Here is a 71,564-nt window from a genome sequence, read left to right as displayed (position 1 = left end):
TGTGCTCCCGCAGGTTTTCCTTGCCAGACAGAGCGGAAAAGCTTTCTGCTAGGATGTAGACCACAAAAGACACTAAAGACAAACGGACGATGCTCTCCGGAGCTAAGCGCCGCTCCCGGGCTTCTTTCGGCAGAAGCCGCACTAAGAGAGCACTGTGAGCGGTACAATCGTCTTTGCGCGAAGAAGCCGCTTCTTGGGCTCCGGGAGCCGGAGAGAGCGGCAGCATGGAAAGGTGAAGAAGGAAGATGTACAACACTGGGATTGTGTGCTCAAATTGCCAACTGATAGAAAACAGTACCTTACCATTCTCCTGACTTTTCCAATCACATGAATATTCGATAAGAATCTGTTTTGGACAGCTTTTCTTTTCTTTATGCCAAACACTTGACAGACCTCCGTGCAACGTCCAGAACACGATGGGAGATGTTTTATGTGCTCCCGCAGGTTTTCCTTGCCAGACAGAGTGGAAAAGCTTTCTGCCAGGATGTAGACCACAAAAGACGCTAAAGACGAAGGGACGATGCTCTCCGGAGCTAAGCGCCGCTCCCGGGCTTCTTTCGGCAGAAGCCGCGCTAAGAGAGCACTGTGAGCATGTACAATCGTCTTTGCGCGAAGAAGCCGCTTCTTGGCTCCGGGAGCCGGAGAGAGCGGCAGCATGGGAAAGGTGAAGAAGGAAGCTGTACAACACTGGGATTGTGGTGCGCAGCTTGCCAACTGATAGAAAACTTTACCTTACCATTCTCCTGACTTTTCCAATCACATGAATATTCGATAAGAAGCTGTTTTGGACAGCTTTTCTTTTCTTTATGCAAACACTTGGCAGACCTCCGTGCAACGTCCAGAACACGATGGGAGATGTTTCCTGTGCTCCCGCAGGTTTTCCTTCTCAGACAGAGTGGAAAAGCTTTCTGCCAGGATGTAGACCACAAAAGACGCTAAAGACGAAGGGACGATGCTCTCCGGAGCTAAGCGCCGCTCCCGGGCTTCTTTCGGCAGAAGCCGCGCTAAGAGAGCACTGTGAGCGGTACAATCGTCTTTGCGCGAAGAAGCCGCTTATTGGGCTCAGGGAGCCGGAGAGAGCGGCAGCATCGGAAAGGTGAAGAAGGAAGCTGTACAACACTGGGATTGTGTGCGCAGCTTGCCAACTGATAGAAAACATTACCTTAGAACTTTCCTGACTCTTCCAATCACAAGAATATTCGATAGGAAGCTGTTTTGGACAGCTTTTCTTTTCTTTATGCCAAACACTTGGCAGACCTCCGTGCAACGTCCAGAACACGATGGGAGATGTTTCCTGTGCTCCCGCAGGTTTTCCTTGCCAGACAGAGTGGAAAAGCTTTCTGCTAGGATGTAGACCACAAAAGACGCTAAAGACGAAGGGACGATGCTCTCCAGAGCTAAGCGCCGCTCCTGGGCTTCTTTCGGCAGAAGCCGCGCTAATAGAGCACTGTGAGCGGTACAATCGTCTTTGCGCGAAGAAGCCGCTTATTGGGCTCCGGGAGCCGGAGAGAGCGGCAGCATTGGAAAGGTGAAGAAGGAAGGTGTACAACACTGGGATTGTGTGCTCAACTTGCCAACTGATAGAAAACAGTACCTTACTATTCTCCTGACTTTTCCAATCATATGAATATTCGATACGAAGCTATTTCGGACAGCTTTTCTTTTCTTCATGCAAACACTTGGCAGACCTCCGTGCAATGTCCAGAACACGATGGGAGATGTTTTCTGTGCTCCCACAGGTTTTCCTTGCCAGACAGAGTGGAGAAGCTATCTGCTAAATTGTAGACAACAAAAGACGCTAAAGACGAAGGGACGATGCTCTCCAGAGCTAATCGCCGCTCCCGGGCTTCTTTCGGCAGAAGCCGTGCTAAGAGAGCACTGTGAGCGGTACAATCGTCTTTGCGCGAAGAAGCCGCTTCTTGGGCTCAGGGAGCCTGAGAGAGCGGCAACATCGGAAAGGTGAAGAAGGAAGCTGTACAACACAGGGATTTTATGCTCAACTTGCCAACTGATAGAAAACAGTACCGTACCATTCTCCTGACTTTTCTAATCACATGAATATTTGATAAGAAGCGGTTTTGGACAGCTTTTCTTTTCTTTTTGCCAAACACATGGCAGACGTCCGTGCAACGTCCAGAACATGATGGGAGATGGTTTCTGTGCTCCCGCAGGTTTTCCTTGCCAGACAGAGTGGAAAAGCTTTCTGCTAGGATGTAGACCACAGAAGACTCTAAAGACTAAGATACGATGCTCTCCGGAGCTAAGCGCCGCTCCCGGGCGTCTTTCGGCAGAAGCCGCGCTAAGAGAGCACTGTGAGCGGTACAATCGTCTTTGCGCGAAGAAGCCGCTTCTTGGGCTCAGGGAGCCGGAGAGCGCGGCAGCATGGGAAAGGTGAAGAAGGAAGCTGTACAACACTGGGATTGTGTGCGCAGCTTGCCAACTGATAGAAAACTTTACCTTACCACTTTCCTGACTTTTCCAGTCACAAGAATATTCGATAGGAATTTATTTTGGACAACTATTAATGTCTTCATGCAAACACTTGGCAGACCTCCGTGCAATGTCTAGAACACGATGGGAGATGTTTTCTGTGCTCCCGCAGGTTTTCCTTGCCAGACAGAGTGGAAAAGCTTTCTGCTAGGATGTAGACCACAGAAGACGCTAAAGACGAAGGTACGATGCTCTCCGGAGCTAAGCGCCGCTCCCGGGCGTCTTTCGGCAGAAGCCGCGCTAAGAGAGCACTGTGAGCTGTACAAACGTCTTTGCGCGAAGAAGCCGCTTCTTGGGCCCAGGGAGCCGGAGAGAGCGGCAGCATCGGAAAGGTGAAGAAAGAAGCTGTACAACACTGGGATTGTGTGCTCAACTTGCCAACTGATAGAAAACAGTACCTTTCCATTCTCCTGACTTTTCCAATCACATGAATATTCGATAAGAAGCTATTTTGGACAGCTTTTCTACCTTTATGCCAAACACTTGACAGACCTCCGTGCAACGTCCAGAACACGATGGGAGATGTTTCCTGTGCTCCCGCAGGTTTTCCTTGCCAGACAGAGCGGAAAAGCTTTCTGCTAGGATGTAGACCACAAAAGACACTAAAGACAAACGGACGATGCTCTCCGGAGCTAAGCGCCGCTCCCGGGCTTCTTTCGGCAGAAGCCGCACTAAGAGAGCACTGTGAGCGGTACAATCGTCTTTGCGCGAAGAAGCCGCTTCTTGGGCTCCGGGAGCCGGAGAGTGCGGCAGCATGGGAAAGGTGAAGAAGGAAGATGTACAACACTGGGATTGTGTGCTCAACTTGCCAACTGATAGAAAACAGTACCTTACCATTCTCCTGACTTTTCCAATCACATGAATATTCGATAAGAATCTGTTTTGGACAGCTTTTCTTTTCTTTATGCCAAACACTTGACAGACCTCCGTGCAACGTCCAGAACTCGATGAGAGATGTTTTATGTGCTCCCGCAGGTTTTCCTTGCCAGACAGAGTGGAAAAGCTTTCTGCCAGGATGTAGACCACAAAAGACGCTAAAGACGAAGGGACGATGCTCTCCGGAGCTAAGCGCCGCTCCCGGGCTTCTTTCGGCAGAAGGCGCGCTAAGAGAGCACTGTGAGCATGTACAATCGTCTTTGCGCGAAGAAGCCGCTTCTTGGGCTCCGGGAGCCGGAGAGAGCGGCAGCATGGGAAAGGTGAAGAAGGAAGCTGTACAACACTGGGATTGTGTGCGCAGCTTGCCAACTGATAGAAAACTTTACCTTACCATTCTCCTGACTTTTCCAATCACATGAATATTCGATAAGAAGCTGTTTTGGACAGCTTTTCTTTTCTTTATGCCAAACACTTGGCAGACCTCCGTGCAACGTCCAGAACACGATGGGAGATGTTTCCTGTGCTCCCGCAGGTTTTCCTTGCCAGACAGAGTGGAAAAGCTTTCTGCCAGGATGTAGACCACAAAAGACGCTAAAGACGAAGGGACGATGCTCTCCGGAGCTAAGCGCCGCTCCCGGGCTTCTTTCGGCAGAAGCCGCGCTAAGAGAGCACTGTGAGCGGTACAATCGTCTTTGCGCGAAGAAGCCGCTTCTTGGGCTCAGGGAGCCGGAGAGGGCGGCAGCATCAGAAAGGTGAAGAAGGAAGCTGTACAACACTGGGATTGTGTGCGCAGCTTGCCAACTGATAGAAAACATTACCTTAGAACTTTCCTGACTCTTCCAATCACAAGAATATTCGATAGGAAGCTGTTTTGGACAGCTTTTCTTTTCTTTATGCCAAACACTTGGCAGACCTCCGTGCAATGTCCAGAACACGATGGGAGATGTTTCCTGTGCTCCCGCAGGTTTTCCTTGCCAGACAGAGTGGAAAAGCTATCTGCTAAAATGTAGACTACAAAAGACGCTAAAGACGAAGGTACGATGCTCTCCGGAGCTAAGCGCCGCTCACGGGCTTCTTTCGGCAGAAGCCGCGCTAAGAGAGCACTGTGACCGGTACAATCGTCTTTGCACGAAGAAGCCGTTTCTTGGGCTCCGGGAGCCGGAGAGAGCGGCAGCATCGGAAAGGTGAGGAAAGAAGCTGTACAACACTGGGATTGTGTGCTCAACTTGCCAACTGATAGTAAACAGTACTTTACCATTCTCCTGTTTTTTCCAAACACATGAATATTCGATAAGAAGCTCTTTTGGACAGCTTTTCCTTTCTTTATGCCAAACACTTGGCAGACATCCGTGCAACGTCCAGAACACGATGGGAGATGTTTTCTGTGCTCCCGCAGGTTTTCCTTGCCAGATAGAGTGGAAAAGCTTTCTGCTAGGATATAGACCACAAAAGACGCTAAAGACGAACGGACGATGCTCTCCGGAGCTAAGCGCCGCTCCCGGGCTTCTTTCGGCAGAAGCCGCGCTAAGAGAGCACTGTGAGCTGTACAATCGTCTTTGCGCGAAGAAGCCGCTTCTTCGGCTCCGGGAGCCGGAGAGAGCGGCAGCATCGGAAAGGTGAAGAAGGAAGCTGTACAACACTGGGATTGTGTGCTCAACTTGCCAACTGATAGAAAACAGTACCTTACCATTCTCCTGACTTTTCTAATCACATGAATATTCGATAAGAAGCTGTTTTGGACAGCTTTTCTTTTCTTTAGGCCAAACACTTGGCAGACCTCCGTGCAACGTCCAGAACACGATGGGAGATGTTTCCTGTGCTCACACAGGTTTTCCTTGCCAGACAGAGTGGAAAAGCTATCTGCTAAAATGTAGACCACAAAAGACGCTAAAGACGAAGGGACGATGCTCTCCGGAGCTAAGCGCCGCTCCCGGGCTTCTTTCGGCAGAAGCCGCGCTAAGAGAGCACTGTGAGCGGTACAATCGTCTTTGCGCGAAGAAGCCGCTTCTTGGGCCCAGGGAGCCGGAGAGAGCGGCAGCATCGGAAAGGTGAAGAAGGAAGTTGTACAACACTGGGATTGTGTGCTCAAATTGCCAACTGATAGAAAACAGTACCTTACCATTCTCCTGACTTTTCCAATCATATGAACATTCGATAGGAAGTTATTTTGGACAACTTTTCTTCATGCAAACAATTGGCATACCTCCGTGCAACGTCCAGAACACGATGGGAGATGTTTTCTGTGCTCCCGCAGGTTTTCCTTGCCTGACAGAGTGGAAAAGCAATCTGCTAAAATGTAGACTACAAAAGACGCTAAAGACGAAGGGACGATGCTCTCCGGAGCTAAGCGCCGCTCCCGGGCTTCTTTCGGCAGAAGCCGCGCTAAGAGAGCACTGTGAGCGGTACAATCGTCTTTGCACGAAGAAGCCGCTTCTTGGGCTCCAAGAGCCGGAGAGAGCGGCAGCATCGGAAAGGTGAAGAAAGAAGCTGTACAACACTGGGATTGTGTGCTCAACTTGCCAACTGATAGTAAACAGTACTTTACCATTCTCCTGATTTTTCCAAACACATGAATATTCGATAGAAGCTGTTTTGGACAGCTCTTTTCTTTATGCCAAACACTTGGCAGACCTCCGTGCAACGTCCAGAACACGATGGGAGATGTTTTCTCTGCTCCCGCAGGTTTTCCTTGCCAGACAGAGTGGAAAAGCTTTCTGCTAGGATGTAGACCACAAAAGACGCTAAAGACGAAGGGACGATGCTCTCCGGAGCTAAGCGCCGCTCCCGGGCTTCTTTCGGCAGAAGCCGCGCTAAGAGAGCACTGTGAGCGGTACAATCGTCTTTGCGCGAAGAAGCCGCTTCTTCGGCTCCGGGAGACGGAGAGAGCGGCAGCATCGGAAAGGTGAAGAAGGAAGCTGTACAAAACTGGGATTGTGTGCGCAGCTTGCCAACTGATAGAAAACATTATCTTAGCACTTTCCTGACTTTTCCAATCACAAGAATATTCGATAGGAAGTTATTTTGGACAACTTTTAATATCTTCATGCAAACACTTGGCAGACCTCAGTGCAATGTCCAGAACACGATGGGAGATGTTTCCTGTGCTCCCGCAGGTTTTCCTTGCCAGACAGAGTGGAAAAGCTATCTGCTAGGATGTAGACCACAAAAGACGCTAAAGACGAAGGGACGATGCTCTCCGGAGCTAAGCGCCGCTCCCGGGCTTCTTTCGGCAGAAGCCGCGCTAAGAGAGCACTGTGAGCGGTACAATCGTCTTTGCACGAAGAAGCCGCTTCTTGGGCTCAGGGAGCCGGAGAGAGCGGCAGCATCGGAAAGGTGAAGAAAGAAGCTGTACAACACTGGGATTGTGTGCTCAACTTGCCAACTGATAGTAAACAGTACTTTACCATTCTCCTGATTTTTCCAAACACATGAATATTTGATAGAAGCTGTTTTGGACAGCTTTTCTTTTCTTTAGGCCAAACACTTGGCAGACCTCCGTGCAACGTCCAGAACACGATGGGAGATGTTTCCTGTGCTCCCGCAGGTTTTCCTTGCCAGACAGAGTGGAAAAGCTTTCTGCTAGGATGTAGACCACAAAAGACGCTAAAGACGAAGGGACGATGCTCTCCGGAGCTAAGCGCCGCTCCCGGGCGTCTTTCGGCAGAAGCTGCGCTAAGAGAGCACTGTGAGCGGTACAATAGTCTTTGCGCGAAGAAGCCGCTTCTTGGGCCCAGGGAGCCGGAGACAGCGGCAGCATGGGAAAGGTGAAGAAGGAAGCTGTACAACACTGGGATTGTGTGCTCAAATTGCCAACTGATAGAAAACAGTACCTTACCATTCTCCTGACTTTTCCAATCACATGAACATTCGAGAGGAAGTTATTTTGGACAACTTTTCTTCATGGAAACACTTGGCAGACCTCCGTGCAATGTCCAGAACACGATGGGAGATGTTTTCTGTGCACCCGCAGGTTTTCCTTGCCAGACAGAGTGGAAAAGCTATCTGCTAAAATGTAGACCACAAAAGACGCTAAAGACGAAGGGACGATGCTCTCCGGAGCTAAGCGCCGCTCCCGGGCTTCTTTCGGCAGAAGCCGCGCTAAGAGAGCACTGTGAGCGGTACAATCGTCTTTGCGCGAAGAAGCCGCTTGTTGGGCCCAGGGAGCCGGAGAGAGCGGCAGCATGGGAAAGGTGAAGAAGGAAGCTGTACAACACTGGGATTGTGTGCTCAACTTGACAACTGATAGAAAACAGTACCTTACCATTCTCCTGAATTTTCCAAACACATGAATATTCGATAGAATCTGTTTTGGACAGCTTTACTTTTCTTTATGCCAAACACTTGGCAGACATCCGTGCAACGTCCAGAACACGATGGGAGATGTTTTCTGTGCTCCCGCAGGTTTTCCTTGCCAGACAGAGTGGAAAAGCTATCTGCTAAAATGTAGACCACAAAAGACGCTAAAGACGAAGGGACGATGCTCTCCGGAGCTAAGCGCCGCTCCCGGGCTTCTTTCGGCAGAAGCCGCACTAAGAGAGCACTGTGAGCGGTACAATCGTCTTTGCGCGAAGAAGCCGTTTCTTGGGCTCAGGGAGCCGGAGAGAGCGGCAGCATCGGAAAGGGGAAGAAGGAAGCTGTACAACACTGGGATTGTGTGCGCAGCTTGCCAACTGATAGAAAACAGTACCTTACCATTCTCCTGATTTTTCCAAACACATGAATATTCGATAGAATCTGTTTTGGACAGCTTTACTTTTCTTTATGCCAAACACTTGGCAGACATCCGTGCAACGTCCAGAACACGATGGGAGATGTTTTCTGTGCTCCCGCAGGTTTTCCTTGCCAGACAGAGTGGAAAAGCTATCTGCTAAAATGTAGACCACAAAAGACGCTAAAGACGAAGGGACGATGCTCTCCGGAGCTAAGCGCCGCTCCCGGGCTTCTTTCGGCAGAAGCCGCACTAAGAGAGCACTGTGAGCGGTACAATCGTCTTTGCGCGAAGAAGCCGTTTCTTGGGCTCAGGGAGCCGGAGAGAGCGGCAGCATCGGAAAGGGGAAGAAGGAAGCTGTACAACACTGGGATTGTGTGCGCAGCTTGCCAACTGATAGAAAACATTACCTTAGCACTTTCCTGACTTTTCCAATCACAAGAATATTCGATAGGAAGTTATTTTGGACAACTTTTAATATCTTCATGCAAACACTTGGCAGACCTCCGTGCAATGTCCAGAACACGATGGGAGATATTTACTGTGCTCCCGCAGGTTTTCCTTGCCTGACAGAGTGGTAAAGCTATCTGCTAAAATGTAGACTACAAAAGACGCTAAAGACGAAGGGACGATGCTCTCCGGAGCTAAGCGCCGCTCCCGGGCTTCTTTCGGCAGAAGCCGCGCTAAGAGAGCACTGTGAGCGGTACAATCGTCTTTGCGCGAAGAAGCCGTTTCTTGGGCTCCGGGAGCCGGAGAGAGCGGCAGCATCGGAAAGGAGAAGAAAGAAGCTGTACAACACTGGGATTGTGTGCTCAACTTGCCAACTGATAGTAAACAGTACTTTACCATTCTCCTGATTTTTCCAAACACATGAATATTCGATAAGAAGCTGTATTGGACAGCTTTTACTTTCTTTATGCCAAACACTTGGCAGACATCCGTGCAACGTCCAGAACACGATGGGAGATGTTTCCTGTGCTCCCGCAGGTTTTCCTTGCCAGACAGAGTGGAAAAGCTTTCTGCTAGGATGTAGACCACAAAAGACGCTAAAGACGAAGGGACGATGCTCTCCGGAGCTAAGCGCCGCTCCCGGGCTTCTTTCGGCAGAAGCCGCTCTAAGAGAGAACTGTGAGCGGTACAATCGTCTTTGCGCGAAGAAGCCGTTTCTTGGGCTCCGGGAGCCGGAGATAGCGGCAGCATCGGAAAGGTGAAGAAAGAAGCTGTACAACACTGGGATTGTGTGCTCAATTTGCCAACTGATAGTAAAGAGTACTTTACCATTCTCCTGATTTTTCCAAACACATGAATATTCGATAAGAAGCTCTTTTGGACAGCTTTTCCTTTCTTCATGCAAACACATGGCAGACCTGCGTGCAATGTCCAGAACACGATGGGAGATGTTTCCTGTGCTCCCGCAGGTTTTCCTTGCCAGACAGAGTGGAAAAGCTTTCTGCTAAAATGTAGACTACAAAAGACGCTAAAGACGAAGGTACGATGCTCTCCGGAGCTAAGCGCCGCTCCCGGGCTTCTTTCGGCAGAAGGCGCGCTAAGAGAGCACTGTGAGCGGTACAATCGTCTTTGCGCGAAGAAGCCGATTCTTCGCCTCCGGGAGCCGGAGAGAGCGGCAGCATCGGAAAGGTGAAGAAAGAAGCTGTACAACACTGGGATTGTGTGCTCAACTCGCCAACTGATAGTAAACAGTACTTTACCGTTCTCCTGACTTTTCCAATCCCATAAATATTCGATAAGAAGCTGTTTTGGACAGCTTTTCTTTTCTTTATGCCAAACACTTGGCAGACCTCCGTGCAACGTCCAGAACACGATGGGAGATGTTTCCTGTGCTCCCGCAGGTTTTCCTTGCCAGACAGAGTGGAAAAGCTATCTGCTAGGATGTAGACCACAAAAGACGCTAAAGACGAAGGAACAATGCTCTCCGGAGCTAAGCGCCGCTCCCGGGCGTCTTTCGGCAGAAGCCACGCTAAGAGAGCACTGTGAGCGGTACAATCGTCTTTGTGCGAAGAAGCCGCATCTTCGGCTCCGGGAGCCGGAGAGAGCGGCAGCATCGGAAAGGTGAAGAAGGAAGCTGTACTACACTGGGATTGTGTGCTCAACTTGCCAACTGATAGAAAACAGTACCTTACCATTCTCCTGACTTTTCTAATCACATGAATATTCGATAAGAAGCTGTTTTGGACAGCTTTTCTTTTCTTAATGCCAAACACTTGGCAGACCTCCGTGCAACGTCCAGAACACGATGGGAGATGTTTTCTGTGCTCCCGCAGGTTTTCCTTGCCAGACAGACTGGAAACGCTATTTGCTAAGATGTATACTACAAAAGACGCTAAAGACGAAGGGACGATGCTCTCCGGAGCTAAGCGTCGCTCCCGCGCTTCTTTCGGCAGAAGCCGCGCTAAGAGAGCACTGTGAGCGGTACAATCGTCTTTGCGCGAAGAAGCCGCTTCTTCAGCTCAGGGAGACGGAGAGAGCGGCAGCATGGGAAAGGTGAAGAAGGAAGCTGTACAACACTGGGATTGTGTGCGTAGCTTTCCAGCTGACAGAAAAAAGTACCTTACCACATTCCTGACTTTTCAAATCACATGAATATTCGATAGGAAGTTATTTTTGACAACTTTTAATTTCTTCATGGAAACACTTGGCAGACCTCCGTGCAATGTCTAGAAAATGATGGGAGATGTTTCCTGTGCTCCCGCAGGTTTTCCTTTCCAGAGAGAGTGGAAAAGCTCTCTGCTAAAATGTAGACCACAAAAGACGCTAAAGACGAAGGTACGATGCTCTCCGGAGTAAAGCGCCGCTCCCGGGCTTCTTTCGGCAGAAGCCGCGCTACGAGAGCACTGTGAGCGGTACAATCGTCTTTGCGCGAAGAAGCCGCATCTTCGGCTCCGGGAGCCGGAGAGAGCGGCAGCATCGGAAAGGTGAAGAAGGACGCTGTACAACACTGGGATTGTGTGCTCAACTTGCCAACTGATAGAAAACAGTACCTTACCATTCTCCTGACTTTTCTAATCACATGAATATTCGATAAGAAGCTGTTTTGGACAGCTTTTCTTTTCTTTATGCCAAACACTTGGCAGACCTCCGTGCAACGTCCAGAACACGATGGGAGATGTTTCCTGTGCTCCCGCAGGTTTTCCTTGCCAGACAGAGTGGAAAAGCTTTCTGCTAGGATGTAGACCACAAAAGACGCTAAAGACGAAGGGACGATGCTCTCCGGAGCTAAGCGCCGCTCCTGGGCTTCTTTCGGCAGAAGCCGCGCTAATAGAGCACTGTGAGCGGTACAATCGTCTTTGCGCGAAGAAGCCGCTTATTGGGCTCCGGGAGCCGGAGAGAGCGGCAGCATTGGAAAGGTGAAGAAGGAAGGTGTACAACACTGGGATTGTGTGCTCAACTTGCCAACTGATAGAAAACAGTACCTTACTATTCTCCTGACTTTTCCAATCATATGAATATTCGATACGAAGCTATTTTGGACAGCTTTTCTTTTCTTCATGCAAACACTTGGCAGACCTCCGTGCAATGTCCAGAACACGATGGGAGATGTTTTCTGTGCTCCCGCAGGTTTTCCTTGCCAGACAGAGTGGAGAAGCTATCTGCTAAATTGTAGACAACAAAAGACGCTAAAGACGAAGGGACGATGCTCTCCAGAGCTAATCGCCGCTCCCGGGCTTCTTTCGGCAGAAGCCGTGCTAAGAGAGCACTGTGAGCGGTACAATCGTCTTTGCGCGAAGAAGCCGCTTCTTGGGCTCAGGGAGCCTGAGAGAGCGGCAACATCGGAAAGGTGAAGAAGGAAGCTGTACAACACAGGGATTTTATGCTCAACTTGCCAACTGATAGAAAACAGTACCGTACCATTCTCCTGACTTTTCTAATCACATGAATATTTGATAAGAAGCTGTTTTGGACAGCTTTTCTTTTCTTTTTGCCAAACACATGGCAGACGTCCGTGCAACGTCCAGAACATGATGGGAGATGGTTTCTGTGCTCCCGCAGGTTTTCCTTGCCAGACAGAATGGAAAAGCTTTCTGCTAGGATGTAGACCACAGAAGACTCTAAAGACTAAGATACGATGCTCTCCGGAGCTAAGCGCCGCTCCCGGGCGTCTTTCGGCAGAAGCCGCGCTAAGAGAGCACTGTGAGCGGTACAATCGTCTTTGCGCGAAGAAGCCGCTTCTTGGGCTCAGGGAGCCGGAGAGCGCGGCAGCATGGGAAAGGTGAAGAAGGAAGCTGTACAACACTGGGATTGTGTGCGCAGCTTGCCAACTGATAGAAAACTTTACCTTACCACTTTCCTGACTTTTCCAGTCACAAGAATATTCGATAGGAATTTATTTTGGACAACTATTAATGTCTTCATGCAAACACTTGGCAGACCTCCGTGCAATGTCTAGAACACGATGGGAGATGTTTTCTGTGCTCCCGCAGGTTTTCCTTGCCAGACAGAGTGGAAAAGCTTTCTGCTAGGATGTAGACCACAGAAGACGCTAAAGACGAAGGTACGATGCTCTCCGGAGCTAAGCGCCGCTCCCGGGCGTCTTTCGGCAGAAGCCGCGCTAAGAGAGCACTGTGAGCTGTACAAACGTCTTTGCGCGAAGAAGCCGCTTCTTGGGCCCAGGGAGCCGGAGAGAGCGGCAGCATCGGAAAGGTGAAGAAAGAAGCTGTACAACACTGGGATTGTGTGCTCAACTTGCCAACTGATAGAAAACAGTACCTTTCCATTCTCCTGACTTTTCCAATCACATGAATATTCGATAAGAAGCTATTTTGGACAGCTTTTCTACCTTTATGCCAAACACTTGACAGACCTCCGTGCAACGTCCAGAACACGATGGGAGATGTTTCCTGTGCTCCCGCAGGTTTTCCTTGCCAGACAGAGCGGAAAAGCTTTCTGCTAGGATGTAGACCACAAAAGACACTAAAGACAAACGGACGATGCTCTCCGGAGCTAAGCGCCGCTCCCGGGCTTCTTTCGGCAGAAGCCGCACTAAGAGAGCACTGTGAGCGGTACAATCGTCTTTGCGCGAAGAAGCCGCTTCTTGGGCTCCGGGAGCCGGAGAGTGCGGCAGCATGGGAAAGGTGAAGAAGGAAGATGTACAACACTGGGATTGTGTGCTCAACTTGCCAACTGATAGAAAACAGTACCTTACCATTCTCCTGACTTTTCCAATCACATGAATATTCGATAAGAATCTGTTTTGGACAGCTTTTCTTTTCTTTATGCCAAACACTTGACAGACCTCCGTGCAACGTCCAGAACTCGATGGGAGATGTTTTATGTGCTCCCGCAGGTTTTCCTTGCCAGACAGAGTGGAAAAGCTTTCTGCCAGGATGTAGACCACAAAAGACGCTAAAGACGAAGGGACGATGCTCTCCGGAGCTAGGCGCCGCTCCCGGGCTTCTTTCGGCAGAAGGCGCGCTAAGAGAGCACTGTGAGCATGTACAATCGTCTTTGCGCGAAGAAGCCGCTTCTTGGGCTCCGGGAGCCGGAGAGAGCGGCAGCATGGGAAAGGTGAAGAAGGAAGCTGTACAACACTGGGATTGTGTGCGCAGCTTGCCAACTGATAGAAAACTTTACCTTACCATTCTCCTGACTTTTCCAATCACATGAATATTCGATAAGAAGCTGTTTTGGACAGCTTTTCTTTTCTTTATGCCAAACACTTGGCAGACCTCCGTGCAACGTCCAGAACACGATGGGAGATGTTTCCTGTGCTCCCGCAGGTTTTCCTTGCCAGACAGAGTGGAAAAGCTTTCTGCCAGGATGTAGACCACAAAAGACGCTAAAGACGAAGGGACGATGCTCTCCGGAGCTAAGCGCCGCTCCCGGGCTTCTTTCGGCAGAAGCCGCGCTAAGAGAGCACTGTGAGCGGTACAATCGTCTTTGCGCGAAGAAGCCGCTTATTGGGCTCAGGGAGCCGGAGAGGGCGGCAGCATCAGAAAGGTGAAGAAGGAAGCTGTACAACACTGGGATTGTGTGCGCAGCTTGCCAACTGATAGAAAACAGTACCTTAGAACTTTCCTGACTCTTCCAATCACAAGAATATTCGATAGGAAGCTGTTTTGGACAGCTTTTCTTTTCTTTATGCCAAACACTTGGCAGACCTCCGTGCAATGTCCAGAACACGATGGGAGATGTTTCCTGTGCTCCCTCAGGTTTTCCTTGCCTGACAGAGTGGAAAAGCTATCTGCTAAAATGTAGACTACAAAAGACGCTAAAGACGAAGGTACGATGCTCTCCGGAGCTAAGCGCCGCTCACTGGCTTCTTTCGGCAGAAGCCGCGCTAAGAGAGCACTGTGACCGGTACAATCGTCTTTGCACGAAGAAGCCGTTTCTTGGGCTCCGGGAGCCGGAGAGAGCGGCAGCATCGGAAAGGTGAGGAAAGAAGCTGTACAACACTGGGATTGTGTGCTCAACTTGCCAACTGATAGTAAACAGTACTTTACCATTCTCCTGTTTTTTCCAAACACATGAATATTCGATAAGAAGCTCTTTTGGACAGCTTTTCCTTTCTTTATGCCAAACACTTGGCAGACATCCGTGCAACGTCCAGAACACGATGGGAGATGTTTTCTGTGCTCCCGCAGGTTTTCCTTGCCAGATAGAGTGGAAAAGCTTTCTGCTAGGATATAGACCACAAAAGACGCTAAAGACGAACGGACGATGCTCTCCGGAGCTAAGCGCCGCTCCCGGGCTTCTTTCGGCAGAAGCCGCGCTAAGAGAGCACTGTGAGCTGTACAATCGTCTTTGCGCGAAGAAGCCGCTTCTTCGGCTCCGGGAGCCGGAGAGAGCGGCAGCATCGGAAAGGTGAAGAAGGAAGCTGTACAACACTGGGATTGTGTGCTCAACTTGCCAACTGATAGAAAACAGTACCTTACCATTCTCCTGACTTTTCTAATCACATGAATATTCGATAAGAAGCTGTTTTGGACAGCTTTTCTTTTCTTTAGGCCAAACACTTGGCAGACCTCCGTGCAACGTCCAGAACACGATGGGAGATGTTTCCTGTGCTCACACAGGTTTTCCTTGCCAGACAGAGTGGAAAAGCTATCTGCTAAAATGTAGACCACAAAAGACGCTAAAGACGAAGGGACGATGCTCTCCGGAGCTAAGCGCCGCTCCCGGGCTTCTTTCGGCAGAAGCCGCGCTAAGAGAGCACTGTGAGCGGTACAATCGTCTTTGCGCGAAGAAGCCGCTTCTTGGGCCCAGGGAGCCGGAGAGAGCGGCAGCATCGGAAAGGTGAAGAAGGAAGTTGTACAACACTGGGATTGTGTGCTCAAATTGCCAACTGATAGAAAACAGTACCTTACCATTCTCCTGACTTTTCCAATCATATGAACATTCGATAGGAAGTTATTTTGGACAACTTTTCTTCATGCAAACAATTGGCATACCTCCGTGCAACGTCCTGAACACGATGGGAGATGTTTTCTGTGCTCCCGCAGGTTTTCCTTGCCTGACAGAGTGGAAAAGCTATCTGCTAAAATGTAGACTACAAAAGACGCTAAAGACGAAGGGACGATGCTCTCCGGAGCTAAGCGCCGCTCCCGGGCTTCTTTCGGCAGAAGCCGCGCTAAGAGAGCACTGTGAGCGGTACAATCGTCTTTGCACGAAGAAGCCGCTTCTTGGGCTCCAAGAGCCGGAGAGAGCGGCAGCATCGGAAAGGTGAAGAAAGAAGCTGTACAACACTGGGATTGTGTGCTCAACTTGCCAACTGATAGCAAACAGTACTTTACCATTCTCCTGATTTTTCCAAACACATGAATATTCGATAGAAGCTGTTTTGGACAGCTCTTTTCTTTATGCCAAACACTTGGCAGACCTCCGTGCAACGTCCAGAACACGATGGGAGATGTTTTCTCTGCTCCCGCAGGTTTTCCTTGCCAGACAGAGTGGAAAAGCTTTCTGCTAGGATGTAGACCACAAAAGACGCTAAAGACGAAGGGACGATGCTCTCCGGAGCTAAGCGCCGCTCCCGGGCTTCTTTCGGCAGAAGCCGCGCTAAGAGAGCACTGTGAGCGGTACAATCGTCTTTGCGCGAAGAAGCCGCTTCTTCGGCTCCGGGAGACGGAGAGAGCGGCAGCATCGGAAAGGTGAAGAAGGAAGCTGTACAAAACTGGGATTGTGTGCGCAGCTTGCCAACTGATAGAAAACATTATCTTAGCACTTTCCTGACTTTTCCAATCACAAGAATATTCGATAGGAAGTTATTTTGGACAACTTTTAATATCTTCATGCAAACACTTGGCAGACCTCAGTGCAATGTCCAGAACACGATGGGAGATGTTTCCTGTGCTCCCGCAGGTTTTCCTTGCCAGACAGAGTGGAAAAGCTATCTGCTAGGATGTAGACCACAAAAGACGCTAAAGACGAAGGGACGATGCTCTCCGGAGCTAAGCGCCGCTCCCGGGCTTCTTTCGGCAGAAGCCGCGCTAAGAGAGCACTGTGAGCGGTACAATCGTCTTTGCACGAAGAAGCCGCTTCTTGGGCTCAGGGAGCCGGAGAGAGCGGCAGCATCGGAAAGGTGAAGAAAGAAGCTGTACAACACTGGGATCGTGTGCTCGACTTGCCAACTGATAGAAAACAGTACCTTACCATTCTCCTGACTTTTCTAATCACATGAATGTTCGATAGGAAGTTATTTTGGACAACTTTTCTTTTCTTCATTGAAACACTTGGCAGACCTCCGTGCAACGTCCAGAACACGATGGGAGATGTTTCCTGTGCTCCCGCAGGTTTTCCTTGCCAGACAGAGTGGAAAAGCTTTCTGCTAGGATGTAGACCACAAAAGACGCTAAAGACGAAGGGACGATGCTCTCCGGAGCTAAGCGCCGCTCCCGGGCGTCTTTCGGCAGAAGCTGCGCTAAGAGAGCACTGTGAGCGGTACAATAGTCTTTGCGCGAAGAAGCCGCTTCTTGGGCCCAGGGAGCCGGAGACAGCGGCAGCATGGGAAAGGTGAAGAAGGAAGCTGTACAACACTGGGATTGTGTGCTCAAATTGCCAACTGATAGAAAACAGTACCTTACCATTCTCCTGACTTTTCCAATCACATGAACATTCGAGAGGAAGTTATTTTGGACAACTTTTCTTCATGGAAACACTTGGCAGACCTCCGTGCAATGTCCAGAACACGATGGGAGATGTTTTCTGTGCACCCGCAGGTTTTCCTTGCCAGACAGAGTGGAAAAGCTATCTGCTAAAATGTAGACCACAAAAGACGCTAAAGACGAAGGGACGATGCTCTCCGGAGCTAAGCGCCGCTCCCGGGCTTCTTTCGGCAGAAGCCGCGCTAAGAGAGCACTGTGAGCGGTACAATCGTCTTTGCGCGAAGAAGCCGCTTGTTGGGCCCAGGGAGCCGGAGAGAGCGGCAGCATGGGAAAGGTGAAGAAGGAAGCTGTACAACACTGGGATTGTGTGCTCAACTTGCCAACTGATAGAAAACAGTACCTTACCATTCTCCTGATTTTTCCAAACACATGAATATTCGATAGAATCTGTTTTGGACAGCTTTACTTTTCTTTATGCCAAACACTTGGCAGACATCCGTGCAACGTCCAGAACACGATGGGAGATGTTTTCTGTGCTCCCGCAGGTTTTCCTTGCCAGACAGAGTGGAAAAGCTATCTGCTAAAATGTAGACCACAAAAGACGCTAAAGACGAAGGGACGATGCTCTCCGGAGCTAAGCGCCGCTCCCGGGCGTCTTTCGGCAGAAGCCACGCTAAGAGAGCACTGTGAGCGGTACAATCGTCTTTGTGCGAAGAAGCCGCATCTTCGGCTCCGGGAGCCGGAGAGAGCGGCAGCATCGGAAAGGTGAAGAAGGAAGCTGTACTACACTGGGATTGTGTGCTCAACTTGCCAACTGATAGAAAACAGTACCTTACCATTCTCCTGACTTTTCTAATCACATGAATATTCGATAAGAAGCTGTTTTGGACAGCTTTTCTTTTCTTAATGCCAAACACTTGGCAGACCTCCGTGCAACGTCCAGAACACGATGGGAGATGTTTTCTGTGCTCCCGCAGGTTTTCCTTGCCAGACAGACTGGAAACGCTATTTGCTAAGATGTATACTACAAAAGACGCTAAAGACGAAGGGACGATGCTCTCCGGAGCTAAGCGTCGCTCCCGCACTTCTTTCGGCAGAAGCCGCGCTAAGAGAGCACTGTGAGCGGTACAATCGTCTTTGCGCGAAGAAGCCGCTTCTTCAGCTCAGGGAGACGGAGAGAGCGGCAGCATGGGAAAGGTGAAGAAGGAAGCTGTACAACACTGGGATTGTGTGCGTAGCTTTCCAGCTGACAGAAAAAAGTACCTTACCACATTCCTGACTTTTCAAATCACATGAATATTCGATAGGAAGTTATTTTTGACAACTTTTAATTTCTTCATGGAAACACTTGGCAGACCTCCGTGCAATGTCTAGAAAATGATGGGAGATGTTTCCTGTGCTCCCGCAGGTTTTCCTTTCCAGAGAGAGTGGAAAAGCTCTCTGCTAAAATGTAGACCACAAAAGACGCTAAAGACGAAGGTACGATGCTCTCCGGAGTAAAGCGCCGCTCCCGGGCTTCTTTCGGCAGAAGCCGCGCTACGAGAGCACTGTGAGCGGTACAATCGTCTTTGCGCGAAGAAGCCGCATCTTCGGCTCCGGGAGCCAGAGAGAGCGGCAGCATCGGAAAGGTGAAGAAGGAAGCTGTACAACACTGGGATTGTATGCTCAACTTGCCAACTGATAGAAAACAGTACCTTACCATTCTCCTGACTTTTCCAATCACATGAATATTCGATTAGATGGTGTTCTGGACAACTTTCCTCTTCTTCTTTTCAAACACTTGGCAGATTTCCGTGCAACGTCCAGAACATAATGGGAGATGTTTTCTGTGCTCCCGCAGGTTTTCCTTGCCAGACAGAGTGGAAACGCTATCTGCTAAAATGTAGAATACAAAAGACGCTAAAGACGAAGGTACGATGCTCTCCGGACCTAAGCGCTGCTCCCGGGCTTCTTTCGGCAGAAGCCGCGCTAAGAGAGCACTGTGAGCGGTACAATCGTCTTTGCGCGAAGAAGCCGATTCTTCGGCTCCGGGAGGCAGAGAGAGCGGCAGCATCGGAAAGGTGAAGAAGGAAGCTGTACAACACTGGGATTGTATGCTCAACTTGCCAACTGATAGAAAACAGTACCTTACCATTCTCCTGACTTTCCAATCACATGAATATTCGATTAGAAGGTGTTCTGGACAACTTTCCTTTTCTTCTTTTCAAACACTTGGCAGACTTCCGTGCAACGTCCAGAACAGGATGGGAGATGTTTTCTGTGCTCCCGCAGGTTTTCCTTGCCAGACAGACTGAAAAAGCTTTCTGCCAGGATGTAGACCACAAAAGACGCTAAAGACGAAGGGACGATACTCTCCAAAGCTAAGCGCCGCTCCCGGGCGTCTTTCGGCAGAAGCCGCGCTAAGAGAGCACTGTGAGCAGTACAATCGTCTTTGCGCGAAGAAGCCGCTTCTTCGGCTCCGGGAGCCGGAGAGAGCGGCAGCATCGGAAAGGTGAAGAAGGACGCTGTACAACACTGGGATTGTGTGCTCAACTTGCCAACTGATAGAAAACAGTACCTTACCATTCTCCTGACTTTTCTAATCCCATGAATATTCGATAAGAAGCGGTTTTGGACAGCTTTACTTTTCTTTATGCCAAACATTTGGCAGACCTCCGTGCAACGTCCAGAACACGATGGGAGATGTTTCCTGTGCTCCCGCAGGTTTTCCTTGCCAGACAGAGTGGAAAAGCTTTCTGCCAGGATGTAGACCACAAAAGACGCTAAAGACGAAGGGACGATGCTCTCCGGAGCTATGCGCCGCTCCCGGGCGTCTTTCGTACAGAAGCCGCGCTAAGAGAGCACTGTGACCGGTACAATCGTCTTTGCGCGAAGAAGCCGCATCTTCGGCTCAGGGAGCCGGAGAGAGCGGCAGCATGGGAAAGGTGAAGAAGGAAGCTGTACAACACTGGGATTGTGTGCTCAACTTGCCAACTGATAGAAAACAGTACCTTACATTCTCCTGACTTTTCCAATCACATCAACATTCGAAAGGAAGTTATTTTGGACAACTTTTGTTTTCTTCATGGAAACACTTGGCAGACCTCCGTGCAACGTCCAGAACACGATGGGAGATGTTTCCTGTGCTCCCGCAGGTTTTCCTTGCCAGACAGAGTGGAAAAGCTTTCTGCTAGGATGTAGACCACAAAAGATGCTAAAGACGAAGGTACGATGCTCTCCGGAGCTAAGCGCCGCTCCCGGGCGTCTTTCGGCAGAAGCCGCGCTAAGAGAGCAGTGTGACCGGTACAATCGTCTTTGCGCGAAGAAAACGCTTCTTCGGCTCCGGGAGCCGGAGAGAGCGGCAGCATCGGAAAGGTGAAGAAGGAAGCTGTACAACACTGGGATTGTGTGCGCAGCTTGCCAACTGACAGAAAACAATACCTTAAATTCTCCTGACTTTTCCAATCACATGAACATTCGATAGGAAGTTATTTTGGACAACTTTTATTTTCTTCATGCAAACATTTGGCAGGCCTCCGTGCAACGTCCAGAACACGATGGGAGATGTTTTCTGTGCTCCCGCAGGTTTTCCTTGCCCGACAGATTGGAAAAGCTTTCTGCTAGGATGTAGACCACAAAAGACGCTAAAGACGAAGGTACGATGCTCTTTGGAGCTATGCGCCGCTCCCGGGCGTCTCTCGGCAGAAGCCGCACTGAGAGAGCACTGTGAGCGGTACAATCGTCTTTGCGCGAAGAAGCCGCTTCTTCGGCTCCGGGAGCCGGAGAGAGCGGCAGCATGGGAAAGGTGAAGAAGGAAGACGTACAACACTGGGATTGTGTGCTCAACTTGCCAACTGATAGAAAACAGTACCTTACCATTCTCCTGACTTTTCTAATCCCATGAATATTCGATAAGAAGCTGTTTTGGACAGCTTTTCTTTCCTTTATGCCAAACACTTGGCAGGCCTCCGTGCAACGTCCAGAACACGATGGGAGATGTTTCCTGTGATCCCGCAGGTTTTCCTTGCCAGACAGAGTGGAAAAGCTTTCTGCTAGGATGTAGACCATAAAAGATGCTAAAGACGAAGGTACGATGCTCTCCGGAGCTAAGCGTCGCTCCCGCACTTCTTTCGGCAGAAGCCGCGCTAAGAGAGCACTGTGAGCGGTACAATCGTCTTTGCGCGAAGAAGCCGCTTCTTCGGCTCAGGGAGACGGAGAGAGCGGCAGCATCGGAAAGGTGAAGAAGGAAGCTGTACAACACTGGGATTGTGTGCGTAGCTTTCCAGCTGACAGAAAAAAGTACCTTACCACATTCCTGACTTTTCAAATCACATGAATATTCGATAGGAAGTTATTTTTGACAACTTTTAATTTCTTCATGGAAACACTTGGCAGACCTCCGTGCAATGTCTAGAAAACGATGGGAGATGTTTTCTGTGCTCCCGCAGGTTTTCCTTTCCAGAGAGAGTGGAAAAGCTCTCTGCTAAAATGTAGACCACAAAAGACGCTAAAGACGAAGGCACGATGCTCTCCGGAGCTAAGCGCCGCTCCCGGGCTTCTTTCGGCAGAAGCCGCGCTACGAGAGCACTGTGAGCGGTACAATCGTCTTTGCGCGAAGAAGCCGCATCTTCGGCTCCGGGAGCCAGAGAGAGCGGCAGCATCGGAAAGGTGAAGAAGGAAGCTGTACAACACTGGGATTGTATGCTCAACTTGCCAACTGATAGAAAACAGTACCTTACCATTCTCCTGACTTTTCCAATCACATGAATATTCGATTAGATGGTGTTGTGGACAACTTTCCTCTTCTTCTTTTCAAACACTTGGCAGACCTCCGTGCAACGTCCAGAACACGAAGGGACATGTTTCCTGTCATCCCACAGGTTTTCCTTGCCAGACAGACTGGAAACGCTATCTGCTGAAATGTAGACTACAAAAGACGCTAAAAACCAAGGTACGATGTTCTCCGGAGCTAAGCGTCGCTCCCGGGCGTCTTTCGGCAGAAGCCGCGCGAAGAGAGCACTGTGACCGGTACAATCGTCTTTGCGCGAAGAAAACGCTTCTTCGGCTTTGGGAGCCAGAGAGAGCGGCAGCATCGGAAAGGTGAAGAAGGAAGCTGTACAACACTGGGATTGTGTGCGCAGCTTGCCAACTGACAGAAAACAGTACCTTACCATTCTCTTGACTTTTCCAATCACATGAATATTCGATTGGAAGGTGTTCTGGACAACTTTCCTTTTCTTCTTTTCAAACACTTGGCAGACCTCCGTGCAACGTCCAGAACACGATGGGAGATGTTTTCTGTGCTCCCGCAGGTTTTCCTTGCCAGACAGAGTGGAAAAGCTTTCTGCTAGGATGTAGACCACAAAAGACGCTAAAGACGAAGGGACGATGCTCTCCGCAGCTATGCGCCGCTCCCGGGCGTCTTTCGTACAGAAGCCGCGCTAAGAGAGCACTGTGACCGGTACAATCGTCTTTGCGCGAAGAAGCCGCATCTTCGGCTCAGGGAGCCGGAGAGAGCGGCAGCATGGGAAAGGTGAAGAAGGAAGCTGTACAACACTGGGATTGTGTGCTCAACTTGCCAACTGATAGAAAACAGTACCTTACATTCTCCTGACTTTTCCAATCACATCAACATTCGATAGGAAGTTATTTTGGACAACTTTTCTTTTCTTCATTGAAACACTTGGAAGACCTCCGTGCAACGTCCAGAACACGATGGGAGATGTTTTCTGTGCTCCCGCAGGTTTTCCTTGCCAGACAGAGTGGAAAAGCTTTCTGCCAGGATGTAGACCACAAAAGACGCTAAAGACGAAGGGACGATGCTCTCCGGAGCTATGCGCCGCTCCCGGGCGTCTTTCGGCAGAAGCCGCGCTAAGAGAGCACTGTGAGCGGTACAATCGTCTTTGCGCGAAGAAGCCGTTTTTTCGGCTCCGGGAGCCGGAGAGAGCGGCAGCATCGGAAAGGTGAAGAAAGCAGCTGTACAACCCTGGGATTGTGTGCTCAACTTGCCAACTAATAGAAAACAGTACCTTACCATTCTCCTGACTTTTCTATTCACATGAATATGCGATAAGAAGCTGTTTTGGACAGCTTTTCTTTTCTTTATGCTTAACACTTGGCAGACCTCCGTGCAACGTCCAGAACACGATGGGAGATGTTTTCTGTGCTCCCGCAGGTTTTCCTTGCCAGACAGAGTGGAAAAGCTTTCTGCTAGGATGTAGACCACAAAAGACGCTAAAGACGAAGGTACGATGCTCTCCGGAGTTAAGCGCCGCTTCCGGGCTTCTTTCGGCAGAAGCCGCGCTAAGAGAGCACTCTGAGCGGTACAATCGTCTTTGCGCGAAGAAGCCGTTTCTTCGGCTCCGGGAGCAGGAGAGAGCGGCAGCATCGGAAAGGTGAAGAAAGAAGCTGTACAACACTGGGATCGTGTGCTCAACTTGCCAACTGATAGAAAACAGTACCTTACCATTCTCCTGTCTTTTCTAATCACATGAATGTTCGATAGGAAGTTATTTTGGACAACTTTTCTTTTCTTCATTGAAACACTTGGCAGACCTCCGTGCAACGTCCAGAACACGATGGGAGATGTTTTCTGTGCTCCCGCAGGTTTTTCTTGCCAGACAGAGTGGAAAAGCTTTCTGCTAGGATGTAGACCACAAAAGCCGCTAAAGACGAAGGTACGATGCTCTCCGGAGCTAAGCGCCGCTCCCGGGCGTCTTTCGGCAGAAGCCGCGCTAAGAGAGCACTGTGAGCGGTACAATCGTCTTTGCGCGAAGAAGCCGCTTCTTCGGCTCCGGGAGCCGGAGAGAGCGGCAGCATCGGAAAGGTGAAGAAGGAAGCTGTACAACACTGGGATTGTGTGCTCAACTTGCCAACTGATAGAAAACAGTACCTTACCATTCTCCTGACATTTCTATTCACATGAATATTCGATAAGAAGCTGCTTTGGACAGCTTTTCTTTTCTTTATGCTTAACACTTGGCAGACCTCCGTGCAACGTCCAGAACACGATGGGAGATGTTTTCTGTGCTCCCGCAGGTTTTCCTTACCAGACAGAGTGGAAAAGCTTTCTGCTAGGATGTAGACCACAAAAGACGCTAAAGACGAAGGTACGATGCTCTCCGGAGTTAAGCGCCGCTCCCGGGCTTCTTTCGGCAGAAGCGGCGCTAAGAGAGCACTGTGAGCGGTACAATCGTCTTTGCGCGAAGAAGCCGCATCTTCGGCTCCGGGAGCCGGAGAGAGCGGCAGCATGGGAAAGGTGAAGAAAGAAGCTGTACAACACTGGGATTGTGTGCTCAACTTGCCAACTGATAGAAAACAGTACCTTACCATTCTCCTGAATTTTCCAGTCACATGAATATTCGATAAGAAGCTGCTTTGGACAGCTTTTCCTTTCTTTATGCCAAACACATGGCAGACGTCCGTGCAACGTCCAGAACACGATGGGAGATGTTTTCTGTGCTCCCGCAGGTTTTCCTTGCCAGACAGAGTGGAAAAGCTTTCTGCCAGGATGTAGACCACAAAAGACGCTAAAGACGAAGGGACGATGCTCTCCGGAACTAAGCGCCGCTCCCGGGCTTCTTTCGGCAGAAGCCGCAGTAAGAGAGCACTGTGAGCGGTACAATCGTCTTTGCGCGAAGAAGCCGTTTCTTCGGCTCCGGAAGCCGGAGAGAGCGGCAGCATCGGAAAGGTGAAGAAGGAAGCTGTCCAACACTGGGATTGTGTGCTCAACTTGCCAACTGATAGAAAACAGTACCTTACCATTCCCCTGACTTTTCTATTCACATGAATATTCGATAAGAAGCTGCTTTGGACAGCTTTTCTTTTCTTTATGCTTAACACTTGGCAGACCTCCGTGCAACGTCCAGAACACGATGGGAGATGTTTTCTGTGCTCCCGCAGGTTTTCCTTACCAGACAGAGTGGAAATGTTTTCTGCTATGATGTAGACCACAAAAGCCGCTAAAGACGAAGGTACGATGCTCTCCGGAGCTAAGCGCCGCTCCCGGGCTTCTTTCGGCAGAAGCGGCGCTAAGAGAGCACTGTGAGCGGTACAATCGTCTTTGCGCGAAGAAGCCGCATCTTCGGCTCCGGGAGCCGGAGAGAGCGGCAGCATCGGAAAGGTGAAGAAAGAAGCTGTACAACACTGGGATCGTGTGCTCGACTTGCCAACTGATAGAAAACAGTACCTTACCATTCTCCTGACTTTTCTAATCACATGAATGTTCGATAGGAAGTTATTTTGGACAACTTTTCTTTTCTTCATTGAAACACTTGGCAGACCTCCGTGCAACGTCCAGAACACGATGGGAGATGTTTTCTGTGCTCCCGCAGGTTTTCCTTGCCAGACAGAGTGGAAAAGCTTTCTGCTAGGATGTAGACCACAAAAGACGCTAAAGACGAAGGTACGATGCTCTCCGGAGCTAAGCGCCGCTCCCGGGCGTCTTTCGGCAGAAGCCGCGCTAAGAGAGCACTGTGACCGGTACAATCGTCTTTGCGCGAAGAAGCCGCTTCTTGGGCTCCGGGAGCCGGAGAGAGCGGCAGCATCGGAAAGGTGAAGAAGGAAGCTGTACAACACTGGGATTGTGTGCTCAACTTGCCAACTGATAGAAAACAGTACCTTACCATTCTCCTGACATTTCCAATCACATGAATATTCGATAAGAAGCTGTTTTGGACAGCTTTTCCTTTCTTTATGCCAAACACAGGGCAGACCTCCGTGCAACGTCCAGAACACGATGGGAGATGTTTTCTGTGCTCCCGCAGGTTTTCCTTGCCAGACAGAGTGGAAAAGCTTTCTGCCAGGATGTAGACCACAAAAGACGCTAAAGACGAAGGGACGATGCTCTCCGGAGCTATGCGCCGCTCCCGGGCGTCTTTCGGCAGAAGCCGCGCTAAGAGAGCACTGTGAGCGGTACAATCGTCTTTGCGCGAAGAAGCCGCTTCTTGGGCTCCGGGAGCCGGAGAGAGCGGCAGCATGGGAAAGGTGAAGAAGGAAGCTGTACAACACTGGGATTGTGTGCTCAACTTGCCAACTGATAGAAAACAGTACCTTACCATTCTCCTGACATTTCCAATCACATGAATATTCGATAAGAAGCTGTTTTGGACAGCTTTTCCTTTCTTTATGCCAAACACATGGCAGACCTCCGTGCAACGTCCAGAACACGATGGGAGATGTTTTCTGTGCTCCCGCAGGTTTTCCTTGCCAGACAGAGTGGAAAAGCTTTCTGCCAGGATGTAGACCACAAAAGACGCTAAAGACGAAGGGACGATGCTCTCCGGAGCTATGCGCCGCTCCCGGGCGTCTTTCGGCAGAAGCCGCGCTAAGAGAGCACTGTGAGCGGTACAATCGTCTTTGCGCGAAGAAGCCGTTTCTTCGGCTCCGGGAGCCGGAGAGAGCGGCAGCATCGGAAAGGTGAAGAAAGCAGCTGTACAACCCTGGGATTGTGTGCTCAACTTGCCAACTGATAGAAAACAGTACCTTACCATTCTCCTGACTTTTCTATTCACATGAATATTCGATAAGAAGCTGCTTTGGACAGCTTTTCTTTTCTTTATGCTTAACACTTGGCAGACCTCCGTGCAACGTCCAGAACACGATGGGAGATGTTTTCTGTGCTCCCGCAGGTTTTCCTTACCAGACAGAGTGGAAAAGCTTTCTGCTAGGATGTAGACCACAAAAGACGCTAAAGACGAAGGGACGATGCTCTCCGGACTTAAGCGCCGCTCCCGGGCTTCTTTCGGCAGAAGCGGCGCTAAGAGAGCACTGTGAGCGGTACAATCGTCTTTGCGCGAAGAAGCCGCATCTTCGGCTCCGGGAGCCGGAGAGAGCGGCAGCATGGGAAAGGTGAAGAAAGAAGCTGTACAACACTGGGATTGTGTGCTCAACTTGCCAACTGATAGAAAACAGTACCTTACCATTCTCCTGAATTTTCCAGTCACATGAATATTCGATAAGAAGCTGCTTTGGACAGCTTTTCCTTTCTTTATGCCAAACACATGGCAGACGTCCGTGCAACGACCAGAACACGATGGGAGATGTTTTCTGTGCTCCCGCAGGTTTTCCTTGCCAGACAGAGTGGAAAAGCTTTCTGCCAGGATGTAGACCACAAAAGACGCTAAAGACGAAGGGACGATGCTCTCCGGAGCTATGCGCCGCTCCCGGGCGTCTTTCGGCAGAAGCGGCGCTAAGAGAGCACTGTGAGCGGTACAATCGTCTTTGCGCGAAGAAGCCGCATCTTCGGCTCCGGGAGCCGGAGAGAGCGGCAGCATCGGAAAGGTGAAGAAAGAAGCTGTACAACCCTGGGATTGTGTGCTCAACTTGCCAACTGATAGAAAACAGTACCTTACCATTCCCCTGACTTTTCTATTCACATGAATATTCGATAAGAAGCTGCTTTGGACAGCTTTTCTTTTCTTTATGCTTAACACTTGGCAGACCTCCGTGCAACGTCCAGAACACGATGGGAGATGTTTTCTGTGCTCCCGCAGGTTTTCCTTACCAGACAGAGTGGAAATGTTTTCTGCTAGGATGTAGACCACAAAAGCCGCTAAAGACGAAGGTACGATGCTCTCCGGAGCTAAGCGCCGCTCCCGGGCTTCTTTCGGCAGAAGCGGCGCTAAGAGAGCACTGTGAGCGGTACAATCGTCTTTGCGCGAAGAAGCCGCATCTTCGGCTCCGGGAGCCGGAGAGAGCGGCAGCATCGGAAAGGTGAAGAAAGAAGCTGTACAACACTGGGATCGTGTGCTCAACTTGCCAACTGATAGAAAACAGTACCTTACCATTCTCCTGACTTTTCTAATCACATGAATATTCGATAAGAAGCTGCTTTGGACAGCTTTTCTTTTCTTCATGCCAAACACTTGGCAGACTTCCGTGCAACGTCCAGAACACGATGGGAGATGTTTTCTGTGCTCCCGCAGGTTTTCCTTGCCAGACAGAGTGGAAAAGCTTTCTGCTAGGATGTAGACCACAAAAGACGCTAAAGACGAAGGTACGATGCTCTCCGGAGCTAAGCGCCGCTCCCGGGCTTCTTTCGGCAGAAGCGGCGCTAAGAGAGCACTGTGACCGGTACAATCGTCTTTGCGCGAAGAAGCCGCTTCTTCGGCTCCGGGAGCAGGAGAGAGCGGCAGCATCGGAAAGGTGAAGAAAGAAGCTGCACAACACTGGGATCGTGTGCTCAACTTGCCAACTGATAGAAAACAGTACCTTACCATTCTCCTGACTTTTCTAATCACATGAATGTTCGATAGGAAGTTATTTTGGACAACTTTTCTTTTCTTCATTGAAACACTTGGCAGACCTCCGTGCAACGTCCAGAACACGATGGGAGATGTTTTCTGTGCTCCCGCAGGTTTTTCTTGCCAGACAGAGTGGAAAAGTTTTCTGCTAGGATGTAGACCACAAAAGCCGCTAAAGACGAAGGTACGATGCTCTCCGGAGCTAAGCGCCGCTCCCGGGCGTCTTTCGGCAGAAGCCGCGCTAAGAGAGCACTGTGAGCGGTACAATCGTCTTTGCGCGAAGAAGCCGCTTCTTGGGCTCCGGGAGCCGGAGAGAGCGGCAGCATCGGAAAGGTGAAGAAGGAAGCTGTACAACACTGGGATTGTGTGCTCAACTAGCCAACTGATAGAAAACAGTACCTTACCATTCTCCTGACATTTCCAATAACATGAATATTCGATAAGAAGCTGTTTTGGACAGCTTTTCCTTTCTTTATGCCAAACACAGGGCAGACCTCCGTGCAACGTCCAGAACACGATGGGAGATGTTTTCTGTGCTCCCGCAGGTTTTCCTTGCCAGACAGAGTGGAAAAGCTTTCTGCCAGGATGTAGACCACAAAAGACGCTAAAGACGAATGGACGATGCTCTCCGGAGCTAAGCGCCGCTCCCGGGCTTCTTTCGGCAGAAGCGGCGCTAAGAGAGCACTGTGAGCGGTACAATCGTCTTTGCGCGAAGAAGCCGCATCTTCGGCTCCGGGAGCCGGAGAGAGCGGCAGCATCGGAAAGGTGAAGAAAGAAGCTGTACAACACTGGGATCGTGTGCTCAACTTGCCAACTGATAGAAAACAGTACCTTACCATTCTCCTGACTTTTCTAATCACATGAATATTCGATAAGAAGCTGCTTTGGACAGCTTTTCTTTTCTTCATGCCAAACACTTGGCAGACTTCCGTGCAACGTCCAGAACACGATGGGAGATGTTTTCTGTGCTCCCGCAGGTTTTCCTTGCCAGACAGAGTGGAAAAGCTTTCTGCTAGGATGTAGACCACAAAAGACGCTAAAGACGAAGGTACGATGCTCTCCGGAGCTAAGCGCCGCTCCCGGGCTTCTTTCGGCAGAAGCGGCGCTAAGAGAGCACTGTGACCGGTACAATCGTCTTTGCGCGAAGAAGCCGCTTCTTCGGCTCCGGGAGCAGGAGAGAGCGGCAGCATCGGAAAGGTGAAGAAAGAAGCTGTACAACACTGGGATCGTGTGCTCAACTTGCCAACTGATAGAAAACAGTACCTTACCATTCTCCTGACTTTTCTAATCACATGAATGTTCGATAGGAAGTTATTTTGGACAACTTTTCTTTTCTTCATTGAAACACTTGGCAGACCTCCGTGCAACGTCCAGAACACGATGGGAGATGTTTTCTGTGCTCCCGCCGGTTTTTCTTGCCAGACAGAGTGGAAAAGTTTTCTGCTAGGATGTAGACCACAAAAGCCGCTAAAGACGAAGGTACGATGCTCTCCGGAGCTAAGCGCCGCTCCCGGGCGTCTTTCGGCAGAAGCCGCGCTAAGAGAGCACTGTGACCGGTACGATCGTCTTTGCGCGAAGAAGCCGCTTCTTCGGCTCCGGGAGCCGGAGTGAGCGGCAGCATCGGAAAGGTGAAGAAGGAAGCTGTACAACACTGGGATTGTGTGCTCAACTTGCCAACTGATAGAAAACAGTACCTTACCATTCTCCTGACATTTCCAATCACATGAATATTCGATAAGAAGCTGTTTTGGACAGCTTTTCCTTTCTTTATGCCAAACACAGGGCAGACCTCCGTGCAACGTCCAGAACACGATGGGAGATGTTTTCTGTGCTCCCGCAGGTTTTCCTTGCCAGACAGAGTGGAAAAGCTTTCTGCCAGGATGTAGACCACAAAAGACGCTAAAGACGAAGGGACGATGCTCTCCGGAGCTATGCGCCGCTCCCGGGCGTCTTTCGGCAGAAGCCGCGCTAAGAGAGCACTGTGAGCGGTACAATCGTCTTTGCGCGAAGAAGCCGTTTCTTCGGCTCCGGGAGCCGGAGAGAGCGGCAGCATCGGAAAGGTGAAGAAAGAAGCTGTACAACCCTGGGATTGTGTGCTCAACTTGCCAACTGATAGAAAACAGTACCTTACCATTCCCCTGACTTTTCTATTCACATGAATATTCGATAAGAAGCTGCTTTGGACAGCTTTTCTTTTCTTTATGCTTAACACTTGGCAGACCTCCGTGCAACGTCCAGAACACGATGGGAGATGTTTTCTGTGCTCCCGCCGGTTTTCCTTACCAGACAGAGTGGAAAAGCTTTCTGCTAGGATGTAGACCACAAAAGACGCTAAAGACGAAGGTACGATGCTCTCCGGAGTTAAGCGCCGCTCCCGGGCTTCTTTCGGCAGAAGCGGCGCTAAGAGAGCACTGTGAGCGGTACAATCGTCTTTGCGCGAAGAAGCCGCATCTTCGGCTCCGAGAGCCGGAGAGAGCGGCAGCATCGGAAAGGTGAAGAAAGAAGCTGTACAACACTGGGATTGTGTGCTCAACTTGCCAACTGATAGAAAACAGTACCTTACCATTCTCCTGACATTTCCAATCACATGAATATTCGATAAGAAGCTGTTTTGGACAGCTTTTCCTTTCTTTATGCCAAACACATGGCAGACCTCCGTGCAACGTCCAGAACACTATGGGAGATGTTTTCTGTGCTCCCGCAGGTTTTTCTTGCCAGACAGAGTGGAAAAGCTTTCTGCCAGGATGTAGACCACAAAAGACGCTAAAGACGAAGGTACGATGCTCTCCGGAGTTAAGCGCCGCTTCCGGGCTTCTTTCGGCAGAAGCGGCGCTAAGAGAGCACTGTGACCGGTACAATCGTCTTTGCGCGAAGAAGCCGTTTCTTCGGCTCCGGGAGCAGGAGAGAGCGGCAGCATGGGAAAGGTGAAGAAAGAAGCTGTACAACACTGGGATCGTGTGCTCAACTTGCCAACTGATAGAAAACAGTACGTTACCATTCTCCTGACTTTTCTAATCACATGAATATTCGATAAGAAGCTGCTTTGGACAGCTTTTCTTTTCTTCATGCCAAACACTTGGCAGACTTCCGTGCAACGTCCAGAACACGATGGGAGATGTTTTCTGTGCTCCCGCAGGTTTTCCTTGCCAGACAGAGTGGAAAAGCTTTCTGCTAGGATGTAGACCACAAAAGACGCTAAAGACGAAGGTACGATGCTCTCCGGAGCTAAGCGCCGCTCCCGGGCTTCTTTCGGCAGAAGCGGCGCTAAGAGAGCACTGTGACCGGTACAATCGTCTTTGCACGAAGAAGCCGCATCTTCGGCTCCGGGAGCAGGAGAGAGCGGCAGCATCGGAAAGGTGAAGAAAGAAGCTGTACAACACTGGGATTGTGTGCTCAACTTGCCAACTGATAGAAAACAGTACCTTACCATTCTCCTGACTTTTCTAATCACATGAATGTTCGATAGGAAGTTATTTTGGACAACTTTTCTTTTCTTCATTGAAACACTTGGCAGACCTCCGTGCAACGTCCAGAACACGATGGGAGATGTTTTCTGTGCTCCCGCAGGTTTTTCTTGCCAGACAGAGTGGAAAAGTTTTCTGCTAGGATGTAGACCACAAAAGCCGCTAAAGACGAAGGTACGATGCTCTCCGGAGCTGAGCGCCGCTCCCGGGCGTCTTTCGGCAGAAGCCGCGCTAAGAGAGCACTGTGAGCGGTACAATCGTCTTTGCGCGAAGAAGCCGCTTCTTCGGCTCCGGGAGCCGGAGAGAGCGGCAGCATCGGAAGGGTGAAGAAAGAAGCTGTACAACACTGGGATTGTGTGCTCAACTTGCCAACTGATAGTAAACAGCACTTTACCATTGTCCTGACTTTTCCAATCACATGAATATTCGATAAGAAGCTGTTTTGGACAGCTTTTCTTTTCTTTATGCCAAACACTTGGCAGACCTCCGTGCAACGTCCAGAACACGATGGGCGATGTTTTCTGTGCTCCCGCAGGTTTTCCTTGCCAGACAGAGTGGAAAAGCTTTCTGCTAGGATGTAGACCACAAAAGACGCTAAAGACAAAGGAACGATGCTCTCCGGAGCTAAGCGCCGCTCCCGGGCGTCTTTCGGCAGAAGCCGCGCTAAGAGAGCACTGTGACCGGTACAATCGTCTTTGCGTGAAAAAGCCGCTTCTTCGGCTCCGGGAGCCGGAGAGAGCGGCAGCATGGGAAAGGTGAAGAAGGAAGCTGTACAACACCGGGATTGTGTGCTCAAATTGCCAACTGATAGAAAACAGTACCTTACCATTCTCTTGACTTTTCCAATCACATGAATATTCGATAGGAAGCTGTTTTGCACAGCTTTTCTTTTCTTTATGCCAAACACTTGGCAGACCTCCGTGCAACGTCCAGAACACGATGGGAGATGTTTTCTGTGCTCCCGCAGGTTTTCCTTGCCAGACAGGGTGGAAAAGCTTTCTGCTAGGATGTAGACCACAAAAGACGCTAAAGACGAAGGGACGATGCTCTCCGGAGCTAAGCGCCGTTCCCGGGCTTCTTTCAGCAGAAGCCGCGATAAGAGAGCACTGTGAGCGGTACAATCGTCTTTGCGCGAAGAAGCCGCTTCTTGGGCTCCGGGAGCCGGAGAGAGCGGCAGCATGGGAAAGGTGAAGAAGGAAGCTGTACAACACTGGGATTGTGTGCTCACCTTGCCAACTGACAGAAAACAGTACCTTACCATTCTCCTGACTTTTCTAAGCACATGAATATTCGATAAGAAGCTGTTTTGGACAACTTTTCTTTTCTTTATGCCAAACACATGGCAGACCTCCGTGCAACGTCCAGAACACGATGGGAGATGTTTCCTGTGCTCCCGCAGGTTTTCCTTGCCAGACAGAGTGGAAAAGCTTTCTGCCAGGATGTAGACCACAAAAGACGCTAAAGACGAAGGGACGATGCTCTCCGGAGCTAAGCGCCGCTCCCGGGCTTCTTTCGGCAGAAGCCGCGCTAAGAGAGCACTGTGAGCGGTACAATCGTCTTTGTGCAAAGAAGCCGCTTATTGGGCTCTGGGAGCCGGAGAGAGCGACAGCATGGGAAAGGTGAAGAAGGAAGCTGTAAAACACTGGGATTGTGTGCTCAACTTGCCAACTGATAGAAAACAGTACCTTACCTTTCTCCTGACTTTTCCAATCCCATAAACATTCGATAGAAATTTACTTTGGACAACTTTTCTTTTCTTCATGCAAACACTTGGCAGACCTCCGTGCAATGTCCAGAACACGATAGGAGATGTTTCCTGTGCTCCCGCAGGTTTTCCTTGCCAGACAGAGTGGAAATCTATCTGCTAAAATGTAGACTACAAAAGACGCTAAAGACGAATGGACGATGCTCTCCGGAGCTAAGCACCACTCCCGGGCTTCTTTCGGCAGAAGCCGCGCTAAGAGAGCACTGTGAGCGGTACAATCGTCTTTGCGCGAAGAAGCCGCTTCTTGGGCTCAGGGAGCCGGAGAGAGCGGCAGCATCGGAAAGGTGAAGAAAGAAGCTGTACAACACTGGGATTGTGTGCTCAACTTGCCAACTGATAATAAACAGTACCATACCATTCTCCTGACTTTTCCAATCCCATAAACATTCGATAGAAATTTACTTTGGACAACTTTTCTTTTCTTCATGCAAACACTTGGCAGACCTCCGTGCAACGTCCAGAACATGATGGGAGATGTTTTCTGTGCTCCCGCAGGTTTTCCTTGCAGACAGAGTGGAAAAGCTTTCTGCCAGGATGTAGACCGCAAAAGACGGTAAAGACGAAGGGACGATGCTCTCCGGAGCTAAGCGCCGCTCCCGGGCTTCTTTCGGCAGAAGCCGCGCTAAGAGAGCACTGTGACCGGTACAATCGTCTTTGCACGAAGAAGCCGCTTCTGCGGCTCTGGGAGCTGGAGAGAGCGGCAGCATCGGAAAGGTGAAGAAAGAAGCTGTACAACACTGGGATTTTGTGCTCAACTTGCCAACTCATAGAAAACAGTACCTTACCATTCTCCTGACTTTTCCAATCACATGAATATTCGATAAGAAGCTGTTTTTGACAGCTTTTCTTTTCTTCATGCAAACACTTGGCAGACCTCCGTGCAATGTCCAGAGCACGATGGGAGATGTTTTCTGTGCTCCCGCAGGTTTTCCTTGCCAGACAGAGTGGAAAAGCTATCTGCTAAAATGTAGACTACAAAAGACGCTAAAGACGAAGGGACGATGCTCTCCGGAGCTAAGCGCCGCTCCCGGGCTTCTTTCGGCAAAAGCCGCGCTAAGAGAGCACTCTGAGCGGTACAATCGTCTTTGCGCGAAGAAGCCGCTTCTTGGGCTCCGGGAGCCAGAGAGAGCGGCAGCATCGGAAAGGTGAAGAATGAAGATGTACAACACTGGGATTGTGTGCTCAACTTGCCAACTGATAGAAAACAGTACCTTACCATTCTCCTGACTTTTCCAATCACATGAATATTCGATAGGAAGCTGTTTTGGACAGCTTTTCTTTTCTTTATGCCAAACACTTGGCAGACCTCCGTGCAACGTCCAGAACACGATGGGAGATGTTTTCTGTGCTCCCGCAGGTTTTCCTTGCCAGACAGAGTGGAAAAGCTTTCTGCCAGGATGTAGACCACAAAAGACGCTAAAGACGAAGGGACGATGCTCTCCGGAGCTAAGCGCCGCTCCCGGGCTTCTTTCGGCAGAAGCCGCGCTAAGAGAGCACTGTGAGCGGTACAATCGTCTTGGCGCGAAGAAGCCGCTTCTTGGGCTCAGGTAGCCGGAGAGAGCGGCAGCATGGGAAAGGTGAAGAAGGAAGCTGTACAACACTGGGATTGTGTGCTCAACTTGCCAACTGATAGAAAACAGTACCTTACCATTCTCCTGACTTTTCTAATCACATGAATATTCGATAAGAAGCTGTTTTGGACAGCTTTTCTTTTCTTTATGCCAAACACATGGCAGACCTCCGTGCAACATCCAGAACACGATGGGAGATATTTTCTGTGCTCCCGCAGGTTTTCCTTGCCAGACAGAGTGGAAAAGCTTTCTGCTAGGATGTAGACCACAAAAGACGCTAAAGACGAAGGGACGCTGCTCTCCGGAGCTAAGCGCCGCTCCCGGGCTTCTTTCGGCAGAAGCCGCGCTAAGAGAGCACTGTGAGCGGTACAATCGTCTTTGCGCGAAGAAGCCGCATCTTGGGCTCAGGGAGCTGGAGAGAGCGGCAGCATGGGAAAGGTGAAGAAAGAAGCTGTACAACACTGGGATTGTGTGCTCAACTTCCCAACTGATAGTAAACAGTACCTTACCATTGTCCTGACTTTTCTAATCACATGAATATTCGATAAGAAGCTGTTTTGGACAGCTTTTCTTTTCTTTATGCCAAACACTTGGCAGACGTCCGTGCAATGTCCAGAACACGATGGGAGATGTTTTCTGTGCTCCCGCAGGTTTTCCTTGCCAGACCGAGAGGAAAATCTTTCTGCTAAAATGTAGACCACAAAAGACGCTAAAGACGAAGGGACGATGCTCTCCGGAGCTAAGCGCCGCTCCCGGGCTTCTTTCGGCAGAAGCCGCGCTAAGAGAGCACTCTGAGCGGTACAATCGTCTTTGCGCGAAGAAGCCGCTTCTTCGGCTCTGGGAGCCGGAGAGAGCGGCAGCATGGGAAAGGTGAAGAAGGAAGCTGTACAACACTGGGATTGTGTGCTCAACTTGCCAACTGATAGAAAACAGTACCTTACCATTCTCCTGACTTTTCTAATCACATGAATATTCGATAAGAAGCTGTTTTGGACAGCTTTTCTTTTCTTTATGCCAAACACATGGCAGACCTCCGTGCAACATCCAGAACACGATGGGAGATGTTTTCTGTGCTCCCGCAGGTTTTCCGTGCCAGACAGAGTGGAAAAGCTTTCTGCCAGGATGTAGACCACAAAAGACGCTAAAGACGAAGGGACGATGCTCTCCGGAGCTAAGCGCCGCTCCCGGGCGTCTTTCGGCAGAAGCCGCGCTAAGAGAGCACTCTGACCGGTACAATCGTCTTGGCGCGAAGAAGCCGCTTCTTGGGCTCCGGGAGCCGGAGAGAGCGGCAGCATGGGAAAGGTGAAGAAGGAAGCTGTACAACATTGGGATTGTGTGCTCAACTTGCCAACTGATAGAAAACAGTACCTTACCATTCTCCTGACTTTTCTAATCACATGAATATTCAATAACAAGCTGTTTTGGACAGCTTTTCCTTTCTTAAACCTAACACTTGGCAGACCTCCGTGCAACGTCCAGAACACGATGGGAGATGTTTCCTGTGCTCCCGCAGGTTTTCCTTGCCAGACAGATTGGAAAAGCTTTCTGCCAGGATGTAGACCACAAAAGACGCTAAAGACGAAGGGACGATGCTCTCCGGAGCTAAGCGCCGCTCCCGGGCTTCTTTCGGCAGAAGCCGCGCTAAGAGACCACTGTGAGCGGTACAATCGTCTTTGCGCGAAGAAGCCGCTTCTTCGGCTCTGGGAGCCGAAGAGAGCGGCAGCATGGGAAAGGTGAAGAAAGAAGCTGTACAACACTGGGATTGCGTGCTCAACTTGCCAACTGATAGAAAACAGTACCTTACCATTCTCCTGACTTTTCCAATCACATGAATATTCGATAAGAAGCTGTTTTGGACAGCTTTTCTTTTCTTCATGCAAACACTTGGCAGACATCCGTGCAATGTCCAGAGCACGATGGGAGATGTTTTCTGTGCTCCCGCAGGTTTTCCTTGCCAGACAGAGTGGAAAAGATATCTGCTAAAATGTAGACTACAAAAGACGCTAAAGACGATGGGACGATGCTCTCCGGAGCTAAGCGCCGCTCCCGGGCTTCGTTCGGCAGAAGCGGCGCTAAGAGAGCACTCTGAGCGGTACAATCGTCTTTGCGCGAAGAAGCCGCTTCTTGGGCTCAGGGAGCCGGAGAGAGCGGCAGCATCGGAAAGGTGAAGAAAGAAGATGTACAACACTGGGATTGTGTGCTCAACTTTCCAACTGATACAATACAGTACCTTACTATTCTCCTGACTTTTCCAATCACATGAATATTCGATAGGAAGCTGTTTTGGACAGCTTTTCTTTTCTTTATGCCAAACACTTGGCAGACCTCCGTGCAACGTCCAGAACACGATGGGAGATGTTTTCTGTGCTCCCGCAGGTTTTCCTTGCCAGACAGAGTGGAAAAGCTTTCTGCCAGGATGTAGACCACAAAAGACGCTAAAGACGAAGGGACGATGCTCTGCGGAGCTAAGCGCCGCTCCCGGGCTTCTTTCGGCAGAAGCCGCGCTAAGAGAGCACTGTGACCGGTACAATCGTCTTTGCGCGAAGATGCCGCTTCTTCGGCTCTGGGAGCCGGAGAGAGCGGCAGCATCGGAAAGGTGAAGAAGGAAGCTGTACAACACTGGGATTGTGTGCTCAACTTGCCAACTGATAGAAAACAGTACCTTACCATTCTCCTGACTTTTCTAATCACATGAATATTCGATAAGAAGCTGTTTTGGACAGCTTTTCCTTTCTTTATGCCAAACACATGGCAGACCTCCGTGCAACGTCAAGAACACGATGGCAGATGTTTTCTGTGCTCCCGCAGGTTTTCCCTGCCAGACAGATTGGAAAAGCTTTCTGCCAGGATGTAGACCACAAAAGACGCTAAAGACGAAGGGACGATGCTCCCAGGAGGTAAGCGCCGCTCCCGGGCTTCTTTCGGCAGAAGCCGCGCTAAGAGAGCACTGTGAGCGGTGCAATCGTCTTTGCGCGAAGAAACCGCATCTTCGGCTAGGGAGCCGGAGAGAGCGGCAGCATGGGAAAGGTGAAGAAGGAAGCTGTACAACACTGGGATTGTGTGCTCAACTTGCCAACTGATAGAAAACAGTACCTTACCATTCTCCTGACTTTTCTAATCACATGAATATTCGATAAGAAGCTGTTTTGGACAGCTTTCCCTTTCTTTATGCCAAACACTTGGCAGACATCCGTGCAACGTCCAGAACACGATGGGAGATGTTTTCTGTGGTCCCGCAGGTTTTCCTTGCCAGACAGAGTGGAAAAGCTTTCTGCCAGGATGTAGACCACAAAAGACGCTAAAGACGAAGGGACGATGCTCTCCGGAGCTAAGCGCCGCTCCCGGGCTTCTTTCGGCAGAAGCCGCGCTAAAAGAGCACTGTGAGCGGTACAATCGTCTTTGCGCGAAGAAGCCGCTTCTTGGGCTCAGGGAGCCGGAGAGAGCGGCAGCATGGGAAAGGTGAAGAAGGAAGCTGTACAACACTGGGATTGTGTGCTCAACTTGCCAACTGATAGAAAACAGTACCTTACCATTCTCCTGACTTTTCTAATCACATGAATATTCGATAAGAAGCTGTTTAAAACAGCTTTTCCTTTCTTTAAGCCAAACACATGGTAGACCTCCGTGCAACGTCCAGAACACGATGGGAGATGTTTTCTGTGCTCCCGCAGGTTTTCCTTGTCAGAGAGAGTGGAAACGCTTTCTGCTAGGATGTAGACCACAAAAGACGCTAAAGACGAAGGGACGATGCTCTCCGGAGCTAAGCGCCGCTCCCGGGCGTCTTTCGGCAGAAGTCGCGCTAAGAGAGCACTGGGACCGGTACAATCGTCTTTGCGCGAAGAAGCCGCTTCTTCGGCTCTGGGAGCTGGAGAGAGCGGCAGCATCGGAAAGGTGAAGAAAGAAGCTGTACAACACTGGGATTGTGTGCTCAACTTGCCAACTGATAGAAAACAGTACCTTACCATTCTCCTGACTTTTCTAATCACATGAATATTCGATAAGAAGCTGTTTTGGACAGCTTTTCTTTTCTTTATGCCAAACACTTGGCAAACCTCCGTGCAACGTCCAGAACACGATGGGAGATGTTTTCTGTGCTCCCGCAGGTTTTCCTTGCCAGACAGAGTGGAAAAGCTTTCTGCCAGGATGTAGACCACAAAAGACGCTAAAGACGAAGGGACGATGCTCTCCGGAGCTAAGCGCCGCTCCCGGGCGTCTTTCGGCAGAAGCGGCGCTAAGAGAGCAATGTGACCGGTACAATCGTCTTTGCGCGAAGAAGCCGCTTCTTCGGCTCCGGGAGCTGGAGAGAGCGGCAGCATCGGAAAGGTGAAGAAAGAAGCCGTACAACACTGGGATTGTGTGCTCAACTTGCCAACGGATAGAAAACAGTACCTTACCATTCTCCTGACTTTTCCAATCACATGAATATTCGATAAGAAGCTGTTTTTGACAGCTTTTCTTTTCTTCATGCAAACACTTGGCAGACCTCCGTGCAATGTCCAGAACACGATGGGAGATGTTTTCTGTGCTCCCGCAGGTTTTCCTTGCCAGACAGAGTGGAAAAGCTATCTGCTAAAATGTAGACTACAAAAGACGCTAAAGACGAAGGGACGATGCTCTCCGGAGCTAAGAGCCGCTCCCGGGCTTCTTTCGGCAGAAGCCGCGCTAAGAGAGCACTGTGAGCGGTACAATCGTCTTTGCGCGAAGAAGCCGCTTCTTGGGCTCCGGGAGCCGGAGAAGGCGGCAGCATGGGAAAGGTGAAGAAGGAAGCTGTACAACACTGGGATTGTGTGCTCAACTTGCCAACTGATAGAAAACAGTACCTTACCATTCTCCTGACTTTTCTAATCACATGAATATTCGATGAGAAGCTGTTTTGGACAGCTTTTCCTTTCTTTATGCCAAACACATGGCAGACCTCCGTGCAACGTCCAGGACACGATGGGAGATGTTTTCTGTGCTCCCGCAGGTTTTCCTTTCCAGACAGATTGGAAAAGCTTTCTGCCAGGATGTAGACCACAAAAGACGCTAAAGACGAAGGGACGATGCTCTCCGGAGCTAAGCGCCGCTCCCGGGCTTCTTTCGGCAGAAGCCGCGCTAAGAGAGCACTGTGACCGGTACAATCGTCTTTGCGCGAAGAAACCGCTTCTTGGGCTCAGGGAGCCAGAGAGAGCGGCAGCATCGGAAAGGTGAAGAAAGAAGATGTACAACACTGGGATTGTGTGCTCAACTTGCCAATTGATACAAAACAGTACCTTACTATTCTCCTGACTTTTCCAATCACATGAATATTCGATAGGAAGCTGTTTTGGACAGCTTTTCTTTTCTTTATGCCAAACACTTGGCAGACCTCCGTGCAACGTCCAGAACACGATGGGAGATGTTTTCTGTGCTCCCGCAGGTTTTCCTTGCCAGACAGAGTGGAAAAGCTTTCTGCCAGGATGTAGACCACAAAAGACGCTAAAGACGAAGGGACGATGCTCTCCGGAGCTAAGCGCCGCTCCCGGGCTTCTTTCGGCAGAAGCCGCGCTAAAAGAGCACTGTGAGCGGTACAATCGTCTTTGCGCGAAGAAACCGCATCTTCGGCTCAGGGAGCCGGAGAGAGCGGCAGCATGGGAAAGGTGAAGAAGGAAGCTGTACAACACTGGGATTGTGTGCTCAACTTGCCAACTGATAGAAAACAGTACCTTACCATTCTCCTGACTTTTCTAATCACATGAATATTCGATAAGAAGCTGTTTTGGACAGCTTTTCCTTTCTTTATGCCAAACACATGGCAGACCTCCGTGCAACGTCCAGAACACGATGGGAGATGTTTTCTGTGCTCCCGCAGGTTTTCCTTGCCAGACAGATTGGAAAAGCTTTCTGCCAGGATGTAGACCACAAAAGACGCTAAAGACGAAGGGACGATGCTCTCCGGAGCTAAGCGCCGCTCCCGGGCTTCTTTCGGCAGAAGCCGCGCTAAGAGAGCACTGTGAGCGGTACAATCGTCTTTGCGCGAAGAAACCGCATCTTCGGCTCAGGGAGCCGGAGAGAGCGGCAGCATGGGAAAGGTGAAGAAGGAAGTTGTACAACACTGGGATTGTGTGCTCAACTTGCCAACTGATAGAAAACAGTACCTTACCATTCTCCTGACTTTTCTAATCACATGAATATTCGATAAGAAGCTCTTTGGGACAGCTTTTCTTTTCTTTATGCCAAACACTTGGCAGACCTCCGTGCAACGTCCAGAACACGATGGGAGATGTTTTTTGTGCTCCCGCAGGTTTTCCTTGCCAGACAGAGTGGAAAAGCTTTCTGCCAGGATGTAGACCACAAAAGACGCTAAAGACGAAGGGACGATGCTCTGCGGAGCTAAGCGCCGCTCCCGGGCTTCTTTCGGCAGAAGCCGCGCTAAGAGAGCACTGTGAGCAGTACAATCGTCTTTGCGCGAAGAAGCCGCTTCTTGGGCTCAGGGAGCCGGAGAGAGCGGCAGCATGGGAAAGGTGAAGAAAGAAGCTGTACAACACTGGGATTGTGTGCTCAACTTGACAACTGATAGAAAACAGTACCTTACCATTCTCCTGACTTTTCCAATCACATGAATATTCGATAAGAAGCTGTTTTTGACAGCTTTTCTTTTACTTCATGCAAACACTTGGCAGACCTCCGTGCAATGTCCAGAGCACGATGGGAGATGTTTTCTCTGGTCCCGCAGATTTTCCTTGCCATACAGAGTGGAAAAGTTATCTGCTAAAATGTAGACTACAAAAGACGCTAAAGACGAAGGGACGATGCTCTCCGGAGCTAAGCGCCGCTCCCGGGCTTCTTTCGGCAAAAGCCGCGCTAAGAGAGCACTCTGAGCGGTACAATCGTCTTTGCGCGAAGAAGCCGCTTCTTGGGCTCAGGGAGCCAGAGATAGCGGCAGCATCGGAAAGGTGAAGAAAGAAGATGTACAACACTGGGATTGTGTGCTCGACTTGCCAATTGATACAAAACAGTACCTTACTATTCTCCTGACTTTTCCAATCACATAAATATTCGATAGGAAGCTGTTTTGGACAGCTTTCCTTTCTTTATGCCAAACACTTGGCAGACCTCCGTGCAACGTCCAGAACACGATGGGAGATGTTTTCTGTGCTCCCGCAGGTTTTCCTTGCCAGACAGAGTGGAAAAGCTTTCTGCCAGGATGTAGACGACAAAAGACGCTAAAGACGAAGGGACGATGCTCTCCGGAGCAAAGCGCCGCTCCCGGGCTTCTTTCGGCAGAAGCCGCGCTAAGAGAGCACTGTGAGCGGTACAATCGTCTTTGCGCGAAGAAACCGCATCTTCGGCTCAGGGAGCCGGAGAGAGCGGCAGCATGGGAAAGGTGAAGAAGGAAGCTGTACAACACTGGGATTGTGTGCTCAACTTGCCAACTGATAGAAAACAGTACCTTACCATTCTCCTGACTTTTCTAATCACATGAATATTCGATAAGAAGCTGTTTTGGACAGCTTTTCCTTTCTTTATGCCAAACACATGGCAGACCTCCGTGCAACGTCCAGAACACGATGGGAGATGTTTTCTGTGCTCCCGCAGGTTTTCCTTGCCAGACAGATTGGAAAAGCTTTCTGCCAGGATGTAGACCACAAAAGACGCTAAAGACGAAGGGACGATGCTCTCCGGAGCTAAGCGCCGCTCCCGGGCTTCTTTCGGCAGAAGCCGCGCTAAGAGAGCACTGTGAGCGGTACAATCGTCTTTGCGCGAAGAAACCGCATCTTCGGCTCAGGGAGCCGGAGAGAGCGGCAGCATGGGAAAGGTGAAGAAGGAAGCTGTACAACACTGGGATTGTGTGCTCAACTTGCCAACTGATAGAAAACAGTACCTTACCATTCTCCTGACTTTTCTAATCACATGAATATTCGATAAGAAGCTCTTTGGGACAGCTTTTCTTTTCTTTATGCCAAACACTTGGCAGACCTCCGTGCAACGTCCAGAACACGATGGGAGATGTTTTCTGTGCTCCCGCAGGTTTTCCTTGCCAGACAGAGTGGAAAAGCTTTCTGCCAGGATGTAGACCGCAAAAGACGGTAAAGACGAAGGGACGATGCTCTCCGGAGCTAAGCGCCGCTCCCGGGCTTCTTTCGGCAGAAGCGGCGCTAAGAGAGCACTGTGACCGGTACAATCGTCTTTGCACGAAGAAGCCGCTTCTTCGGCTCTGGGAGCTGGAGAGAGCGGCAGCATCGGAAAGGTGAAGAAAGAAGCTGTACAACACTGGGATTGTGTGCTCAACTTGCCAACTCATAGAAAACAGTACCTTACCATTCTCCTGACTTTTCCAATCACATGAATATTCGATAAGAAGCTGTTTTTGACAGCTTTTCTTTTCTTCATGCAAACACTTGGCAGACCTCCGTGCAATGTCCAGAGCACGATGGGAGATGTTTTCTGTGCTCCCGCAGGTTTTCCTTGCCAGACAGAGTGGAAAAGCTATCTGCTAAAATGTAGACTACAAAAGACGCTAAAGACGAAGGGACGATGCTCTCCGGAGCTAAGCGCCGCTCCCGGGCTTCTTTCGGCAAAAGCCGCGCTAAGAGAGCACTCTGAGCGGTACAATCGTCTTTGCGCGAAGAAGCCGCTTCTTGGGCTCCGGGAGCCAGAGAGAGCGGCAGCATCGGAAAGGTGAAGAATGAAGATGTACAACACTGGGATTGTGTGCTCAACTTGCCAACTGATAGAAAACAGTACCTTACCATTCTCCTGACTTTTCCAATCACATGAATATTCGATAAGAAGCTGTTTTGGACAGCTTTTCTTTTCTTTATGCCAAACACTTGGCAGACCTCCGTGCAACGTCCAGAACACGATGGGAGATGTTTTCTGTGCTCCCGCAGGTTTTCCTTGCCAGACAGAGTGGAAAAGCTTTCTGCCACGATGTAGACCACAAAAGACGCTAAAGACGAAGGGACGATGCTCTCCGGAGCTAAGCGCCGCTCCCGGGCTTCTTTCGGCAGAAGCCGCGCTAAGAGAGCACTGTGAGCGGTACAATCGTCTTGGCGCGAAGAAGCCGCTTCTTGGGCTCAGGGAGCCGGAGAGAGCGGCAGCATGGGAAAGGTGAAGAAGGAAGCTGTACAACACTGGGATTGTGTGCTCAACTTGCCAACTGATAGAAAACAGTACCTTACCATTCTCCTGACTTTTCTAATCACATGAATATTCGATAAGAAGCTGTTTTGGACAGCTTTTCTTTTCTTTATGCCAAACACTTGGCAGACGTCCGTGCAATGTCCAGAACACGATGGGAGATGTTTTCTGTGCTCCCGCAGGTTTTCCTTGCCAGACCGAGAGGAAAATATTTCTGCTAAGGTGTAGACCCCAAAAGACGCTAAAGACGAAGGTACGATGCTCTCCGGAGCTATGCGCCGCTCCCGGGCGTCTTTCGGCAGAAGCCGCGCTAAGAGAGCAAAAGGACCGGTACAATCGTCTTTGCGCGAAGAAGCCGCTTCTTGGGCTCCGGGAGCCGGAGAGAGCGGCAGCATCGGAAAGGTGAAGAAGGAAGCTGTACAACACTGGGATTGTGTGCTCAACTTGCCAACTGATAGAAAACAGTACCTTACCATTCTCCTGACTTTTCTAATCACATGAATATTCGATAAGAAGCTCTTTGGGACAGCTTTTCTTTTCTTTATGCCAAACACATGGCAGACCTCCGTGCAACGTCCAGAACACGATGGGAGATGTTTTCTGTGCTCCCGCAGGTTTTCCTTGCCAGACAGAGTGGAAAAGCTTTCTGCCAGGATGTAGACCACAAAAGACGCTAAAGACGAAGGGACGATGCTCTCCGGAGCTAAGCGCCGCTCCCGGGCTTCTTTCGGCAGAAGCCGCGCTAAGAGAGCACTGTGACCGGTAAAATCGTCTTTGCGCGAAGAAGCCGCTTCTTCGGCTCTGGGAGCTGGAGAGAGCGGCAGCATCGGAAAGGTGAAGAATGAAGCTGTACAACACTGGGATTGTGTGCTCAACTTGCCAACTGATAGAAAACAGTACCTTACCATTCTCCTGACTTTTCCAATCACATGAATATTCGATAAGAAGCTGATTTTGACAGATTTTCTTTTCTTCATGCAAACACTTGGCAGACCTCCGTGCAATGTCCAGAGCACGATGGGAGATGTTTTCTGTGCTCCCGCAGGTTTTCCTTGCCAGACAGAGTGGAAAAGCTTTCTGCCAGGATGTAGACCACAAAAGACGCAAAGGACGAAGGGACGATGCTCTCCGGAGCTAAGCGCCGCTCCCGGGCTTCTTTCGGCAGAAGCCGCGCTAAGAGAGCACTGGGACCGGTACAATCGTCTTTGCGCGAAGAAGCCGCTTCTTCGGCTCAGGGAGCCGGAGAGAGCGGCAGCATGGGAAAGGTGAAGAAGGAAGCTGTACAACACTGGGATTGTGTGCTCAACTTGCCAACTGATAGAAAACAGTACCTTACAATTCTCCTGACTTTTCTAATCACATGAATATTCGATAAGAAGCTGTTTTGGACAGCTTTTCTTTTCTTTATGCCAAACACATGGCAGACCTCCGTGCAACATCCAGGACACGATGGGAGATATTTTCTGTGCTCCCGCAGGTTTTCCTTGCCAGACAGAGTGGAAAAGCTTTCTGCTAGGATGTAGACCACAAAAGACGCTAAAGACGAAGGTACGATGCTCTCCGGAGCTATGCGCCGCTCCCGGGTGTCTTTCGGCAGAAGCCGCGCTAAGAGAGCACTGTGAGCGGTACAATCGTCTTTGCGCGAAGAAGCCGCTTCTTGGGCTCCGGGAGCCAGAGAGAGCGGCAGCATGGGAAAGGTGAAGAAGGAAGCTGTACAACACTGGGATTGTGTGCTCAACTTGCCAACTGATAGAAAACAGTACCTTACCATTCTCCTGACTTTTCTAATCACATGAATATTCGATAAGAAGCTGTTTTGGACAGCTTTTCCTTTCTTTAAGCCAAACACATGGTAGACCTCCGTGCAATGTCCAGAACACGATGGGAGATGTTTTCTGTGCTCCCGCAGGTTTTCCTTGCCAGACAGAGTGGAAACGCTTTCTGCTAGGATGTAGACCACAAAAGACGCTAAAGACGAAGGGACGATGCTCTCCGGAGCTAAGCGCCGCTCCCGGGCGTCTTTCGGCAGAAGCCGCGCTAAGAGAGCACTGTGACCAGTACAATCGTCTTTGCGCGAAGAAGCCGCTTCTTGGGCTCAGGGAGCCGGAGAGAGCGGCAGCATCGGAAAGGTGAAGAAGGAAGATGTACAACACTGGGATTGTGTGCTCAACTTGCCAACTGATAGAAAACAGTACCTAACCATTCTCCTGACTTTTCTAATCACATGAATATTCGATAAGAATCTCTTTTGGACAGCTTTTCTTTTCTTTATGCCAAACACTTGGCAGACCTCCGTGCAACGTCCAGAACACGATGGGAGATGTTTTCTGTGCTCCCGCAGCTTTTCCTTGCCAGACAGAGTGGAAAAGTTTTCTGCCAGGATGTGGACCACAAAAGACGCTAAAGACGAAGGTACGATGCTCTGCGGAGCTAAGCGCCGCTCCCGGGCTTCTTTTGCAGAAGCCGCGCTAAGAGAGCACTGTGATCGGTACAATCGTCTTTGTGTGAAGAAGCCGCTTCTTGGGCTCAGGGAGCCGGAGAGAGCGGCAGCATGGGAAAGGTGAAGAAAGAAGCTGTACAACACTGGGATTGTGTGCTCAACTTGCCAACTGATAGAAAACAGTACCTTACCATTCTCCTGACTTTTCCAATCACATGAATATTCGATAAGAAGCTGTTTTTGACAGCTTTTCTTTTCTTCATGCAAACACTTGGCAGACCTCCGTGCAATGTCCAGAACACGATGGGAGATGTTTTCTGTGGTCCCGCAGATTTTCCTTGCCATACAGAGTGGAAAAGCTATCTGCTAAAATGTAGACTACAAAAGACGCTAAAGACGAAGGGACGATGCTCTCCGGAGCTAAGCGCCGCTCCCGGGCTTCTTTCGGCAAAAGCCGCGCTAAGAGAGCACTCTGAGCGGTACAATCGTCTTTGCGCGAAGAAGCCGCTTCTTGGGCTCAGGGAGCCAGAGAGAGCGGCAGCATCGGAAAGGTGAAGAAAGAAGATGTACAACACTGGGATTGTGTGCTCAACTTGCCAACTGATACAAAACAGTACCTTACTATTCTCCTGAATTTTCCAATCACATGAATATTTGATAGGAAGCTGTTTTGGACAGCTTTTCTTTTCTTTATGCCAAACACTTGGCAGACCTCCGTGCAACGTCCAGAACACGATGGGAGATGTTTTCTGTGCTCCCGCAGGTTTTCCTTGCCAGACAGACTGGAAAAGCTTTCTGCTAGGATGTAGACCACAAAAGACGCTAAAGACGAAGGGACGATGCTCTCCGGAGCAAAGCGCCGCTCCCGGGCTTCTTTCGGCAGAAGCCGCGCTAAGAGAGCACTGTGACCAGTACAATAGTCTTTGCGCGAAGAAACCGCATCTTCGGCTCAGGGAGCCGGAGAGAGCGGCAGCATCGGAAAGGTGAAGAAGGAAGCTGTACAACACTGGGATTGTGTGCTCAACTTGCCAACTGATAGAAAACAGTACCTTACCATTCTCCTGACTTTTCTAATCACATGAATATTCGATAAGAAGCTCTTTGGGAGAGCTTTTCTTTTCTTTATGCCAAACACTTGGCAGACCTCCGTGCAACGTCCAGAGCACGATGGGAGATGTTTTCTGTGCTCCCGCAGGTTTTCCTTGCCAGACAGAGTGGAAAAGCTATCTGCTAAAATGTAGACTACAAAAGACGCTAAAGACGAAGGGACGATGCTCTCCGGAGCTAAGCGCCGCTCCCGGGCTTCTTTCGGCAAAAGCTGCGCTAAGAGAGCACTCTGAGCGGTACAATCGTCTTTGCGCGAAGAAGCCGCTTCTTGGGCTCAGGGAGCCAGAGAGAGCGGCAGCATCGGAAAGGTGAAGAATGAAGATGTACAACACTGGGATTGTGTGCTCAACTTGCCAACTGATAGAAAACAGTACCTTACCATTCTCCTGACTTTTCCAATCACATGAATATTCGATAGGAAGCTGTTTTGGACAGCTTTTCTTTTCTTTATGCCAAACACTTGGCAGACCTCCGTGCAACGTCCAGAACACGATGGGAGATGTTTTCTGTGCTCCCGCAGGTTTTCCTTGCCAGACAGAGTGGAAAAGCTTTCTGCCAGGATGTAGACCACAAAAGACGCTAAAGACGAAGGGACGATGCTCTCCGGTGCTAAGCGCCGCTCCCGGGCTTCTTTCGGCAGAAGCCGCGCTAAGAGAGCACTGTGAGCGGTACAATTGTCTTGGCGCGAAGAAGCCGCTTCTTGGGCTCAGGGAGCCGGAGAGAGCGGCAGCATGGGAAAGGTGAAGAAGGAAGCTGTACAACACTGGGATTGTGTGCTCAACTTGCCAACTGATAGAAAACAGTACCTTACCATTCTCCTGACTTTTCTAATCACATGAATATTCGATAAGAAGCTGTTTTGGACAGCTTTTCTTTTCTTTATGCCAAACACATGGCAGACCTCCGTGCAAAATCCAGAACACGATGGGAGATATTTTCTGTGCTCCCGCAGGTTTTCCTTGCCAGACAGAGTGGAAAAGCTTTCTGCTAGGATGTAGACCACAAAAGACGCTAAAGACGAAGGGACGATGCTCTCCGGAGCTAAGCGCCGCTCCCGGGCTTCTTTCGGCAGAAGCCGCGCTAAGAGAGCACTGTGAGCGGTACAATCGTCTTTGCGCGAAGAAGCCGCATCTTGGGCTCAGGGAGCTGGAGAGAGCGGCAGCATGGGAAAGGTGAAGAAAGAAGCTGTACAACACTGGGATTGTGTGCTCAACTTCCCAACTGATAGTAAACAGTACCTTACCATTGTCCTGACTTTTCTAATCACATGAATATTCGATAAGAAGCTGTTTTGGACAGCTTTTCTTTTCTTTATGCCAAACACTTGGCAGACGTCCGTGCAATGTCCAGAACACGATGGGAGATGTTTTCTGTGCTCCCGCAGGTTTTCCTTGCCAGACCGAGAGGAAAATCTTTCTGCTAAGGTGTAGACCCCAAAAGACGCTAAAGACGAAGATACGATGCTCTCCGGAGCTATGCGCCGCTCCCGGGCGTCTTTCGGCAGAAGCCGCGCTAAGAGAGCAAAGGGACCGGTACAATCGTCTTTGCGCGAAGAAGCCGCTTCTTGGGCTCCGGGAGCCGGAGAGAGCGGCAGCATCGGAAAGGTGAAGAAGGAAGCTGTACAACACTGGGATTGTGTGCTCAACTTGCCAACTGATAGAAAACAGTACCTTACCATTCTCCTGACTTTTCTAATCACATGAATATTCGATAAGAAGCTGTTTTGGACAGCTTTTCTTTTCTTTATGCCAAACACATGGCAGACCTCCGTGCAACATCCAGAACACGATGGGAGATGTTTTCTGTACTCCCGCAGGTTTTCCGTGCCAGACAGAGTGGAAAAGCTTTCTGCCAGGATGTAGACCACAAAAGACGCTAAAGACGAAGGGACGATGCTCTCCGGAGCTAAGCGCCGCTCCCGGGCTTCTTTCGGCAGAAGCCGCGCTAAGAGAGCACTGTGACCGGTACAATCGTCTTTGCGCGAAGAAGCCGCTTCTTGGGCTCCGGGAGCCGGAGAGAGCGGCAGCATGGGAAAGGTGAAGAAGGAAGCTGTACAACACTGGGATTGTGTGCTCAACTTGCCAACTGATAGAAAACAGTACCTTACTATTCTCCTGACTTTTCCAATCACATGAATATTCGATAGGAAGCTGTTTTGGACAGCTTTTCCTTTCTTTATGCCAAACACTTGGCAGACCTCCGTGCAAAATCCAGAACACGATGGGAGATATTTTCTGTGCTCCCGCAGGTTTTCCTTGCCAGACAGAGTGGAAAAGCTTTCTGCTAGGATGTAGACCACAAAAGACGCTAAAGACGAAGGGACGATGCTCTCCGGAGCTAAGCGCCGCTCCCGGGCTTCTTTCGGCAGAAGCCGCGCTAAGAGAGCACTGTGAGCGGTACAATCGTCTTTGCGCGAAGAAGCCGCATCTTGGGCTCAGGGAGCTGGAGAGAGCGGCAGCATGGGAAAGGTGAAGAAAGAAGCTGTACAACACTGGGATTGTGTGCTCAACTTCCCAACTGATAGTAAACAGTACCTTACCATTGTCCTGACTTTTCTAATCACATGAATATTCGATAAGAAGCTGTTTTGGACAGCTTTTCTTTTCTTTATGCCAAACACTTGGCAGACGTCCGTGCAATGTCCAGAACACGATGGGAGATGTTTTCTGTGCTCCCGCAGGTTTTCCTTGCCAGACCGAGAGGAAAATCTTTCTGCTAAGGTGTAGACCCCAAAAGACGCTAAAGACGAAGATACGATGCTCTCCGGAGCTATGCGCCGCTCCCGGGCGTCTTTCGGCAGAAGCCGCGCTAAGAGAGCAAAGGGACCGGTACAATCGTCTTTGCGCGAAGAAGCCGCTTCTTGGGCTCCGGGAGCCGGAGAGAGCGGCAGCATCGGAAAGGTGAAGAAGGAAGCTGTACAACACTGGGATTGTGTGCTCAACTTGCCAACTGATAGAAAACAGTACCTTACCATTCTCCTGACTTTTCTAATCACATGAATATTCGATAAGAAGCTGTTTTGGACAGCTTTTCTTTTCTTTATGCCAAACACATGGCAGACCTCCGTGCAAAATCCAGAACACGATGGGAGATGTTTTCTGTGCTCCCGCAGGTTTTCCGTGCCAGACAGAGTGGAAAAGCTTTCTGCCAGGATGTAGACCACAAAAGACGCTAAAGACGAAGGGACGATGCTCTCCGGAGCTAAGCGCCGCTCCCGGGCTTCTTTCGGCAGAAGCCGCGCTAAGAGAGCACTGTGACCGGTACAATCGTCTTTGCGCGAAGAAGCCGCTTTTTGGGCTCCGGGAGCCGGAGAGAGCGGCAGCATGGGAAAGGTGAAGAAGGAAGCTGTACAACACTGGGATTGTGTGCTCAACTTGCCAACTGATAGAAAACAGTACCTTACTATTCTCCTGACTTTTCCAATCACATGAATATTCGATAGGAAGCTGTTTTGGACAGCTTTTCCTTTCTTTATGCCAAACACTTGGCAGACCTCCGTGCAACGTCCAGAACACGATGGGAGATGTTTTCTGTGCTCCCGCAGGTTTTCCTTGCCAGACAGATTGGAAAAGCTTTCTGCCAGGATGTAGACCGCAAAAGACGCTAAAGACGAAGGGACGATGCTCTCCGGAGCTAAGCGCCGCTCCCGGGCTTCTTTCGGCAGAAGCCGCGCTAAGAGAGCACTGTGAGCAGTACAATCGTCTTTGCGCGAAGAAACCGCATCTTCGGCTCAGGGAGCCGGAGAGAGCGGCAGCATCGGAAAGGTGAAGAAGGAAGCTGTACAACACTGGGATTGTGTGCTCAACTTGCCAACTGATAGAAAACAGTACCTTACCATTCTCCTGACTTTTCTAATCACATGAATATTCGATAAGAAGCTCTTTGGGACAGCTTTGCTTTTCTTTATGCCAAACACTTGGCAGACCTCCGTGCAACGTCCAGAACACGATGGGAGATGTTTTCTGTGCTCCCGCACGTTTTCCTTGCCAGACAGAGTGGAAAAGCTTTCTGCCAGGATGTAGACCACAAAAGACGCTAAAGACGAAGGGACGATGCTCTCCGGAGCTATGCGCAGCTCCCGGGCGTCTTTCGGCAAAAGCCGCGCTAAGAGAGCAAAGGGACCGGTACAATCGTCTTTGCGCGAAGAAGCCGCTTCTTGGGCTCAGGGAGCCGGAGAGAGCGGCAGCATGGGAAAGGTGAAGAAAGAAGCTGTACAACACTGGGATTGTGTGCTCAACTTGCCAACTGATAGAAAACAGTACCTTACCATTCTCCTGACTTTTCCAATCACATGAATATTCAATAAGAAGCTGTTTTGGACAGCTTTTCTTTTCTTCATGTAAACACTTGGCAGACCTCCGTGCAATGTCCAGAGCACGATGGGAGATGTTTTCTGTGGTCCCGCAGATTTTCCTTGCCATACAGAGTGGAAAAGCTATCTGCTAAAATGTAGACTACAAAAGACGCTAAAGACGAAGGGACGATGCTCTCCGGAGCTAAGCGCCGCTCCCGGGCTTCTTTCGGCAAAAGCCGCGCTAAGAGAGCACTCTGAGCGGTACAATCGTCTTTGCGCGAAGAAGCCGCTTCTTGGGCTCAGGGAGCCAGAGAGAGCGGCAGCATCGGAAAGGTGAAGAAGGAAGCTGTACAACATTGGGATTGTGTGCTCAACTTGCCAACTGATAGAAAACAGTACCTTACCATTCTCCTGACTTTTCTAATCACATGAATATTCGATAACAAGCTGTTTTGGACAGCTTTTCCTTTCTTTAAGCCTAACATTTGGCAGACCTCCGTGCAACGTCCAGAACACGATGGGAGATGTTGTCTGTGCTCCCGCAGGTTTTCCTTGCCAGACAGAGTGGAAAAGCTTTCTGCCAGGATGTAGACCACAAAAGACGCTAAAGACGAAGGGACGATGCTCTGCGGAGCTAAGCGCCGCTCCCGGGCTTCTTTCGGCAGAAGCCGCGCTAAGAGAGCACTGTGACCAGTACAATCGTCTTTGCGCGAAGAAGCCGCTTCTTCGGCTCTGGGAGCTGGAGAGAGCGGCAGCATCGGAAAGGTGAAGAAAGAAGCTGTACAACATTGGGATTGTGTGCTCAACTTGCCAACTGATAGAAAGCAGTACCTTACCATTCTCCTGACTTTTCTAATCACATGAATATTCGATAAGAAGCTCTTTGGGACAGCTTTTCTTTTCTTTATGCCAAACACTTGGCAGACCTCCGTGCAACGTCCAGAACACGATGGGAGATGTTTTCTGTGCTCCCGCAGGTTTTCCTTGCCAGACAGAGTGGAAAAGCTTTCTGCCAGGATGTAGACCACAAAAGACGCTAAAGACGAAGGGACGATGCTCTCCGGAGCTAAGCGCCGCTCCCGGGCTTCTTTCGGCAGAAGCCGCGCTAAGAGAGCACTGTGACCGGTACAATCGTCTTTGCGCGAAGAAGCCGCTTCTTCGGCTCTGGGAGCTGGAGAGAGCGGCAGCATGGGAAAGGTGAAGAAAGAAGCTGTACAACACTGGGATTGTGTGCTCAACTTGCCAACTGATAGAAAACAGTACCTTACCATTCTCCTGACTTTTCCAATCACATGAATATTCGATAAGAAGCTGTTTTTGACAGCTTTTCTTTTCTTCATGCAAACACTTGGCAGACCTCCGTGCAATGTCCAGAGCACGATGGGAGATGTTTTCTGTGGTCCCGCAGATTTTCCTTCCCATACAGAGTGGAAAAGCTATCTGCTAAAATGTAGACTACAAAAGACGCTAAAGACGAAGGGACGATGCTCTCCGGAGCTAAGCGCCGCTCCCGGGCTTCTTTCGGCAAAAGCCGCGCTAAGAGAGCACTCTGAGCGGTACAATCGTCTTTGCGCGAAGAAGCCGCTTCTTGGGCTCAGGGAGCCAGAGAGAGCGGCAGCATCGGAAAGGTGAAGAAAGAAGATGTACAACACTGGGATTGTGTGCTCAACTTGCCAACTGATACAAAACAGTACCTTACTATTCTCCTGAATTTTCCAATCACATGAATATTTGATGGGAAGCTGTTTTGGACAGCTTTTCTTTTCTTTATGCCAAACACTTGGCAGACCTCCGTGCAACGTCCAGAACACGATGGGAGATGTTTTCTGTGCTCCCGCAGGTTTTCCTTGCCAGACAGACTGGAAAAGCTTTCTGCCAGGATGTAGACCACAAAAGACGCTAAAGACGAAGGGACGATGCTCTCCGGAGCAAAGCGCCGCTCCCGGGCTTCTTTCGGCAGAAGCCGCGCTAAGAGAGCACTGTGACCAGTACAATCGTCTTTGCGCGAAGAAACCGCATCTTCGGCTCAGGGAGCCGGAGAGAGCGGCAGCATCAGAAAGGTGAAGAAGGAAGCTGTACAACACTGGGATTGTGTGCTCAACTTGCCAACTGATAGAAAACAGTACCTTACCATTCTCCTGACTTTTCTAATCACATGAATATTCGATAAGAAGCTCTTTGGGACAGCTTTTCTTTTCTTTATGCCAAACACTTGGCAGACCTCCGTGCAACGTCCAGAACACGATGGGAGATGTTTTCTGTGCTCCCGCAGGTTTTCCTTGCCAGACAGAGTGGAAAAGCTTTCTGCCAGGATGTAGACCGCAAAAGACGGTAAAGACGAAGGGACGATGCTCTCCGGAGCTAAGCGCCGCTCCCGGGCTTCTTTCGGCAGAAGCCGCGCTAAGAGAGCACTGTGAGCCGTACAATCGTCTTTGCACGAAGAAGCCGATTCTTCGGCTCTGGGAGCTGGAGAGAGCGGCAGCATCGGAAAGGTGAAGAAAGAAGCTGTACAACACTGGGATTGTGTGCTCAACTTGCCAACTCATAGAAAACAGTACCTTACCATTCTCCTGACTTTTCCAATCACATGAATATTCGATAAGAAGCTGTTTTTGACAGCTTTTCTTTTCTTCATGCAAACACTTGGCAGACATCCGTGCAATGTCCAGAGCACGATGGGAGATGTTTTCTGTGCTCCCGCAGGTTTTCCTTGCCAGACAGAGTGGAAAAGCTATCTGCTAAAATGTAGACTACAAAAGACGCTAAAGACGAAGGTACGATGCTCTCCGGAGCTAAGCGCCGCTCCCGGGCTTCTTTCGGCAAAAGCCGCGCTAAGAGAGCAAAGGGACCGGTACAATCGTCTTTGCGCGAAGAAGCCGGTTCTTGGGCTCAGGGAGCCGGAGAGAGCGGCAGCATCGGAAAGGTGAAGAAGGAAGCTGTACAAAACTGGGATTGTGTGCTCAACTTGCCAACTGATAGAAAACAGTACCTTACCATTCTCCTGACTTTTCTAATCACATGAATATTCGATAAGAAGCTGTTTTGGACAGCTTTTCTTTTCTTTATGCCAAACACATGGCAGACCTCCGTGCAACATCCAGAACACGATGGGAGATGTTTTCTGTGCTCCCGCAGGTTTTCCGTGCCAGACAGAGTGGAAAAGCTTTCTGCCAGGATGTAGACCACAAAAGACGCTAAAGACGAAGGGACGATGCTCTCCGGAGCTAAGCGCCGCTCCCGGGCGTCTTTCGGCAGAAGCCGCGCTAAGACAGCACTGTGACCGGTACAATCGTCTTTGCGCGAAGAAGCCGCTTCTTGGGCTCCGGGAGCCGGAGAGAGCGGCAGCATGGGAAAGGTGAAGAAGGAAGCTGTACAACATTGGGATTGTGTGCTCAACTTGCCAACTGATAGAAAACAGTACCTTACCATTCTCCTGACTTTTCTAATCACATGAATATTCGATAACAAGCTGTTTTGGACAGCTTTTCCTTTCTTTAAGCCTAACACTTGGCAGACATCCGTGCAACGTCCAGAACACGATGGGAGATGTTGTCTGTGCTCCCGCAGGTTTTCCTTGCCAGACAGAGTGGAAAAGCTTTCTGCCAGGATGTAGACCACAAAAGACGCTAAAGACGAAGGGACGATGCTCTCCGGAGCTAAGCGCCGCTCCCGGGCTTCTTTCGGCAGAAGCCGCGCTAAGAGAGCACTGTGACTGGTACAATCGTCTTTGCGCGAAGAAGCCGCTTCTTCGGCTCTGGGAGCTGGAGAGAGCGGCAGCATCGTAAAGGTGAAGAAAGAAGCTGTACAACACTGGGATTGTGTGCTCAACTTGCCAACTGATACAAAACAGTACCTTACTATTCTCCTGACTTTTCCAATCACATGAATATTCGATAGGAAGCTGTTTTGGACAGCTTTTCCTTTCTTTATGCCAAACACTTGGCAGACCTCCGTGCAACGTCCAGAACACGATGGGAGATGTTTTCTGTGCTCCCGCAGGTTTTCCTTGCCAGACAGATTGGAAAAGCTTTCTGCCAGGATGTAGACCGCAAAAGACGCTAAAGACGAAGGGACGATGCTCTCCGGAGCTAAGCGCCGCTCCCGGGCTTCTTTCGGCAGAAGCCGCGCTAAGAGAGCACTGTGAGCAGTACAATCGTCTTTGCGCGAAGAAACCGCATCTTCGGCTCAGGGAGCCGGAGAGAGCGGCAGCATCGGAAAGGTGAAGAAGGAAGCTGTACAACACTGGGATTGTGTGCTCAACTTGCCAACTGATAGAAAACAGTACCTTACCATTCTCCTGACTTTTCTAATCACATGAATATTCGATAAGAAGCTGTTTTGGAGACCTTTTCTTTTCTTCATGCAAACACTTGGCAGACCTCCGTGCAATGTCCAGAGCACGATGGGAGATGTTTTCTGTGGTCCCGCAGATTTTCCTTGCCATACAGAGTGGAAAAGCTATCTGCTAAAATGTAGACTACAAAAGACGCTAAAGACGAAGGGACGATGCTCTCCGGAGCTAAGCGCCGCTCCCGGGCTTCTTTCGGCAAAAGCCGCGCTAAGAGAGCACTCTGAGCGGTACAATCGTCTTTGCGCGAAGAAGCCGCTTCTTGGGCTCAGGGAGCCAGAGAGAGCGGCAGCATCGGAAAGGTGAAGAAAGAAGATGTACAACACTGGGATTGTGTGCTCAACTTGCCAACTGATACACAACAGTACCTTACTATTCTCCTGAATTTTCCAATCACATGAATATTTGATAGGAAGCTGTTTTGGACAGCTTTTCTTTTCTTTATGCCAAACACTTGGCAGACCTCCGTGCAACGTCCAGAACACGATGGGAGATGTTTTCTGTGCTCCCGCAGGTTTTCCTTGCCAGACAGACTGGAAAAGCTTTCTGCCAGGATGTAGACCACAAAAGACGCTAAAGACGAAGGGACGATGCTCTCCGGAGCAAAGCGCCGCTCCCGGGCTTCTTTCGGCAGAAGCCGCGCTAAGAGAGCACTGTGACCAGTACAATCGTCTTTGCGCGAAGAAACCGCATCTTCGGCTCAGGGAGCCGGAGAGAGCGGCAGCATCGGAAAGGTGAAGAAGGAAGCTGTACAACACTGGGATTGTGTGCTCAACTTGCCAACTGATAGGAAACAGTACCTTACCATTCTCCTGACTTTTCTAATCACATGAATATTCGATAAGAAGCTCTTTGGGACAGCTTTTCTTTTCTTTATGCCAAACACTTGGCAGACCTCCGTGCAACGTCCAGAACACGATGGGAGATGTTTTCTGTGCTCCCGCAGGTTTTCCTTGCCAGACAGAGTGGAAAAGCTTTCTGCCAGGATGTAGACCGCAAAAGACGGTAAAGACGAAGGGACGATGCTCTCCGGAGCTAAGCGCCGCTCCCGGGCTTCTTTCGGCAGAAGCCGCTCTAAGAGAGAACTGTGAGCGGTACAATCGTCTTTGCACGAAGAAGCCGCTTCTTCGGCTCTGGGAGCTGGAGAGAGCGGCAGCATCGGAAAGGTGAAGAAAGAAGCTGTACAACACTGGGATTGTGTGCTCAACTTGCCAACTCATAGAAAACAGTACCTTACCATTCTCCTGACTTTTCCAATCACATGAATATTCGATAAGAAGCTGTTTTTGACAGCTTTTCTTTTCTTCATGCAAACACTTGGCAGACATCCGTGCAATGTCCAGAGCACGATGGGAGATGTTTTCTGTGCTCCCGCAGGTTTTCCTTGCCAGACAGAGTGGAAACGCTACCTGCTAAAATGCAGACTACAAAAGACGCTAAAGACAAAGGGATGATGCTCTCCGGAGCTAAGCGCCGCTCGCGGGCTTCTTTCGGCAGAAGCTGCGCTAAGAGAGCACTGTGAGCGGTACAATCGTCTTTGCGCGAAGAAGCCGCTTCTTTGGCTCCGGGAGCCGGAGAGAGCGGCAGCATCGGAAAGGTGAAGAAGGAAGTTGTACAACACTGGGATTGTGTGCTCAACTTGCCAACTCATAGAAAACAGTACCTTACTATTCTCCTGATTTTCCAATCACATGTATATTGGATAGGAAGCTGTTTTGGACAGCTCTACTTTTCTTTAGGCCAAACACTTGGCAGACCTCCGTGCAACGTCCAGAACACGATGGGCGATGTTTTCTGTGCTCCTGCAGGTTTTCCTTGCCAGACAGAGTGGAAAAGCTTTCTGCTAGGATGTAGACCACAGAAGACGCTAAAGACGAAGGTACGATGCTCTCCGGAGCTAAGCGCCGCTCCCGGGCGTCTTTCGGCAGAAGCCGCGGTAAGAGAGCACTGTGAGCTGTACAAACGTCTTTGCGCGAAGAAGCCGCTTCTTGGGCCCAGGGAGCCGGAGAGAGCGGCAGCATCGGAAAGGTGAAGAAAGAAGCTGTACAACACTGGGATTGTGTGCTCAACTTGCCAACTGATAGAAAACAGTACCTTTCCATTCTCCTGACTTTTCCAATCACATGAATATTCGATAAGAAGCTATTTTGGACAGCTTTTCTACCTTTATGCCAAACACTTGACAGACCTCCGTGCAACGTCCAGAACACGATGGGAGATGTTTCCTGTGCTCCCGCAGGTTTTCCTTGCCAGACAGAGCGGAAAACCTTTCTGCTAGGATGTAGACCACAAAAGACACTAAAGACAAACGGACGATGCTCTCCGGAGCTAAGCGCCGCTCCCGGGCTTCTTTCGGCAGAAGCCGCACTAAGAGAGCACTGTGAGCGGTACAATCGTCTTTGCGCGAAGAAGCCGCTTCTTGGGCTCCGGGAGCCGGAGACTGCGGCAGCATGGGAAAGGTGAAGAAGGAAGATGTACAACACTGGGATTGTGTGCTCAAATTGCCAACTGATAGAAAACAGTACCTTACCATTCTCCTGACTTTTCCAATCACATGAATATTCGATAAGAATCTGTTTTGGACAGCTTTTCTTTTCTTTATGCCAAACACTTGACAGACCTCCGTGCAACGTCCAGAACTCGATGGGAGATGTTTTATGTGCTCCCGCAGGTTTTCCTTGCCAGACAGAGTGGAAAAGCTTTCTGCCAGGATGTAGACCACAAAAGACGCTAAAGACGAAGGGACGATGCTCTCCGGAGCTAAGCGCCGCTCCCGGGCTTCTTTCGGCAGAAGCCGCGCTAAGAGAGCACTGTGAGCATGTACAATCGTCTTTGCGCGAAGAAGCCGCTTCTTGGGCTCCGGGAGCCGGAGAGAGCGGCAGCATGGGAAAGGTGAAGAAGGAAGCTGTACAACACTGGGATTGTGTGCGCAGCTTGCCAACTGATAGAAAATTTTACCTTACCATTCTCCTGACTTTTCCAATCACATGAATATTCGATAAGAAGCTGTTTTGGACAGCTTTTCTTTTCTTTATGCCAAACACTTGGCAGACCTCCGTGCAACGTCCAGAACACGATGGGAGATGTTTCCTGTGCTCCCGCAGGTTTTCCTTGCCAGACAGAGTGGAAAAGCTTTCTGCTAGGATGTAGACCACAAAAGACGCTAAAGACGAAGGGACGATGCTCTCCGGAGCTAAGCGCCGCTCCTGGGCTTCTTTCGGCAGAAGCCGCGCTAATAGAGCACTGTGAGCGGTACAATCGTCTTTGCGCGAAGAAGCCGCTTATTGGGCTCCGGGAGCCGGAGAGAGCGGCAGCATTGGAAAGGTGAAGAAGGAAGGTGTACAACACTGGGATTGTGTGCTCAACTTGCCAACTGATAGAAAACAGTACCTTACTATTCTCCTGACTTTTCCAATCATATGAATATTCGATAGGAAGCTATTTTGGACAGCTTTTCTTTTCTTCATGCAAACATTTGGCAGACCTCCGTGCAATGTCCAGAACACGATGGGAGATGTTTTCTGTGCTCCCGCAGGTTTTCCTTGCCAGACAGAGTGGAGAAGCTATCTGCTAAATTGTAGACAACAAAAGACGCTAAAGACGAAGGGACGATGCTCTCCAGAGCTAATCGCCGCTCCCGGGCTTCTTTCGGCAGAAGCCGTGCTAAGAGAGCACTGTGAGCGGTACAATCGTCTTTGCGCGAAGAAGCCGCTTCTTGGGCTCAGGGAGCCTGAGAGAGCGGCAACATCGGAAAGGTGAAGAAGGAAGCTGTACAACACAGGGATTTTATGCTCAACTTGCCAACTGATAGAAAACAGTACCGTACCATTCTCCTGACTTTTCTAATCACATGAATATTTGATAAGAAGCTGTTTTGGACAGCTTTTCTTTTCTTTTTGCCAAACACATGGCAGACGTCCGTGAAACGTCCAGAACACGATGGGAGATGGTTTCTGTGCTCCCGCAGGTTTTCCTTGCCAGACAGAGTGGAAAAGCTTTCTGCTAGGATGTAGACCACAGAAGACTCTAAAGACTAAGATACGATGCTCTCCGGAGCTAAGCGCCGCTCCCGGGCGTCTTTCGGCAGAAGCCGCGCTAAGAGAGCACTGTGAGCGGTACAATCGTCTTTGCGCGAAGAAGCCGCTTCTTGGGCTCAGGGAGCCGGAGAGCGCGGCAGCATGGGAAAGGTGAAGAAGGAAGCTGTACAACACTGGGATTGTGTGCGCAGCTTGCCAACTGATAGAAAACTTTACCTTACCACTTTCCTGACTTTTCCAGTCACAAGAATATTCGATAGGAATTTATTTTGGACAACTATTAATGTCTTCATGCAAACACTTGGCAGACCTCCGTGCAATGTCTAGAACACGATGGGAGATGTTTTCTGTGCTCCCGCAGGTTTTCCTTGCCAGACAGAGTGGAAAAGCTTTCTGCCAGGATGTAGACCACAAAAGACGCTAAAGACGAAGGGACGATGCTCTCCGGAGCTAAGCGCCGCTCCCGGGCGTCTTTCGGCAGAAGCCGCGCTAAGAGAGCACTGTGAGCGGTACAATCGTCTTTGCGCGAAGAAGTCGCTTCTTGGGCCCAGGGAGCCGGAGAGAGTGGCAGCATCGGAAAGGTGAAGAAAGAAGCTGTACAACACTGGGATTGTGTGCTCAACTTGCCAACTGATAGAAAACAGTACCTTTCCATTCTCCTGACTTTTCCAATCACATGAATATTCGATAAGAAGCTATTTTGGACAGCTTTTCTACCTTTATGCCAAACACTTGACAGACCTCCGTGCAACGTCCAGAACACGATGGGAGATGTTTCCTGTGCTCCCGCAGGTTTTCCTTGCCAGACAGAGCGGAAAAGCTTTCTGCTAGGATGTAGACCACAAAAGACACTAAAGACAAACGGACGATGCTCTCCGGAGCTAAGCGCCGCTCCCGGGCTTCTTTCGGCAGAAGCCGCACTAAGAGAGCACTGTGAGCGGTACAATCGTCTTTGCGCGAAGAAGCCGCTTCTTGGGCTCCGGGTGCCGGAGAGTGCGGCAGCATGGGAAAGGTGAAGAAGGAAGATGTACAACACTGGGATTGTGTGCTCAACTTGCCAACTGATAGAAAACAGTACCTTACCATTCTCCTGACTTTTCCAATCACATGAATATTCGATAAGAATCTGTTTTGGACAGCTTTTCTTTTCTTTATGCCAAACACTTGGCAGACCTCCGTGGAACGTCCAGAACACGATGGGAGATGTTTCCTGTGCTCCCGCAGGTTTTCCTTCCCAGACAGAGTGGAAAAGCTTTCTGCCAGGATGTAGACCACAAAAGACGCTAAAGACGAAGGGACGATGCTCTCCGGAGCTAAGCGCCGCTCCCGGGCTTCTTTCGGCAGAAGCCGCGCTAAGAGAGCACTGTGAGCGGTACAATCGTCTTTGCGCGAAGAAGCCGCTTCTTGGGCTCAGGGAGCCGGAGAGAGCGGCAGCATCGGAAAGGTGAAGAACGAAGCTGTACAACACTGGGATTGTGTGCGCAGCTTGCCAACTGATAGAAAACATTACCTTAGAACTTTCCTGACTCTTCCAATCACAAGAATATTCGATAGGAAGCTGTTTTGGACAGCTTTTCTTTTCTTTATGCCAAACACTTGGCAGACCTCCGTGCAATGTCCAGAACACGATGGGAGATGTTTCCTGTGCTCCCTCAGGTTTTCCTTGCCTGACAGAGTGGAAAAGCTATCTGCTAAAATGTAGACTACAAAAGACGCTAAAGACGAAGGTACGATGCTCTCCGGAGCTAAGCGCCGCTCACGGGCTTCTTTCGGCAGAAGCCGCGCTAAGAGAGCACTGTGACCGGTACAATCGTCTTTGCACGAAGAAGCCGTTTCTTGGGCTCCGGGAGCCGGAGAGAGCGGCAGCATCGGAAAGGTGAGGAAAGAAGCTGTACAACACTGGGATTGTGTGCTCAACTTGCCAACTGATAGTAAACAGTACTTTACCATTCTCCTGTTTTTTCCAAACACATGAATATTCGATAAGAAGCTCTTTTGGACAGCTTTTCCTTTCTTTATGCCAAACACTTGGCAGACATCCGTGCAACGTCCAGAACACGATGGGAGATGTTTTCTGTGCTCCCGCAGGTTTTCCTTGCCAGATAGAGTGGAAAAGCTTTCTGCTAGGATATAGACCACAAAAGACGCTAAAGACGAACGGACGATGCTCTCCGGAGCTAAGCGCCGCTCCCGGGCTTCTTTCGGCAGAAGCCGCGCTAAGAGAGCACTGTGAGCTGTACAATCGTCTTTGCGCGAAGAAGCCGCTTCTTCGGCTCCGGGAGCCGGAGAGAGTGGCAGCATCGGAAAGGTGAAGAAGGAAGCTGTACAACACTGGGATTGTGTGCTCAACTTGCCAACTGATAGAAAACAGTACCTTACCATTCTCCTGACTTTTCTAATCACATGAATATTCGATAAGAAGCTGTTTTGGACAGCTTTTCTTTTCTTTAGGCCAAACACTTGGCAGACCTCCGTGCAACGTCCAGAACACGATGGGAGATGTTTCCTGTGCTCACACAGGTTTTCCTTGCCAGACAGAGTGGAAAAGCTATCTGCTAAAATGTAGACCACAAAAGACGCTAAAGACGAAGGGACGATGCTCTCCGGAGCTAAGCGCCGCTCCCGGGCTTCTTTCGGCAGAAGCCGCGCTAAGAGAGCACTGTGAGCGGTACAATCGTCTTTGCGCGAAGAAGCCGCTTCTTGGGCCCAGGGAGCCGGAGAGAGCGGCAGCATCGGAAAGGTGAAGAAGGAAGTTGTACAACACTGGGATTGTGTGCTCAAATTGCCAACTGATAGAAAACAGTACCTTACCATTCTCCTGACTTTTCCAATCATATGAACATTCGATAGGAAGTTATTTTGGACAACTTTTCTTCATGCAAACAATTGGCATACCTCCGTGCAACGTCCAGAACACGATGGGAGATGTTTTCTGTGCTCCCGCAGGTTTTCCTTGCCTGACAGAGTGGAAAAGCTATCTGCTAAAATGTAGACTACAAAAGACGCTAAAGACGAAGGGACGATGCTCTCCGGAGCTAAGCGCCGCTCCCGGGCTTCTTTCGGCAGAAGCCGCGCTAAGAGAGCACTGTGAGCGGTACAATCGTCTTTGCACGAAGAAGCCGCTTCTTGGGCTCCAAGAGCCGGAGAGAGCGGCAGCATCGGAAAGGTGAAGAAAGAAGCTGTACAACACTGGGATTGTGTGCTCAACTTGCCAACTGATAGTAAACAGTACTTTACCATTCTCCTGATTTTTCCAAACACATGAATATTCGATAGAAGCTGTTTTGGACAGCTCTTTTCTTTATGCCAAACACTTGGCAGACATCCGTGCAACGTCCAGAACACGATGGGAGATGTTTTCTCTGCTCCCGCAGGTTTTCCTTGCCAGACAGAGTGGAAAAGCTTTCTGCTAGGATGTAGACCACAAAAGACGCTAAAGACGAAGGGACGATGCTCTCCGGAGCTAAGCGCCGCTCCCGGGCTTCTTTCGGCAGAAGCCGCGCTAAGAGAGCACTGTGAGCGGTACAATCGTCTTTGCGCGAAGAAGCCGCTTCTTCGGCTCCGGGAGACGGAGAGAGCGGCAGCATCGGAAAGGTGAAGAAGGAAGCTGTACAAAACTGGGATTGTGTGCGCAGCTTGCCAACTGATAGAAAACATAATCTTAGCACTTTCCTGACTTTTCCAATCACAAGAATATTCGATAGGAAGTTATTTTGGACAACTTTTAATATCTTCATGCAAACACTTGGCAGACCTCAGTGCAATGTCCAGAACACGATGGGAGATGTTTCCTGTGCTCCCGCAGGTTTTCCTTGCCAGACAGAGTGGAAAAGCTATCTGCTAGGATGTAGACCACAAAAGACGCTAAAGACGAAGGGACGATGCTCTCCGGAGCTAAGCGCCGCTCCCGGGCTTCTTTCGGCAGAAGCCGCGCTAAGAGAGCACTGTGAGCGGTACAATCGTCTTTGCACGAAGAAGCCGCTTCTTGGGCTCAGGGAGCCGGAGAGAGCGGCAGCATCGGAAAGGTGAAGAAAGAAGCTGTACAACACTGGGATTGTGTGCTCAACTTGCCAACTGATAGTAAACAGTACTTTACCATTCTCCTGATTTTTCCAAACACATGAATATTTGATAGAAGCTGTTTTGGACAGCTTTTCTTTTCTTTAGGCCAAACACTTGGCAGACCTCCGTGCAACGTCCAGAACACGATGGGAGATGTTTCCTGTGCTCCCGCAGGTTTTCCTTGCCAGACAGAGTGGAAAAGCTTTCTGCTAGGATGTAGACCACAAAAGACGCTAAAGACGAAGGGACGATGCTCTCCGGAGCTAAGCGCCGCTCCCGGGCGTCTTTCGGCAGAAGCTGCGCTAAGAGAGCACTGTGAGCGGTACAATAGTCTTTGCGCAAAGAAGCCGCTTCTTGGGCCCAGGGAGCCGGAGACAGCGGCAGCATGGGAAAGGTGAAGAAGGAAGCTGTACAACACTGGGATTGCGTGCTCAAATTACCAACTGATAGAAAACAGTACCTTACCATTCTCCTGACTTTTCCAATCACATGAACATTCGAGAGGAAGTTATTTTGGACAGCTTTTCTTTTCTTCATGCAAACATTTGGCAGACCTCCGTGCAATGTCCAGAACACGATGGGAGATGTTTTCTGTGCTCCCGCAGGTTTTCCTTGCCAGACAGAGTGGAGAAGAAATCTGCTAAATTGTAGACATCAAAAGACGCTAAATACGAAGGGACGATGCTCTCCAGAGCTAATCGCCGCTCCCGGGCTTCTTTCGGCAGAAGCCGTGCTAAGAGAGCACTGTGAGCGGTACAATCGTCTTTGCGCGAAGAAGCCGCTTCTTGGGCTCAGGGAGCCTGAGAGAGCGGCAGCATCGGAAAGGTGAAGAAGGAAGCTGTACAACACAGGGATTGTATGCTCAACTTGCCAACTGATAGAAAACAGTACCGTACCATTCTCCTGACTTTTCTAATCACATGAATATTTGATAAGAAGCTGTTTTGGACAGCTTTTCTTTTCTTTTTGCCAAACACATGGCAGACGTCCGTGCAACGTCCAGAACACGATGGGAGATGTTTTCTGTGCTCCCGCAGGTTTTCCTTGCCAGACAGAGTGGAAAAGCTTTCTGCTAGGATGTAGACCACAGAAGACTCTAAAGACTAAGATACGATGGTCTCCGGAGCTAAGCGCCGCTCCCGGGCGTCTTTCGGCAGAAGCCGCGCTAAGAGAGCACTGTGAGCGGTACAATCGTCTTTGCGCGAAGAAACCGCTTCTTCGGCTCCGGGAGCTGGAGAGAGCAGCAGCATCGGAAAGGTGAAGAAGGAAGCTGTACAACACTGGGATTGTGTGCTCAACTTGCCAACTGATAGAAAACAGTACCTTACCATTCTCCTGACTTTTCCTATCATATGAATATTCGATAAGAAGCTGTTTTGGACAGCTTTTCTTTTCTTTATGCCAAACACTTGGCAGACATCCGTGCAACGTCCAGAACACGATGGGAGATGTTTTCTGTGCTCCCGCAGTTTTTCCTTGCCAGACAGAGTGGAAAAGCTATCTGCTAAAATGTAGCCTACAAAAGACGCTAAAGACGAAGGCACGATGCTCTCCGGAGCTAAGCGCCGCTCCCGGGCTTCTTTCGGCAGATGCCGCGCTAAGAGAGCACTGTGAGCGGTACAATCGTCTTTGCGCGAAGAAGCCGCTTCTTGGGCTCCAAGAGCCGGAGAGAGCGGCAGCATGGGAAAGGTGAAGAAGGAAGCTGTACAACACTGGGATTGTGTGCTCAACTTGCCAACTGATAGAAAACAGTACCTTACCATTCTCCTGACTTTTCTAATCACATGAATATTCGATAAGAAGCTGTTTTGGACAGCTTTTCTTTTCTTTATGCCAAACACTTGGCAGACCTCCGTGCAACGTCCAGAACACGATGGGAGATGTTTTCTGTGCTCCCGCAGGTTTTCCTTGCCAGACAGAGTGGTAAAGTTTCTGCCAGGATGTAGACCACAAAAGACGCTAAAGACGAAGGGACGATGCTCTCCGGAGCTAAGCGCCGCTCCCGGGCGTCTTTCGGCAGAAGCCGCGCTAAGAGAGCACTGTGAGCGGTACAATCGTCTTTGCGCGAAGAAGCCGCTTCTTGGGCTCCGGGAGCCAGAGAGAGCGGCAGCATCGGAAAGGTGAAGAAAGAAGCTGTACAACACTGGGATTGTGTGCTCAACTTGCCAACTGATAGAAAAGAGTACCTTACCATTCTCCTGACTTTTCTAATCACATGAATATTCGATAAGAAGCTGTTTTGGACAGCTTTTCCTTTCTTTATGCCAAACACTTGGCAGACATCCGTGCAACGTCCAGAACACGATGGGAGATGTTTTCTGTGCTCCCGCAGGTTTTCCTTGCCAGACAGAGTGGAAAAGCTTTCTGCTAGGATGTAGACCACAAAAGACGCTGAAGACGAAGGGACGATGCTCTCCGCACCTAAGCGCCTCTCCCGGGCTTCTTTCAGCAGAAGCCGCGATAAGAGAGCACTGTGAGCGGTACAATCGTCTTTGCGCGAAGAATCCGCATCTTCGGCTCAGGGAGCCGGAGAGAGCGGCAGCATGGGAAAGGTGAAGAAAGAAGCTGTACAACACTGGGATTGTGTGCTCAACTTGCCAACTGATAGAAAACAGTACCTTACCATTCTCCTGACTTTTCCAATCACATGAATATTCGATAGGAAGCTGTTTTGGACAGCTTTTCTTTTCTTTATGCCAAACACTTGGCAGACCTCCGTGCAACGTCCAGAACACGATGGGAGATGTTTCCTGTGCTCCCGCAGGTTTTCCTTGCCAGACAGAGTGGAAAAGCTTTCTGCTAGGATGTAGACCACAAAAGACGCTAAAGACGAAGGGACGATGCTCTCCGGAGCTAAGCGCCGCTCCCGGGCTTCTTTCCGCAGAAGCCGCGATAAGAGAGCACTGTGAGCGGTACAATCGTCTTTGCGTGAAGAATCCGCATCTTCGGCTCAGGGAGCCGGAGAGAGCGGCAGCATGGGAAAGGTGAAGAAAGAAGCTGTACAACACTGGGATTGTGTGCTCAACTTGCCAACTGATAGAAAACAGTACCTTACCATTCTCCTGACTTTTCCAATCACATGAATATTCGATAGGAAGCTGTTTTGGACAGCTTTTCTTTTCTTTATGCCAAACACTTGGCAGACCTCCGTGCAACGTCCAGAACACGATGGGAGATGTTTCCTGTGCTCCCGCAGGTTTTCCTTGCCAGACAGAGTGGAAAAGCTTTCTGCTAGGATGTAGACCACAAAAGACGCTAAAGACGAAGGGACGATGCTCTCCGGAGCTAAGCGCCGCTCCCGGGCTTCTTTCGGCAGAAGCCGCGCTAATAGAGCACTGTGAGCGGTACAATCGTCTTTGCGCGAAGAAGCCGCTTCTTGGGCTCCGGGAGCCGGAGAGAGCGGCAGCATTGGAAAGGTGAAGAAGGAAGGTGTACAACACTGGGATTGTGTGCTCAACTTGCCAACTGATAGAAAACAGTACCTTACTATTCTCCTGACTTTTCCAATCACATGAATATTCGATAGGAAGCTGTTTTGGACAGCTTTTCTTTTCTTCATGCAAACATTTGGCAGACCTCCGTGCAATGTCCAGAACACGATGGGTGATGTTTTCTGTGCTCCCGCAGGTTTTCCTTGCCAGACAGAGTGGAAAAGCTATCTGCTAAATTGTAGACAACAAAAGACGCTAAAGACGAAGGGACGATGCTCTCCAGAGCTAATCGCCGCTCCCGGGCTTCTTTCGGCAGAAGCCGTGCTAAGAGAGCACTGTGAGCGGTACAATCGTCTTTGCGCGAAGAAGCCGGTTCTTGGGCTCAGGGAGCCTGAGAGAGCGGCAGCATCGGAAAGGTGAAGAAGGAAGCTGTACAACACAGGGATTGTATGCTCAACTTGCCAACTGATAGAAAACAATACCTTACCATTCTCCTGACTTTTCTAATCACATGAATATTTGATAAGAAGCTGTTTTGGACAGCTTTTCTTTTCTTTTTGCCAAACACATGGCAGACGTCCGTGCAACGTCCAGAACACGATGGGAGATGTTTTCTGTGCTCCCGCAGGTTTTCCTTGCCAGACAGAGTGGAAAAGCTTTCTGCTAGGATGTAGACCACAGAAGACTCTAAAGACTAAGATACGATGCTCTCCGGAGCTAAGCGCCGCTCCCGGGCTTCTTTCGGCAGAAGCCGCGCTAAGAGAGCACTGTGAGCGGTACAATCGTCTTTGCGCGAAGAAACCGCTTCTTCGGCTCCGGGAGCTGGAGAGAGCAGCAGCATCGGAAAGGTGAAGAAGGAAGCTGTACAACACTGGGATAGTATGCTCAACTTGCCAACTGATAGAAAACAGTACCTTACCATTCTCCTGACTTTTCCTATCATATGAATATTCGATAAGAAGCTGTTTTGGACAGCTTTTCTTTTCTTTATGCCAAACACTTGGCAGACATCCGTGCAACGTCCAGAACACGATGGGAGATGTTTTCTGTGCTCCCGCAGTTTTTCCTTGCCAGACAGAGTGGAAAAGCTATCTACTAAAATGTAGCCTACAAAAGACGCTAAAGACGAAGGCACGATGCTCTCCGGAGTTAAGCGCCGCTCCCGGGCTTCTTTCGGCAGATGCCGCGCTAAGAGAGCACTGTGAGCGGTACAATCGTCTTTGCGCGAAGAAGCCGCTTCTTGGGCTCAGGGAGCCGGAGAGAGCGGAAGCATAGGAAAGGTGAAGAAGGAAGCTGTACTACACTGGGATTGTGTGCTCAACTTGCCAACTGATAGAAAACAGTACCTTACCATTCTCCTGACTTTTCTAATCACATGATTATTCGATAAGAAGCTGTTTTGGACAGCTTTTCCTTTCTTTATGCCAAACACATGGCAGACCTCCGTGCAACGTCCAGAACACGATGGGAGATGTTTTCTGTGCTCCCGCAGGTTTTCCTTGCCAGACAGAGTGGAGAAGATATCTGCTAAAATGTAGACTACAAAAGACGCTAAAGACGAAGGTACGATGCTCTCCGGAGCTAAGCGCCGCTCCCGGGCTTCTTTCGGCAGAAGCCGCGCTAAGAGAGCACTGTGAGCGGTACAATCGTCTTTGCGCGAAGAAGCCGCATCTTCGGCTCAGGGAGCCGGAGAGAGCGGCAGCATCGGAAAGGTGAAGAAGGAAGCTGTACAACACTGGGATTGTGTGCTCAACTTGCCAACTGATACAAAACAATACCTTACCATTCTCCTGAATTTTCCAATCACATGAATATTCGATAAGAAGCTGTTTTGGACAGCTTTTCCTTTTTTTAAGCCAAACACATGGCAGACCTTGGTGCAACGTCCAGAACACGATGGGAGATGTTTTCTGTGCTCCCGCAGTTTTCCTTGCCAGACAGAGTGGAAAAGATATCTGCTAAAATGTAGACTACAAAAGACGCTAAATACGAAGGTACGATGCTCTCCGGAGCTAAGCGCCGCTCCCGGGCTTCTTTCGGCAGAAGCCGCGCTAAGAGAGCACTGTGACCGGTACAATCGTCTTTGTGCGAAGAAGCCGCTTCTTGGGCTCAGGGAGCCGGAGAGAGCGGCAGCATGGGAAAGGTGAAGAAGGAAGCTGTACTACACTGGGATTGTGTGCTCTACTTGCCAACTGATAGAAAACAGTACCTTACCATTCTCCTGACTTTTCCAATCACATGAATATTCGATAGGAAGCTGTTTTGGACAGCTTTTCTTTTCTTTATGCCAAACACTTGGCAGACCTCCGTGCAACGTCCAGAACACGATGGGAGATGTTTCCTGTGCTCCCGCAGGTTTTCCTTGCCAGACAGAGTGGAAAAGCTTTCTGCTAGGATGTAGACCACAAAAGACGCTAAAGACGAAGGGACGATGCTCTCCGGAGCTAAGCGCCGCTCCCGGGCTTCTTTCGGCAGAAGCCGCGCTAATAGAGCACTGTGAGCGGTACAATCGTCTTTGCGCGAAGAAGCCGCTTCTTGGGCTCCGGGAGCCGGAGAGAGCGGCAGCATTGGAAAGGTGAAGAAGGAAGGTGTACAACACTGGGATTGTGTGCTCAACTTGCCAACTGATAGAAAACAGTACCTTACTATTCTCCTGACTTTTCCAATCACATGAATATTCGATAGGAAGCTGTTTTGGACAGCTTTTCTTTTCTTCATGCAAACATTTGGCAGACCTCCGTGCAATGTCCAGAACACGATGGGTGATGTTTTCTGTGCTCCCGCAGGTTTTCCTTGCCAGACAGAGTGGAAAAGCTATCTGCTAAATTGTAGAAAACAAAAGACGCTAAAGACGAAGGGACGATGCTCTCCAGAGCTAATCGCCGCTCCCGGGCTTCTTTCGGCAGAAGCCGTGCTAAGAGAGCACTGTGAGCGGTACAATCGTCTTTGCGCGAAGAAGCCGGTTCTTGGGCTCAGGGAGCCTGAGAGAGCGGCAGCATCGGAAAGGTGAAGAAGGAAGCTGTACAACACTGGGATAGTATGCTCAACTTGCCAACTGATAGAAAACAGTACCTTACCATTCTCCTGACTTTTCCTATCATATGAATATTCGATAAGAAGCTGTTTTGGACAGCTTTTCTTTTCTTTATGCCAAACACTTGGCAGACATCCGTGCAACGTCCAGAACACGATGGGAGATGTTTTCTGTGCTCCCGCAGTTTTTCCTTGCCAGACAGAGTGGAAAAGCTATCTGCTAAAATGTAGCCTACAAAAGACGCTAAAGACGAAGGCACGATGCTCTCCGGAGTTAAGCGCCGCTCCCGGGCTTCTTTCGGCAGATGCCGCGCTAAGAGAGCACTGTGAGCGGTACAATCGTCTTTGCGCGAAGAAGCCGCTTCTTGGGCTCAGGGAGCCGGAGAGAGCGGAAGCATAGGAAAGGTGAAGAAGGAAGCTGTACTACACTGGGATTGTGTGCTCAACTTGCCAACTGATAGAAAACAGTACCTTACCATTCTCCTGACTTTTCTAATCACATGATTATTCGATAAGAAGCTGTTTTGGACAGCTTTTCCTTTCTTTATGCCAAAC

The sequence above is a fragment of the Ammospiza nelsoni genome, chromosome 4 (genome assembly GCF_027579445.1).
Source record: "Ammospiza nelsoni isolate bAmmNel1 chromosome 4, bAmmNel1.pri, whole genome shotgun sequence".
NCBI lineage: Eukaryota > Metazoa > Chordata > Aves > Passeriformes > Passerellidae > Ammospiza > Ammospiza nelsoni.
This window is presented reverse-complemented; position numbering follows the sequence as displayed.